The 71894-nt window shown below is 45.4% G+C and overlaps 5 pseudogenes; all 5 read right to left on the bottom strand.

The window, feature by feature from the left end:
• Nucleotides 1-42157: 42157 nt before the first annotated feature.
• On the bottom strand, nucleotides 42158-45318 carry LOC129346784 (protein phosphatase Slingshot homolog 2-like; annotated as a pseudogene).
• A 2457-nt stretch (nucleotides 45319-47775) lies between these two features.
• Nucleotides 47776-48508, bottom strand: LOC129346783 (S-adenosylmethionine sensor upstream of mTORC1-like; annotated as a pseudogene).
• Nucleotides 48509-50313: 1805 nt separating this feature from the next.
• On the bottom strand, nucleotides 50314-55292 carry LOC129346782 (inhibitor of nuclear factor kappa-B kinase subunit alpha-like; annotated as a pseudogene).
• A 7-nt stretch (nucleotides 55293-55299) lies between these two features.
• On the bottom strand, nucleotides 55300-57692 carry LOC129346780 (ETS domain-containing transcription factor ERF-like; annotated as a pseudogene).
• A 5137-nt stretch (nucleotides 57693-62829) lies between these two features.
• On the bottom strand, nucleotides 62830-67463 carry LOC129346781 (F-box only protein 34-like; annotated as a pseudogene).
• Between the last annotated feature and the right edge of the window lie 4431 nt (nucleotides 67464-71894).

The following is a 71894-nucleotide window of genomic DNA, read 5'->3' as shown; positions in this document are numbered from 1 at the left end:
ATGCAGGAAAAATTACATTTGAGCAATGCAATAATTATGGCTACAGAATGGTCTGAAGGTTTAGTTTGGCAAGAACCCTTGGAAGGGAGACCACATCTGACCCCTATGTAATCCTCCAAGGAAAGCATGGGCCATTAAATTTAACAAAAACAATACAAGTGAGAGTCTAAATCTTCAGAGGCAAGCATTCACATGCTCACTAAGCTACAAAGCTCTGAGAAATTAGCTTCAATTGTGCATCTTGATAGTGAAACCACCATCAATGCTGTAGAGCAAGAATTGTAAAGTACTTTGTACAGCTAGACATTTAAACAATAAAGAGGTTTGATGCTTTCAGAGAGACAATGAACATATCCTTCCCCAAACCAGCTATGCCATTTAGCCAAGGAAGAATTCTCTCGGGTTTGAAAAATAACTAGTTTTCTTGTAACTATGGGTGGAAACCACTGCATGGCAATGTCTGTGTATTTGCCTAATTCCAACCACGTCATATATGCCAGTACAACAGAGTCAAGAGCATTGATAAAATATGAAATTGAACTCACGTGCTGCAATGCATACAAGCTGATCTCGACAGCAGAAGGATAAAAACTATGCCAAGCCAAGTACAGAACAGTACATTTTACAAAAGATTTTTAATGTTGCACTTCTATTTCTGTTAGCTGCCGGGGGGATCTTTTGTGGTTCTAAAGAGAAAGCAGGCTGTGTGCCATATTGAGAAGAAAACAGAGCAGGTAAAACAACACATTTGATCATGCCAACCAGGCACAACCAGTTTGTGGTATTGGTTAAGCGTGTGGATTTGGTTCCACTTGAAGCCAGCTGGGTGACCTTGGGTCAGTCACAGCTCTTTCAGAGCTCTCTCAGCACCACCTACCTCACAGGGCGATTGTTGTGGGGACAATAGCAACATACTTTGTACACCGCTCTGAGTGGTGTAAAGTTGTCCTGAGGGGTGGTATATAAATCCTATGTTATTGTTATTGTTGTTGTTGTTATACAGGCTTACAAAGATTACAGAACTTGCAAAAATTACACTTTTTAAGGCACAATTTTTAAGTCTCCGCCACTCTTCTTTGATTGTTGTGTTGTATATTCCCCTAACTCATGAGGTTATCTTGCTTTACCTTCACAACAACGCTGTGAGGTAATAAAGACAAGGAGTGATTCTCCCCAAGGTCTATAGTGAGCCCAATATAGTGCCTTAATATAAATTTGAATTCAGGTCTTCACAGTCAAATATTCTATGCCTGTATTTTTAAATTCTTCTATGAGCTTCTGAAAGGATTTGAGTTAAGCTCTTAGTTACACAAAACTTCAGTCTATGACATCTGAACAGTACGAGGTGCTCACAACTCAAGAAGTTTAATGTCACTGGGTTGGCACATCAATGCTGGGCTGTTAGTCACCATTCTAGTATTAAGAACTGATATTTTATTCTGCAGTCCCAGATCCCATTTATGCATGTATTTTCAAAAGATGTAGGGCAGAAAATTTTGTGGTATTTAGTTTTCTACAGCAAATTTTCCATGACTAAAGATTCATTGTTTCATCAAACTAACAACAGTGAACGAATGCCACTGCCAACACAGTATTAAGCAAGTTCGGCAGTGTCCAAGTTGAGATTAATGTTTCTACATGACTATCCCTAGAAAGAATGTATGAGTGTGTACAGGTATGTTTTATTGACTTGAAAATGGGGCGCAGTGGCACAAACGCATACAATAATCCAAATTAAAAAATCAAGTTTTTAAACTGGCTGCTGCACAAGTCAAATCAAAACTGAAATTCAGATTTTTATCTATGTCTCATCTCACATGGCAAATGGGATACTTCGATCACCGACCTGATATGGAACTAACAAGCAATGCGAATGATGCTGAGGAGGGTGAGAGTCCAACAGAGGCCTCCCTACAAGACGGTTGCATTCTGTTGAAACAGATGAGTAGGAAACTTTTTATGCTCGTTTTGTGGTGTGCTAAAGTTAGTGTTAATCAATTTTAGCACGCCCCAAATCAATCAATTTTTTTCAAAGATTTAAACAATGTAACAGAAGTGCATGCAATATTGCCTTAAACTTTACAAGTATTACTCGAATAACAATAATTTCCAGATAAAGTTTGAATGTAAATGTAAAAAATAAAACACACTGTTTTTTTCCATAATCAAATATTTCAGTTCAAGAATTTGTTGCTAGGGGGCATAAAATGAACATGGGGTATATTTAAAGGTTTACTAAATGAAAGTCAAAACAAATGTGCTAAAACAGATCACATTCTGTTTAGAGCATCCAAATGTTTTGCAGAGAAATTCTGGAAATGTTTTATTTTCAGAAATCCCGCATCTTTTTCCCCCCTCTCACTCAGGACAATGTTTTTACACTTTACAATGCTTCCTTGCCAGGTCTGAGAACGAATGCTGCTGGGACACCTGGAAGGCTGTGCATACTGGTGGTGGTGGACAGCACTAGCAATTCGTAGCTGACTGATGGTGCTGGAGTCTGCATAGTGATTTAGGTCTTCTTTGGAAGTCTCTCACCCAATTAGTAACCGAGGCTAACCCTGCTAAATGTCCAAGATCTGAAGAGGTGGGGCTTGCCTGCGCTATCCATGTCAAGGTACCATACATATTACTCACATTTATTGGGGGGGGGAACAGTAACTCTCTGTAGTATTGTGGGTCAGGACAGTGTTTCAAACATGGTTGACAGTCTTTACCGAACAGCCACGTTTGCTGAACAAATCTATACATGTCCTGGATCTACAGCACATTGTAATGGGAGCTTTTGCTCACATTTTATCTGCAAGCCTGAATCAAGGCCATATATGACACGACTTGGTACTTTTTAATAGAAATTAGCTCTTTTCAAAATTTACTTACAAACTATGTCCTCCAAAGGGTCTTATTTTCTGACCACCTCCAATGCTTAGCAGCTCTAATATGGACTCTGAAATTAAAGAACTAGGAGGCACTTTCTTCACCAGCACCACCAACAGTGAGGTTATTAACTAGAACAGAGGATATTTGAGGAAAGAGAAATGCGCCTTGTGTGTCTTACTTAATGGTGTCCAGTTTTAAGAAAACATCAACAAGTAAAACAAATTAATTGCTCAAAGCTTCACACCAGTCCACCTTAGCCAAGAACTCAGAAGGCACACCCCAGAAGGTCACTGAGCACCCAATCTTCCCCCTTAGCTTGGCCTCTCTCTGCAGATCAAGACAGCCACGAGCTGATCAGTGTTGGCCACCTGATTTCCCCATCGTGGAACACATTCAGATGCTTTGGTTAGGGCTGCTGAGTCCCACAAACAGTCACTGCCTGGCACATGTGTCAACCTGTCCCACACTGAACACCACTGCCCTAACACAGAGACCAAAATAATCAATGGATGTCAAACAGGCACACACAACGCCCCCATTAACAAGCAGCCTAGGATTTATACAACACAAGGCAGAATTAAAAACACATAACACCAAACCACCCTTTGGTCAAGCTTCTCTGACAAGTCTGAAGAGTCTCACATGGAAGCCTTTTTAGGCTGAAGTTCACTGCCTTTCCAGCATACCGCACGTGCTTTGCTCCACTTCTCCCCCTCCCCCCACTCAACACCAGAGAATATAATGGCCTTTAAACCAATCAGGGATATTTGCAAGCTTCACAAAAAAGAATTTAGTAACATGCAGTGGCCTGGTCAGCTTTTGCCTCCAAAGCTAACTCCCATTACTCTAAATGAACCCTCAAAGCAGCACACACCCACGAACCTGAACACTACGGGGAGCCCTAAAAAGAAGGCTTGCCTAAGCAAGACACGTGGCAGCACCTTGGTGATAGTAGACAAAAAGGAGAACACTCTCACATTCCTGACAAGGCAACAAGAGCAAACCACACGCAGGTCCTGAATGTTAAATTCATTTAAATATTGCATAAAACCAATTCTCTAGAAGGATTTATCCCTAAAAGGGCAAGGGAAATATAAAACTAAAATTCTTCCATTACTCGTATTGCTTTGAATTAAAAAGAGGAGGTAGACACAGCTTGCTTGTGTACATGAGTAGACAAAGCATTTGCAGTTCAATGACCTGGAAAAATGCTCACATGTGGCTCACAGCCACAACTCTGTCTTTGGGTGCTACAACTCTGAAGATGCCAGCCACAGCTGCTGGCGAAACGTCAGGAACTACAATGCCAAGACCACAGCTATACAGCCCGAAAAATCCACAACAACCATCATTCTCCGGCCGTGAAAGCCTTCGACCACAATTCAGTGTTTGCACAAAATGAAGCACTGACGTCTGGACTAAATGAAGCTCCTCCCTCTAAATCAAGCCTTCCAAGCCACTTTTTTATCAATAGAAAATTGTCTCAAAATAGCCTCTTCATTCTTGAGAAAGAAATCCTGATTTAGCATGATGCTCTGAACAATTATACTGCATTGAAATTGGATGGTCTAGCTGTTTTGCTGCCACAAACTAACAAGGCAAACTCCTTTGAAGCCTCACACAAGCCAACTGATCCCAACACCAAAAGGAGATGTTTACCAGTGCAATCCTACACAGAGTTACACCGGTCTAAGCCCATTGAAGTCAATGGCCTTAGACTGGAGTAACTCTCCATAGGATTGCACTGTACATTTACTAGCAAAGGAATGTTTTGGTTGCACCCTCCCTCTCTCCCCCCCCCAATTGCATCTTCTCTCTCCTCCCCTCCTCTTCTATATTTGACCAGTTTCTGTACCATGCATCTGACGAAAAGAACTTGATTCTCGAAAGCTTATGCTACAATAAACTTGGTTACTCTTAAAGGTGCTACTGGACTCTTTTTGATTTTCCTTTAAATCAAGCCTTCCAAGCCACTTTTCACTCTTCATTCTTGAGAAAGAAATCCTGATTTAGCATGATGCTCTGAACAATTATTTTTTTTCCTTTTTTTCCTTTTACAATGAGATGCCCAAGCCTTGAGAAAACTTTGAAGCAAATATTCTTTAAGAAAAGCTGGAAGTGATTTGCTTAAGGCCACTTAGTCTTTAATATCCAATTTTCTGCCAATATTGGCTCCCAAAGCTATCTACAATAATTAAAATCCACCACAAAGATAAAATGTATTAGTAAATCGACACCTGTTTGGGGCATGTTCTGAATGCCCTCCTCCTTGAGGCTTGTCTGGCACCTGCTTCACTTTCTTTTAGGCGTCAGGCTAAAACACACAAGTTTGTCCATGCTTTTTAAGGGGTGGGTAGGTGGGTGGGTTTGCCAGATTTTTAATGGTCTGATTCTGCTTTATGGATAGGTCTTATGCTGCTTATGTCCAGTGGCTGGCTTTTAATGGCTTGTTGGAATATTAGGGTGATTTTACTGGTGAGCTGCCTCGAGCAGGACTCTGAAGAGGCGGCACAGAAACCTTGTAAATAAATGAAATTCTGCATACATTTAAAATACTACATTGACAGTAGCACTACATGCTATTGCAACATTTATGCCATTTAGGAGGATGGGAATGTCACAAATCCCAAAGAGCCAACAACACCCAACGAGTTGGGAATCTCTAGTCTGACCAAACAACTCTCCACCCATCACTTCCAAAGAGATGCAAGCAAAAACTCATCATTTTTCAACTGTGGAGTTAACCCCAAGAGGTTTCTAGCACACAAGAGGCATGCATGGCTCTGACAGAACCCCAAGCAAGGGAGATGCTTCAGGATGTGAAATTGAAAGAGTGAGTTACATACCGAGGTTGTACCAGACGCTCATCTCACCGGTGAGGGTTCTTGCTGTAATAATGGTTTGCCTCTCCTGCAAAGTCATCCAATTCCATTTTGCAATGCAGCTTCATGTGGAATTTTAGATCATGATCTTCATCCCAGGCTCTTACTTTGATTCTGTCAATGGAGATATGGCACTCATTGAAAACGACACACAAGGGAAAAGACTGTGGTTCCAAGACACTGCAGCCACAAGGGCAAGAGCACAACACCCCCTCAGACCAACAGTGTCAGAGTACCCCAAACGTGGGCTGAACTGTTCGGCCTGCATGTCAAAGGCCGTCTAGAAGAAAAAACCTCTCACATTTTAAACTCTGTCCTTCCTGCCAGGGGCCCAGGGCAGCACACACAATTTGCTAAACCAGATTTGGTATGGGCAACGTCTTCTTTGCCTTATAGGCAGGTTAAGCAGACAACAAAGAACTAGCCAGTGAGCCCCTGGGCCCATGGTGTATCTCACAGAGCTGTTGTGCAGAAGAAACAGAGGAGAACAACGTATGCTGCTTTGGGCCTCCAATGGGGAGAATGGTGAGATATAAATGAAACAAACAAACTCATGGAGCAGGGTAGCAGGGAGAATAAAATGTTTAGGCAAATGCCTTGGGCCCTGACCAGGATGGCCTAGGCTAGCCTAGTCCCAGAAGCTGAGCAACACTGCCCTGGTCTATTACATGGCTGGGAGACCACCGAGGAAGTCTTAGGTCGCTACACAGAGACAGGCAATGGCAAACCACCACTGTCCACCTCTTGACTTGAGAACTCCATGAGGGTTTGCTGTCTGTCAGCTCTGCACTTCCCACTCAGTGACTTGGAGACAGAACCGAAAGCTCATGAAGTGATCCTGTGCACCTCTGCAAAGAGAAAGTGAAAGGCTTCTTGGGGAGGACGTGGGATAGCCAGGGGCTTTCAAGTACCTGTTCAAAAGCAACTGCCATAAAGCCACAGCTACGCTATTCTATGACATTGCTTTGTTTTCTTACAGGAACTCAGCAGGTGGCCTGGAGTCAGCTGCTCCACTGGGGCCCACCTCCCCAGCTGTATTGTGGGGACAATAATATACCGACTTTGTTCACTGCTCTCTAAGCAGGCACCAATCTGTCCAGAAGGACACTACATGAGCACACTGCTGTTGTTGCTGTAGTTACCTCTACTTCGTGCATAATTTTTAAAACCTCCATCATGTCCCCCTTGACTTCTCTCTTTTAAAAAATCATTCCTTATCATGGGAAATAGTTGTCTGTGCTTCTTGTAGATGAACTGAAGTTCATCTGGGTGGGCCAGTAAACATCTGAGTAAAAATGTCACATTCCCTCATTAGAACACTGAAAAAGGCAGAAAAACCCTGAAAGCCAACGAGAGGACACAATTTTGCCCACAAGCAAGGGGTGCTGAGCAGTAACCAGCATTGACCGGATGGCCCTTTAGGAATTTGGAAGGGAACTTGATACAAGTGAAAGCTTGAGCAGCAATCCTTGGTGCCCAGCAGCTTGTTAGGGTCAGGTTTAATAATCATGAAAAAGGCTCATAAACAGACAGCAGTTTCAGCAGTAAAAACTGGTGTGACCTTGTGGTTAAGGGGACCTGGAAGTAGCAAGCTAGAGAAAGCATGAAAGAGCAAATGGAGCAGTGCAAAGACTAATCGCCTCCATTCATTCCCAGGAGCCTCAAGAGAATCTGCTCTCATCTCTTTAAAACATCTCCACTGATCCTTGTCACTGACTCAGTCCCTTGCCTTTCTCCCCCATCCTCCCCCCCCCTTTGCAGACTTACAGTGAAATCTTAAACAGAGTGAATCCAGTCTAAGCCCACTGAAATCAGAGGGCTGAGACTGGACTAACTCTGCTTAGGATTTCACAGTTAGAATATTGGGGATAACCCGATCTGCATCCTTGACCCAGGAATTCTGAGCAGAAGACACAACAACAAATACCGTCAGTAGAAAAGAACAGAAGAGGCCAGAAACATGAAGCCAGAGCAAGGTTCCCTTCTTAAATGTGGGTGTATGGTGCCCTCAAGTCACAGCTCACTCAAGGCGACCCCCGGGGGGGGTGGGCTTTCACGGCAAGAGAGTCACAGAGGTGGTGCGCCACTGCCTGCCAATGCAGCCCTGGGCTTTGCCGGACGTCTCCCATCCAATGACTAACCAAGGCCGACCCTGCTTGGCTTCTGAGACCAGATAAGATCAGGCTCACCTGGGCTAGCCAGGTCAGGGCACAACCCTTAAAAACAGAACTGGAAATGCAAACCTAATCAACAAGGGGCTGCAGAAGGAACCAGATCAACGATGCCAAATGTAGCGCAGATATTGGGAACCATTGCAAGCCCCTGCTCCCTGCAACATGAAGGGAAAAAGTCTAGGCCGTCCCCTCTAGAGGAGCTGCTTTTTCTGGCACTGACCAGCGGGTGGGCGACCAAGGGAAGTAGTCACAACCCGCCCCCCAGGCTAAGGCTGCCCCACGGCGGAGGGCCAGGCGGCTCCTTTGCTCCGAGGCCCGAGCGAGTCTTCCCCCCTTCCCCTCTTGGCCAGTGCTGGCGGCGGGCCTTGCCCCTCGGGACTCCCCTCGTCCCTCGCAGGGCCAGCCAAGGGGGCCGAAGGGGCTTGGGGGCTGCCCGCCCGCCCGCCTTTTCCGCCGCTCTTTCGGCAGCGGCGGCTTCCCCCAACACTCCCAGAAGGCGCCGGCCTGGGCAGGGGACGCCCCTCGGCTGACGGAGCTCGCTTACCTGAGCTCGCGTGCCGGCTGGACGGGGCGCTCGCCGACGCCGGCGAGCCCGGGGATGTCCTCCGCGGGGGCCCGAGCGAGAGAGGCACGCGCTGCGGCCCTCAGGCAAGGCCACGAGACCAAAGCTTCCCGCGCGGCCTTTTCGCAGCCGCCTCGGGTGCCACGTGGCGCGCGGGGCCAAGATTCCTCTGCTGAAGGCGGCGGAGGGCCGGGCCGGGCGGGAAAGCAGCCGCCGCAGCAGGTCCCCCGTCTCCCAGCCCGCGCTGCGCCCTCGGCAAGGCTGCCCCGTAGAGGCCCGTAAACGGGGAAGGGGCGGCAGGGCGCGCGGGCGACAAGCCCTGCCAAGCGCAGGCGTGAAGGCGGCGGCTGGGAACTCCTCCTCCCCCCCTCCCTCCCGCGGCGGCTCTCGCGGGAGCCTGGCTGGCTGGTTGCTTGGCTGCGGCCCTCTTTCCTCGTTGCCCAAACCGGGCGCTTCATTCCCAGCCAAAGGCCATCGAAGCGCAAGAAAGAGGGGCGCCCAAAACGCCTGTAAGAAGCGGGCTAGCACTGGAGCATCTCAGAGCACCAGCCCCTCTGGGGCATGGAAGTGCTTCATTTCAAAGATCCGGGCCCATAGCCCACCCGCGGAGGGTTGCCAGCTCCAGGGTGGGAAATTCCTGGAGATTTGGGAGGCGGAGCCTGGAGAGGGAAGGGACCTCAGCAGGATAGAATGCCATAGAGGCCTCCCTCTAAAGCAGCCAGTTTTTCCAGGGGACCTGCACTCTGTCACCTGCAGGCCCGTGGAAATTCCAGGAGATATCCAGCCACCACCTGGAGGCTGGCAACCCTATGCAGCAAATGAAAAAGCGCACAGTAGAATTGGCTGCCGATTTAGAAATAACCTCCTGGCACCTCCTGACCCTCTTTGCTGAGAAGCATAATTCCAGAGGGGCAGCAGTGCCGGCTGTTTTAGCACACCCTTGTAAAATAAAACAGAATTCTTTTTCTTCCAGGCAAGAGAGATGTCAGATTCGACTGCTCCTCTCTCTTCAAGTGTGCATGCTGCAGTGTCTACAATGTATTTTGTTTTCTCAGTGCAGAACTGGCACTTCCTGGATACAGAATTTCAAAACTTTTTGAAAATGTGAATGGGCAGTTAGAAGCTGGAGTTGGTTACTTATTCCCAGTTCCTTCTTCGCACTTCCTTATTCCTTATTCGTTATTCTCAAAGCCAAAGAAAAATATTGTGGGAAAACTGAAAAGCTCTACACTCCAAAATGAAGTTTGGAGGGGCACATATTATACACCTTCATATTCACAAGACTCAGCACTCTAAGCGGACCTATACTGGGTCATCCTACAAAACCCAGACCTTGAGTAAACAGCTTCAAAACAGGATGCCCCCAGAACAATTCAATAAGAAGAAACGGGCAGCAGCCGCAGGAGGAAAGAACTTTGGATCACCCCAAATCACACCGGTCTGAAGTCCAGAGCCTGTCCCCCACAAGTTGACATGTGCTGGTGCTGATCCAGTCTCTGGTTCTGGACCCAAGGCCTCGCATGTGGCCTGTCTCCAAGCACCCAGTATTAGACCTTTTTTTTCAATAAGGAAGGGGTGAAAATATAAGCCCCCTGCAACACCAAATAATCTTTGGATCACCCCAAATCACACACCCCTGAACTCCAGAGCCTGTCCCCCACAAGAGGACATGTGCTGGTGCTGATCCAGTCTCTGGTTCTGGACCTAAGGCCTCGCTACTGGCCTTCCTCCCAGCACCCAGTATTACACATGTTTTTAAATAGAGAAGTGGTACAAATATAAGCCCCCTGCAACCCCAATTAATCTTTGGATCACCCCAAATCACACACCCCTGAACTCCAGAGACTGTCCCCCACAACAGGACATGTGCTGGTGCTGATCCAGTCACTGGTTCCGGACCTATAAGCCCCCATTATTACACATGGCTTTGACTATGGAAGTGGTGAAAATATAAGCCCCCTGCAACCCCAAATAATCTTTGGATCACCCCAAATCACACAGATCTGAACTCCAGAGCCTGTCCCCCACATGTTGACATGTGCTGGTGCTGATCCAGTCTCTGGTTCTGGACCTAAGGCCTCGCATGTGGCCTGACACCAGACAGCCAGTATTAGAATTTTTTTAATAAGGAAATGGTGAAAATGTAAGCCCCCTGCAACCCCAAATAGTCTTTGGATCACCCCAAATCACACACCCCTGAACTCCAGAGACTGTCCCCCACAAGTTGACATGTGCTGGTGCTGATCCAGTCTCTGGTTCTGGACCTCAGGTCTCGTATGTGGCCTGCTTCCAAGCACCCATTATTACACATGGCTTTGACTATGGAACTGGTGAAATATAAGCCCCTTGTAACCCCAAATAATCTTTGGATCACCCCGAATCACACAGATCTGAACTCCAGAGCCTGTCCCCCACTAGAGGACATGTGCTGGTGCTGATCCAGTCTCTGGTTCTGGACCCAAGGCCTCGCATGTGGCCTGTGTCCAAGCACCCAGTATTAGACCTTTTTTTCAATAAGGAAGGGGTGAAAATATAAGCCCCCTGCAACACCAAATAATCTTTGGATCACCCCAAATCACACACCCCTGAACTCCAGAGACTGTCTCCCACAACAGGACATGTGCTGGTGCTGATCCAGTCACTGGTTCTGGACCTATAAGCCCCCATTATTACACATGGCTTTGACTATGGAACTGGTGAAAATATAAGCCCCCTGCAACACCAAATAATCTTTGGATCACCCCAAATCACACACCCCTGAACTCCAGAGACTGTCCCCCACAAGAAGACATGTGCTGGTGCTGATCCAGTCTCTGGTTCTGGACCTATAAGCACCCATTATTACACATGGCTTTGACTATGGAACTGGTGAAAATATAAGCCCCCTGCAACACCAAATAATCTTTGGATCTCCCCAAATCACACAGATCTGAACTCCAGAGCCTGTCCCCCACATGTTGACATGTGCTGGTGCTGATCCAGTCTCTGGTTCTGGACCTAAGCCCTCGCATGTGGCCTGCCACCAGACAGCCAGTATTAGAATTTTTTTTAATAAGAAATTGGTGAAAATGTAAGCCCCCTGCAACCCCAAATAGTCTTTGGATCACCCCAAATCACACACCCCTGAACTCCAGAGACTGTCCCCCACAACAGGACATGTGCTGGTGCTGATCCAGTCTCTGGTTCTGGACCTCAGGTCTCATATGTGGCCTGCTTCCAAGCACCCATTATTACACATGACTTTGACTATAGAACTGGTGAAAATATAAGCCCCCTGCAACCCCAAATAATCTTTGGATCACCCCAAATCACACACCCCTGAACTCCAGAGACTGTCCCCACAAGTTGACATGTGCTGGTGCTGATTCAGTCTCTGGTTCTGGACCTCAGGCCTCGCATATGGCCTGCCACCAAGCACCCAGTATTAGACCTTTTTTTGAAGAAGGAAATGGTGAAAATATAAGCCACCTGCAACCCCAAATAATCTTTGGATCACCCGAAATCACACACCCCTGAACTCCAGAGCCTGTCCCCCACAAGAGGACATGTGCTGGTGCTGATCCAGTCTCTGGTTCTGGACCTCAGGTCTCGTATGTGGCCTGCTTCCAAGCACCCATTATTACACATGGCTTTGACTATGGAACTGGTGAAATATAAGCCCCTTGTAACCCCAAATAATCTTTGGATCACCCCGAATCACACAGATCTGAACTCCAGAGCCTGTCCCCCACTAGAGGACATGTGCTGGTGCTGATCCAGTCTCTGGTTCTGGACCCAAGGCCTCGCATGTGGCCTGTGTCCAAGCACCCATTATTAGACCTTTTTTTTCAATAAGGAAGGGGTGAAAATATAAGCCCCCTGCAACACCAAATAATCTTTGGATCACCCCAAATCACACACCCCTGAACTCCAGAGCCTGTCCCCCACAAGAGGACATGTGCTGGTGCTGATCCAGTCTCTGGTTCTGGACCTAAGGCCTCGCTACTGGCCTTCCTCCCAGCACCCAGTATTACACATGTTTTTAAATAGAGAAGTGGTACAAATATAAGCCCCCTGCAACCCCAATTAATCTTTGGATCACCCCAAATCACACAGATATTTTATATTTTAAGATTACAGAGATAAAGTATGTGAAAGGGTAGATAGCTGCATGTCTTCTGTACTCTGAGCATGCTTCTAAAGCCCTGCATATCAGGAATGAATATTGAGCAATTCCTTGCTAAATCCCGTACACATGAAACTGTCTTATATTGAGTCAGATCATTAATCTAGGAACAGGACTGTCTACACCAACTGCAAATGGCTCTCCATGGTCTCTTCACATCATCTACTCCCTGATCTTTTAAACTAGAGATGCCAGAGTCCGAATCTGGGACTTTCCATATGCGAAACAAATGCTCTACCACTGAATTACAGCCCCTCACCAATATTGCACTTAGACCTAAGAAAACTTGGATACAGAGGCCATTTTGGCCATGAACTCAATGGCCATGGGATGATCAGTCTCAGTTTGCTTATCTGTACAATGGGAATAATAATAGCCTACTCCATGTGGCTGTTGTAAGGATGTAACGGGCTAAGGTTTATAAAGGAACTTTGAGACTGGCTAAATGAAAGATGGAACGCTACATAATTGGATCTTCCCAGCATTCTCTTTGCATTTTATTTTATGTTTTATATTTTCACAGGTTCAGGGGTGTGTGATTCGGGGTGATCCAAAGATTATTTGGGGTTACAAGGGGCTTATATTTCACCAGTTCCATAGTCAAAGCCATGTGTAATAATGGGTGCTTGGAAGCAGGCCACATACGAGACCTGAGGTCCAGAACCAGAGACTGGATCAGCACCAGCACATGTCAACTTGTGGGGGACAGTCTCTGGAGTTCAGGGGTGTGTGATTTGGGGTGATCCAAAGACTATTTGGGGTTGCAGGGGGCTTACATTTTCACCATTTCCTTATTAAAAAAATTCTAATACTGGCTGTCTGGTGTCAGGCCACATGCGAGGCCTTAGGTCCAGAACCAGAGACTGGATCAGCACCAGCACATGTCAACATGTGGGGGACAGGCTCTGGAGTTCAGATCTGTGTGATTTGGGGTGATCCAAAGATTATTTGGGGTTGCAGGGGGCTTATATTTTCACCACTTCCATAGTCAAAGCCATGTGTAATAATGGGGGCTTATAGGTCCGGAACCAGTGACTGGATCAGCACCAGCACATGTCCTGTTGTGGGGGACAGTCTCTGGAGTTCAGGGGTGTGTGATTTGGGGTGATCCAAAGATTAATTGGGGTTGCAGGGGGCTTATATTTGTACCACTTCTCTATTTAAAAACATGTGTAATACTGGGTGCTGGGAGGAAGGCCAGTAGCGAGGCCTTAGGTCCAGAACCAGAGACTGGATCAGCACCAGCACATGTCCTCTTGTGGGGGACAGGCTCTGGAGTTCAGGGGTGTGTGATTTGGGGTGATCCAAAGATTATTTGGTGTTGCAGGGGGCTTATATTTTCACCCCTTCCTTATTGAAAAAAAAGGTCTAATACTGGGTGCTTGGAGACAGGCCACATGCGAGGCCTTGGGTCCAGAACCAGAGACTGGATCAGCACCAGCACATGTCAACTTGTGGGGGACAGGCTCTGGACTTCAGACCGGTGTGATTTGGGGTGATCCAAAGTTCTTTCCTCCTGCGGCTGCTGCCCGTTTCTTCTTATTGAATTGTTCTGGGGGCATCCTGTTTTGAAGCTGTTTACTCAAGGTCTGGGTTTTGTAGGATGACCCAGTATAGGTCCGCTTAGAGTGCTGAGTCTTGTGAATATGAAGGTGTATAATATGTGCCCCTCCAAACTTCATTTTGGAGTGTAGAGCTTTTCAGTTTTCCCACAATATTTTTCTTTGGCTTTGAGAATAACGAATAAGGAATAAGGAAGTGCGAAGAAGGAACTGGGAATAAGTAACCAACTCCAGCTTCTAACTGCCCATTCACATTTTCAAAAAGTTTTGAAATTCTGTATCCAGGAAGTGCCAGTTCTGCACTGAGAAAACAAAATACATTGTAGACACTGCAGCATGCACACTTGAAGAGAGAGGAGCAGTCGAATCTGACATCTCTCTTGCCTGGAAGAAAAAGAATTCTGTTTTATTTTACAAGGGTGTGCTAAAACAGCCGGCACTGCTGCCCCTCTGGAATTATGCTTCTCAGCAAAGAGGGTCAGGAGGTGCCAGGAGGTTATTTCTAAATCGGCAGCCAATTCTACTGTGCGCTTTTTCATTTGCTGCATAGGGTTGCCAGCCTCCAGGTGGTGGCTGGATATCTCCTGGAATTTCCACGGGCCTGCAGGTGACAGAGTGCAGGTCCCCTGGAAAAACTGGCTGCTTTAGAGGGAGGCCTCTATGGCATTCTATCCTGCTGAGGTCCCTTCCCTCTCCAGGCTCCGCCTCCCAAATCTCCAGGAATTTCCCACCCTGGAGCTGGCAACCCTCCGCGGGTGGGCTATGGGCCCGGATCTTTGAAATGAAGCACTTCCATGCCCCAGAGGGGCTGGTGCTCTGAGATGCTCCAGTGCTAGCCCGCTTCTTACAGGCGTTTTGGGCGCCCCTCTTTCTTGCGCTTCGATGGCCTTTGGCTGGGAATGAAGCGCCCGGTTTGGGCAACGAGGAAAGAGGGCCGCAGCCAAGCAACCAGCCAGCCAGGCTCCCGCGAGAGCCGCCGCGGGAGGGAGGGGGGGAGGAGGAGTTCCCAGCCGCCGCCTTCACGCCTGCGCTTGGCAGGGCTTGTCGCCCGCGCGCCCTGCCGCCCCTTCCCCGTTTACGGGCCTCTACGGGGCAGCCTTGCCGAGGGCGCAGCGCGGGCTGGGAGACGGGGGACCTGCTGCGGCGGCTGCTTTCCCGCCCGGCCCGGCCCTCCGCCGCCTTCAGCAGAGGAATCTTGGCCCCGCGCGCCACGTGGCACCCGAGGCGGCTGCGAAAAGGCCGCGCGGGAAGCTTTGGTCTCGTGGCCTTGCCTGAGGGCCGCAGCGCGTGCCTCTCTCGCTCGGGCCCCCGCGGAGGACATCCCCGGGCTCGCCGGCGTCGGCGAGCGCCCCGTCCAGCCGGCACGCGAGCTCAGGTAAGCGAGCTCCGTCAGCCGAGGGGCGTCCCCTGCCCAGGCCGGCGCCTTCTGGGAGTGTTGGGGGAAGCCGCCGCTGCCGAAAGAGCGGCGGAAAAGGCGGGCGGGCGGGCAGCCCCCAAGCCCCTTCGGCCCCCTTGGCTGGCCCTGCGAGGGACGAGGGGAGTCCTGAGGGGCAAGGCCCGCCGCCAGCACTGGCCAAGAGGGGAAGGGGGGAAGACTCGCTCGGGCCTCGGAGCAAAGGAGCCGCCTGGCCCTCCGCCGTGGGGCAGCCTTAGCCTGGGGGGCGGGTTGTGACTACTTCCCTTGGTCGCCCACCCGCTGGTCAGTGCCAGAAAAAGCAGCTCCTCTAGAGGGGACGGCCTAGACTTTTTCCCTTCATGTTGCAGGGAGCAGGGGCTTGCAATGGTTCCCAATATCTGCGCTACATTTGGCATCGTTGATCTGGTTCCTTCTGCAGCCCCTTGTTGATTAGGTTTGCATTTCCAGTTCTGTTTTTAAGGGTTGTGCCCTGACCTGGCTAGCCCAGGTGAGCCTGATCTTATCTGGTCTCAGAAGCCAAGCAGGGTCGGCCTTGGTTAGTCATTGGATGGGAGACGTCCGGCAAAGCCCAGGGCTGCATTGGCAGGCAGTGGCGCACCACCTCTGTGACTCTCTTGCCGTGAAAGCCCACCCCCCCCGGGGGTCGCCTTGAGTGAGCTGTGACTTGAGGGCACCATACACCCACATTTAAGAAGGGAACCTTGCTCTGGCTTCATGTTTCTGGCCTCTTCTGTTCTTTTCTACTGACGGTATTTGTTGTTGTGTCTTCTGCTCAGAATTCCTGGGTCAAGGATGCAGATCGGGTTATCCCCAATATTCTAACTGTGAAATCCTAAGCAGAGTTAGTCCAGTCTCAGCCCTCTGATTTCAGTGGGCTTAGACTGGATTCACTCTGTTTAAGATTTCACTGTAAGTCTGCAAAGGGGGGGGGAGGATGGGGGAGAAAGGCAAGGGACTGAGTCAGTGACAAGGATCAGTGGAGATGTTTTAAAGAGATGAGAGCAGATTCTCTTGAGGCTCCTGGGAATGAATGGAGGCGATTAGTCTTTGCACTGCTCCATTTGCTCTTTCATGCTTTCTCTAGCTTGCTACTTCCAGGTCCCCTTAACCACAAGGTCACACCAGTTTTTACTGCTGAAACTGCTGTCTGTTTATGAGCCTTTTTCATGATTATTAAACCTGACCCTAACAAGCTGCTGGGCACCAAGGATTGCTGCTCAAGCTTTCACTTGTATCAAGTTCCCTTCCAAATTCCTAAAGGGCCATCCGGTCAATGCTGGTTACTGCTCAGCACCCCTTGCTTGTGGGCAAAATTGTGTCCTCTCGTTGGCTTTCAGGGTTTTTCTGCCTTTTTCAGTGTTCTAATGAGGGAATGTGACATTTTTACTCAGATGTTTACTGGCCCACCCAGATGAACTTCAGTTCATCTACAAGAAGCACAGACAACTATTTCCCATGATAAGGAATGATTTTTTAAAAGAGAGAAGTCAAGGGGGACATGATGGAGGTTTTAAAAATTATGCACGAAGTAGAGGTAACTACAGCAACAACAGCAGTGTGCTCATGTAGTGTCCTTCTGGACAGATTGGTGCCTGCTTAGAGAGCAGTGAACAAAGTCGGTATATTATTGTCCCCACAATACAGCTGGGGAGGTGGGCCCCAGTGGAGCAGCTGACTCCAGGCCACCTGCTGAGTTCCTGTAAGAAAACAAAGCAATGTCATAGAATAGCGTAGCTGTGGCTTTATGGCAGTTGCTTTTGAACAGGTACTTGAAAGCCCCTGGCTATCCCACGTCCTCCCCAAGAAGCCTTTCACTTTCTCTTTGCAGAGGTGCACAGGATCACTTCATGAGCTTTCGGTTCTGTCTCCAAGTCACTGAGTGGGAAGTGCAGAGCTGACAGACAGCAAACCCTCATGGAGTTCTCAAGTCAAGAGGTGGACAGTGGTGGTTTGCCATTGCCTGTCTCTGTGTAGCGACCTAAGACTTCCTCGGTGGTCTCCCAGCCATGTAATAGACCAGGGCAGTGTTGCTCAGCTTCTGGGACTAGGCTAGCCTAGGCCATCCTGGTCAGGGCCCAAGGCATTTGCCTAAACATTTTATTCTCCCTGCTACCCTGCTCCATGAGTTTGTTTGTTTCATTTATATCTCACCATTCTCCCCATTGGAGGCCCAAAGCAGCATACGTTGTTCTCCTCTGTTTCTTCTGCACAACAGCTCTGTGAGATACACCATGGGCCCAGGGGCTCACTGGCTAGTTCTTTGTTGTCTGCTTAACCTGCCTATAAGGCAAAGAAGACGTTGCCCATACCAAATCTGGTTTAGCAAATTGTGTGTGCTGCCCTGGGCCCCTGGCAGGAAGGACAGAGTTTAAAATGTGAGAGGTTTTTTCTTCTAGACGGCCTTTGACATGCAGGCCGAACAGTTCAGCCCACGTTTGGGGTACTCTGACACTGTTGGTCTGAGGGGGTGTTGTGCTCTTGCCCTTGTGGCTGCAGTGTCTTGGAACCACAGTCTTTTCCCTTGTGTGTCGTTTTCAATGAGTGCCATATCTCCATTGACAGAATCAAAGTAAGAGCCTGGGATGAAGATCATGATCTAAAATTCCACATGAAGCTGCATTGCAAAATGGAATTGGATGACTTTGCAGGAGAGGCAAACCATTATTACAGCAAGAACCCTCACCGGTGAGATGAGCGTCTGGTACAACCTCGGTATGTAACTCACTCTTTCAATTTCACATCCTGAAGCATCTCCCTTGCTTGGGGTTCTGTCAGAGCCATGCATGCCTCTTGTGTGCTAGAAACCTCTTGGGGTTAACTCCACAGTTGAAAAATGATGAGTTTTTGCTTGCATCTCTTTGGAAGTGATGGGTGGAGAGTTGTTTGGTCAGACTAGAGATTCCCAACTCGTTGGGTGTTGTTGGCTCTTTGGGATTTGTGACATTCCCATCCTCCTAAATGGCATAAATGTTGCAATAGCATGTAGTGCTACTGTCAATGTAGTATTTTAAATGTATGCAGAATTTCATTTATTTACAAGGTTTCTGTGCCGCCTCTTCAGAGTCCTGCTCGAGGCAGCTCACCAGTAAAATCACCCTAATATTCCAACAAGCCATTAAAAGCCAGCCACTGGACATAAGCAGCATAAGACCTATCCATAAAGCAGAATCAGACCATTAAAAATCTGGCAAACCCACCCACCTACCCACCCCTTAAAAAGCATGGACAAACTTGTGTGTTTTAGCCTGACGCCTAAAAGAAAGTGAAGCAGGTGCCAGACAAGCCTCAAGGAGGAGGGCATTCAGAACATGCCCCAAACAGGTGTCGATTTACTAATACATTTTATCTTTGTGGTGGATTTTAATTATTGTAGATAGCTTTGGGAGCCAATATTGGCAGAAAATTGGATATTAAAGACTAAGTGGCCTTAAGCAAATCACTTCCAGCTTTTCTTAAAGAATATTTGCTTCAAAGTTTTCTCAAGGCTTGGGCATCTCATTGTAAAAGGAAAAAAAGGAAAAAAAATAATTGTTCAGAGCATCATGCTAAATCAGGATTTCTTTCTCAAGAATGAAGAGTGAAAAGTGGCTTGGAAGGCTTGATTTAAAGGAAAATCAAAAAGAGTCCAGTAGCACCTTTAAGAGTAACCAAGTTTATTGTAGCATAAGCTTTCGAGAATCAAGTTCTTTTCGTCAGATGCATGGTACAGAAACTGGTCAAATATAGAAGAGGAGGGGAGGAGAGAGAAGATGCAATTGGGGGGGGGAGAGAGGGAGGGTGCAACCAAAACATTCCTTTGCTAGTAAATGTACAGTGCAATCCTATGGAGAGTTACTCCAGTCTAAGGCCATTGACTTCAATGGGCTTAGACCGGTGTAACTCTGTGTAGGATTGCACTGGTAAACATCTCCTTTTGGTGTTGGGATCAGTTGGCTTGTGTGAGGCTTCAAAGGAGTTTGCCTTGTTAGTTTGTGGCAGCAAAACAGCTAGACCATCCAATTTCAATGCAGTATAATTGTTCAGAGCATCATGCTAAATCAGGATTTCTTTCTCAAGAATGAAGAGGCTATTTTGAGACAATTTTCTATTGATAAAAAAGTGGCTTGGAAGGCTTGATTTAGAGGGAGGAGCTTCATTTAGTCCAGACGTCAGTGCTTCATTTTGTGCAAACACTGAATTGTGGTCGAAGGCTTTCACGGCCGGAGAATGATGGTTGTTGTGGATTTTTCGGGCTGTATAGCTGTGGTCTTGGCATTGTAGTTCCTGACGTTTCGCCAGCAGCTGTGGCTGGCATCTTCAGAGTTGTAGCACCCAAAGACAGAGTTGTGGCTGTGAGCCACATGTGAGCATTTTTCCAGGTCATTGAACTGCAAATGCTTTGTCTACTCATGTACACAAGCAAGCTGTGTCTACCTCCTCTTTTTAATTCAAAGCAATACGAGTAATGGAAGAATTTTAGTTTTATATTTCCCTTGCCCTTTTAGGGATAAATCCTTCTAGAGAATTGGTTTTATGCAATATTTAAATGAATTTAACATTCAGGACCTGCGTGTGGTTTGCTCTTGTTGCCTTGTCAGGAATGTGAGAGTGTTCTCCTTTTTGTCTACTATCACCAAGGTGCTGCCACGTGTCTTGCTTAGGCAAGCCTTCTTTTTAGGGCTCCCCGTAGTGTTCAGGTTCGTGGGTGTGTGCTGCTTTGAGGGTTCATTTAGAGTAATGGGAGTTAGCTTTGGAGGCAAAAGCTGACCAGGCCACTGCATGTTACTAAATTCTTTTTTGTGAAGCTTGCAAATATCCCTGATTGGTTTAAAGGCCATTATATTCTCTGGTGTTGAGTGGGGGGAGGGGGAGAAGTGGAGCAAAGCACGTGCGGTATGCTGGAAAGGCAGTGAACTTCAGCCTAAAAAGGCTTCCATGTGAGACTCTTCAGACTTGTCAGAGAAGCTTGACCAAAGGGTGGTTTGGTGTTATGTGTTTTTAATTCTGCCTTGTGTTGTATAAATCCTAGGCTGCTTGTTAATGGGGGCGTTGTGTGTGCCTGTTTGACATCCATTGATTATTTTGGTCTCTGTGTTAGGGCAGTGGTGTTCAGTGTGGGACAGGTTGACACATGTGCCAGGCAGTGACTGTTTGTGGGACTCAGCAGCCCTAACCAAAGCATCTGAATGTGTTCCACGATGGGGAAATCAGGTGGCCAACACTGATCAGCTCGTGGCTGTCTTGATCTGCAGAGAGAGGCCAAGCTAAGGGGGAAGATTGGGTGCTCAGTGACCTTCTGGGGTGTGCCTTCTGAGTTCTTGGCTAAGGTGGACTGGTGTGAAGCTTTGAGCAATTAATTTGTTTTACTTGTTGATGTTTTCTTAAAACTGGACACCATTAAGTAAGACACACAAGGCGCATTTCTCTTTCCTCAAATATCCTCTGTTCTAGTTAATAACCTCACTGTTGGTGGTGCTGGTGAAGAAAGTGCCTCCTAGTTCTTTAATTTCAGAGTCCATATTAGAGCTGCTAAGCATTGGAGGTGGTCAGAAAATAAGACCCTTTGGAGGACATAGTTTGTAAGTAAATTTTGAAAAGAGCTAATTTCTATTAAAAAGTACCAAGTCGTGTCATATATGGCCTTGATTCAGGCTTGCAGATAAAATGTGAGCAAAAGCTCCCATTACAATGTGCTGTAGATCCAGGACATGTATAGATTTGTTCAGCAAACGTGGCTGTTCGGTAAAGACTGTCAACCATGTTTGAAACACTGTCCTGACCCACAATACTACAGAGAGTTACTGTTCCCCCCCCCAATAAATGTGAGTAATATGTATGGTACCTTGACATGGATAGCGCAGGCAAGCCCCACCTCTTCAGATCTTGGACATTTAGCAGGGTTAGCCTCGGTTACTAATTGGGTGAGAGACTTCCAAAGAAGACCTAAATCACTATGCAGACTCCAGCACCATCAGTCAGCTACGAATTGCTAGTGCTGTCCACCACCACCAGTATGCACAGCCTTCCAGGTGTCCCAGCAGCATTCGTTCTCAGACCTGGCAAGGAAGCATTGTAAAGTGTAAAAACATTGTCCTGAGTGAGAGGGGGGAAAAAGATGCGGGATTTCTGAAAATAAAACATTTCCAGAATTTCTCTGCAAAACATTTGGATGCTCTAAACAGAATGTGATCTGTTTTAGCACATTTGTTTTGACTTTCATTTAGTAAACCTTTAAATATACCCCATGTTCATTTTATGCCCCCTAGCAACAAATTCTTGAACTGAAATATTTGATTATGGAAAAAAACAGTGTGTTTTATTTTTTACATTTACATTCAAACTTTATCTGGAAATTATTGTTATTCGAGTAATACTTGTAAAGTTTAAGGCAATATTGCATGCACTTCTGTTACATTGTTTAAATCTTTGAAAAAAATTGATTGATTTGGGGCGTGCTAAAATTGATTAACACTAACTTTAGCACACCACAAAACGAGCATAAAAAGTTTCCTACTCATCTGTTTCAACAGAATGCAACCGTCTTGTAGGGAGGCCTCTGTTGGACTCTCACCCTCCTCAGCATCATTCGCATTGCTTGTTAGTTCCATATCAGGTCGGTGATCGAAGTATCCCATTTGCCATGTGAGATGAGACATAGATAAAAATCTGAATTTCAGTTTTGATTTGACTTGTGCAGCAGCCAGTTTAAAAACTTGATTTTTTAATTTGGATTATTGTATGCGTTTGTGCCACTGCGCCCCATTTTCAAGTCAATAAAACATACCTGTACACACTCATACATTCTTTCTAGGGATAGTCATGTAGAAACATTAATCTCAACTTGGACACTGCCGAACTTGCTTAATACTGTGTTGGCAGTGGCATTCGTTCACTGTTGTTAGTTTGATGAAACAATGAATCTTTAGTCATGGAAAATTTGCTGTAGAAAACTAAATACCACAAAATTTTCTGCCCTACATCTTTTGAAAATACATGCATAAATGGGATCTGGGACTGCAGAATAAAATATCAGTTCTTAATACTAGAATGGTGACTAACAGCCCAGCATTGATGTGCCAACCCAGTGACATTAAACTTCTTGAGTTGTGAGCACCTCGTACTGTTCAGATGTCATAGACTGAAGTTTTGTGTAACTAAGAGCTTAACTCAAATCCTTTCAGAAGCTCATAGAAGAATTTAAAAATACAGGCATAGAATATTTGACTGTGAAGACCTGAATTCAAATTTATATTAAGGCACTATATTGGGCTCACTATAGACCTTGGGGAGAATCACTCCTTGTCTTTATTACCTCACAGCGTTGTTGTGAAGGTAAAGCAAGATAACCTCATGAGTTAGGGGAATATACAACACAACAATCAAAGAAGAGTGGCGGAGACTTAAAAATTGTGCCTTAAAAAGTGTAATTTTTGCAAGTTCTGTAATCTTTGTAAGCCTGTATAACAACAACAACAATAACAATAACATAGGATTTATATACCACCCCTCAGGACAACTTTACACCACTCAGAGCGGTGTACAAAGTATGTTGCTATTGTCCCCACAACAATCGCCCTGTGAGGTAGGTGGTGCTGAGAGAGCTCTGAAAGAGCTGTGACTGACCCAAGGTCACCCAGCTGGCTTCAAGTGGAACCAAATCCACACGCTTAACCAATACCACAAACTGGTTGTGCCTGGTTGGCATGATCAAATGTGTTGTTTTACCTGCTCTGTTTTCTTCTCAATATGGCACACAGCCTGCTTTCTCTTTAGAACCACAAAAGATCCCCCCGGCAGCTAACAGAAATAGAAGTGCAACATTAAAAATCTTTTGTAAAATGTACTGTTCTGTACTTGGCTTGGCATAGTTTTTATCCTTCTGCTGTCGAGATCAGCTTGTATGCATTGCAGCACGTGAGTTCAATTTCATATTTTATCAATGCTCTTGACTCTGTTGTACTGGCATATATGACGTGGTTGGAATTAGGCAAATACACAGACATTGCCATGCAGTGGTTTCCACCCATAGTTACAAGAAAACTAGTTATTTTTCAAACCCGAGAGAATTCTTCCTTGGCTAAATGGCATAGCTGGTTTGGGGAAGGATATGTTCATTGTCTCTCTGAAAGCATCAAACCTCTTTATTGTTTAAATGTCTAGCTGTACAAAGTACTTTACAATTCTTGCTCTACAGCATTGATGGTGGTTTCACTATCAAGATGCACAATTGAAGCTAATTTCTCAGAGCTTTGTAGCTTAGTGAGCATGTGAATGCTTGCCTCTGAAGATTTAGACTCTCACTTGTATTGTTTTTGTTAAATTTAATGGCCCATGCTTTCCTTGGAGGATTACATAGGGGTCAGATGTGGTCTCCCTTCCAAGGGTTCTTGCCAAACTAAACCTTCAGACCATTCTGTAGCCATAATTATTGCATTGCTCAAATGTAATTTTTCCTGCATTCTTTCTCTAGTAAAGATTGTACATGTAGCTTTCAAATGCACAAATCTTTTCCTTTTATAAGTTAGTGTTGGCTTTTTAAACTTAACATCTGGCTTCTCTGCTTCTAGAACAGTAAAAGCAGACAGCAGATATTCTTTTTGGTAGTGGTTAGGTTTTTTTTAAATCTATAAGGGTAATATTTTAAAAGGAGGGGGTATTTTATTTCTCCTCTTACTGTTTGTAGTGAATGGCTAGTATGGGATAGTTGTAAAGTAGGTACAATTAAGAAGAAAGACTCACTGGAAAATGCAGTAATGCTAGGGAATGTGCAAGACAGTGGGAGAAGAGGAAGAACTAAAAGGAAATGGCTTGGCTCAATAAAGGAAGCCTCTTCCACTAGTTTGCAAGATCTGACCAACTCAATTAACAATAGTACGTTTTGGAGGTCCTTCCTTCATAGGGTTGCCATCGGTCGGAAGTGACTTGATGGCACATAACGCACATTTGTAAGCACCAACTTGGGTTGATAGCATCGGTTACTGCTTGTGTTTTTAAACTTGGACAGTAAATAAATTCAAAGTTTATTTGCAGTGGTAATTTTTTTCTTTGTAGGAGAAATTGTATCCCTTTCTCTTGATTCTTGTGAGCATTGTGTCCAATTTTCTGGTCTTGTAAAACTTATTGCAGCCTACTGTGTTATTGCAATCAGCATCATTGCAAGGGTTTGTGCAAATTAAATGGCAATGTTTTTTGTTTTTAAATGCTCTCTGCCCCAAACAAGGAAGGCAAATGTCTTCATTTTAGCCTGGGTTTTTGACAGGATTTTGTCAACTATTATTTGCACTCTTCTCTGTTTTTGAATCTGAACCCTTTTCTGAGAAGAAATTGCATCTTGGAGGTAGGAGCACAACCGTGACAGTGAGATTGCGGTCATTTGTGAAGGGACCTGTGGTCAGGCCTCGAGCCAGGAAACCCTTTTCTATCACTAATATATATTTATGACACTTTAATTACACTCCCTCTTGGCAGTGTTTTTCTACCCGTCCTAATAATGGGCTGTCGAAATAGCAAAGCACCGCAAGAATAGAATTCAGAAGAGATTTTTATGGATTTATCAGGCAGAGTAATTTTAACATGCTCCCCCCCCCACCCCGAGGGTCGGCCTACAAGTCTTAATATTTATACCAGCTAACTTTTGCCTTTCAGGATACAGAACTTGGTTGGAGGAGGGGACGTCCTTTTGGATTTTATCCACGGCCTGCTAACTGCTACTTTCAGCCATGGAGTCGGTAAATACTTTGCTGTCTTTTTACTTAAGCACTTTCTCCTTGATCAGTGTAATAATTTATATAAAAGTGTATATGAAATGAAGATACAGATATGATAGTGATGCGCTCTCCATTCTTCAATACAAATATTTGAATAGAACTTGAGAGAATGGCTGAGTTGGAATTGAGAAAAAAGTACAATATTTGGGTATTGTTTTGAAAATATGAATTGTATGTTGTATCAAAATAATTATATTAAGAACTGGAATGAAATTATAAGCGATCTAGTGAGATGGGAGAAAATCAACTTGTCAATTTTGGGGGAAAAGGAGCCATGATTAAATTGAAAGTTTTAACCAGAATGTTATTTTTATTCTAGACAATTCTGGTTTTGACAATGAAAGCACCCTACCACATACGAATACAAATATTTCTTGCTGCTTGGAGGAAGTTGGAAGGGATCTCCAGGGTCATCTAGTCCAACCCCTTGCGTAATGCAGGAAGTTCACAACTAACCCTCCTACACCCCGAGTGAACCCTGCTCCATGCCCAGAAGATGGCAAAAAACATCCTGGATTCCTGGCCAAACTGGCTTGGAGAAAATTGCTTCTTGACTCCCAAATGGTGATTGACATCTCCCTGGGCATGTAAGAAAGGGCCACGAGAACTATGCACTGATGCAACCCTTCCTGCCCTCCCCCTCATGCTCTGCTTTGGTTCATAGAATCAGCATTGCTGTCAGAGGGCCATTTAGCCTCTGCTTAGATGATTTGAACCTGATTTCATGTAGCTATTGTGGAGGAAGGCATGTTTTGCTAATTTGCATTTTAATGGATTTTGTAGTCTGCTTTAAGAGTTATATGAAAACGCTATAAAAATCTTCCCAGTAACGATTTTGATCAAGAAGCTCAAGCATTGATTCCACTTCAGTAAGGGCCACTTTTCAGAGCACCCTGTTTCACTTCTATTCTTTGAAATAAGGTTCAAAGCAAGGTGTGCTGAGCGAGGTGTGTCTGCTGCTCAGACTGTCCAAAAGACCCTCTGCTTGGACAACAGTCTTAAGCAGAGACATTGTGATTTCATCTGATGGTTGTGAGGCTGTCCAAAGAAAAAATAGAGGGGGAAGATGGTCCAAACAACATTCCCAGTGGCATTAGGCCGTGTTCTGTATAGTGATTTTTTTGAGTCTCCAGCTTTTGGGATATTTTGATTGATTGCCTGCAGCTGTTTATTTTTAATGAGATTATTGCTATGTTTCAGTTTGGATTTTATCTAAGCTTTAGAGTTTGCTTCTTTTTCATGCTGAATGCGAGTAGAGCAGTGAGAGACAGTTTTAGTATGCAGGAACACACTGAAACTTATCTCACTGCTGCTATAGCAGTCTGCAAGAGAAGCAGCATTAATAAATGCTGCCTCCACTCAGGGCTCCATGAAGAGGCAGTGTGGTATAGTGGTTAGTGTCCAAGGAGACACTGAACATTTTCTCACTGCTCTATTAGCATTCTGCGTGATAAAGCGCATTGCAAAAAGGCTTCTCCCACTCATGGCATAACAGAGAGGCAGTGTAGTACAGTGGTTAGTGCCCTTCCCTCGGTTCTGCCAAGGTGCAGTTCCCTCCCCCCCCAATAGGGTTTTTGGAGATACTCACTGCAGCTCTAGCATTCTGCAAGCGAAGTAGTATTAATAACCGCTCACTCTACTGATGGCTTGGTGAAGAGGCAGGGTGGTATAATGGTTAGTGTCCAAGAACAGAGTGAAAATTTTCTCACTCCTCTACTAGCATTCTGCATGAAAAAGAACCTTGCAAAAAGGTTTCTCCTGCTCATAGTATAACAGGGGTGGTGTGGTTCATTGGTTAGTGTCCTTCCCTCAGTTCTGCAAGGGTGTGAATCTCCTCCCGCCCACACAGGGGCTTTGGACATACTGAAAACTTACTGCAGGCAGGCTTGTAGGAGGGACAGTGAGGGAAGGACACTAACCACTGTACCACACTGCCTCTGTCTTATGCCATGAGTGGGAGAAGCCTTTTTGCAATGTACTTTTTCAAGCAGAATGCTGATAGAACACTTCAGTAAGTGCCACTTTTCAGAGCACCCTGTATCACTTCTATTCTAAGCAATGTGTGCTGAGGGGTTTTGTCTGTTGCTGAGTGTCCAAAAGACCCTCTGCTTGGACAACAGTCTTAAGCAGAGACATTGTGATTTCATCTGCTGATGTGAGTCTGTCAAAAGAAAAAATAGAGGTGGAAGTTGGTCCAAACAACATTCCCAGTGGTATTAGGCCGTGTCCTGTATAGTGATGGATAGCCTGTAGGATTTTTTTTGTGTCTCCAGCTTTTGGGGTGTTTTGATTGATTACCTGCAGCTGTTTCTTTTTAATGAGATTGTTGCTGTGTTTCAGTTTGGATTTTATCTAAGCTTTAGTGGCAGCTGTGTAGCTCCTGTTGTGCCATGTTAGTTCCTGAACTGCGTGCAAGCATCTCTGTAGCACTCTGCTAAAACTAGGATCTTGCCTAATTTAATGCAAAATGCATTAAAAATACAACATGACCGAACTGTTGAATGGCATTGGGCACTTATTGTCACTAAGGCACATGCTTTAGGTTGATATTGTTTCTGGTTGATCTTGGTCTCACCAAAGCAGCACACTCTTGTTTTTCTGCTCTTTCTCACCATCACTCAGAGCTGACATTTCATGGACTCGTGGCTGGAATCTTTCTGTAACGTTAAACCTGAGTGTAATTCTCATTTCATACACTTTTCATTAGAGAAGCTTGAAGGGTCATTGCTCCTCTGTGCAGGAGTGAGGCTGAAGTGGCTTTTGATAGTGGTTTTTTCAGCTGTATTTCACAGAGCTGATAACGAACATGTAGGTGTAAGATCCTAGTGCTGCTAAGCAGAATTGTTTTTCCAAGTTTGAGTCTGTCTTCCTTCTGACCTCCCAGAAAGAATGCAAATGTAAATCTGAGGCCTGAAGAGGCAATTTCCATTCCTGCTTCCAGCATCAATTTGTGTTCTGAAAACAGACCTATTCCAGTGCAGAAAAGACTGTTTTGACCAAATGGGGCCAGATCTTGATGTTTGGGTAACACAAGCCTTTCCCAACAGCAAGAAGCACTTTGACTTGGGTACCCTGGCATTTTAATAGTAACTGATTCTTGAACGAATAGGGAGTTGCAAGTGTTAATTCAGAAGGCAAAGAATTTATAGAATCACAATTCCGTTGCAACTTTGAATTTCTTTATTTCATCTAACTTTCCAGTTTACAGTTTCAGACGTAGCACGATGTACCAAAGTTAATTCCGGTTGTTAATGTTAAATTTGCAATCAGATTAAGAGTGTGTTTTACTAATATCTTCCAAAGCCATAAAAACAATAATTAAAAAAACCTTGGATGATGCATTCAGCATACCAAACACAAAGAAAAAAACCCTCTTACCCTTTGTGTAAAGTATTAAGTATTTCCCTTTGACAATGCTGGCACAGCACAGTAGCAAAGAGATCAGGGACTAAGGTTATATAAATAAATGGAGAAAATATGGTGTACCGTCAGATTCACCTTGTATACTCCTTTAAGTTTCTCAGCGCAATAGGGATAAAATGTCCCAAATACCCCCAGGCTACAGTCAGTGATTTACAATAAATTACTTGGAGGGGGGGCAGTTTGAAACCCCACAGAGCATTTGATCACATTAAGCTCCAGTGGTGCCTGGTGTATGGTTTCCAAAAGACTAAAACCCAAGTTCCTACAGTCTGGGCCAGTGAATATCTGCAGCCAAAGTGGTTTTGCTTATACAGCCAACCTGCTGCAATCCCAGCTTGCCATACGTTCACATGTGTTTTTTTTACCCCATGAATAAGGGTTTTTTCCCTTCGAGAAGAAACATCTAACTGCATTATCAGTATCAGCTGAGAAAGCATAGGATATAGGTGAGGCTTCCTTGTATTCAGCTTCTCTAGTGGCAGGCTGTATCACTCCTAGTGCTGGCTTTCTGCTCTGTGTGAGAAATTGGAAGACATAGGGAGGAAAGGTTTGCGTTGGGACTGGAGGTATGTTGCCTAGAAGAAAAAAGCCACCGTGAAATGTCCCTTGAATGCCTCTCGTGGATCCTGAGAACTGGGTAACTGAATAACAACAACAATTGATTTACATACCGCCCTTCAGGATCAATTATCACCCACTCAGAGCGGTTTGCAAAGTATGTTGTTATCCCCACAACTTCCTATGAGGTGGGTGGGCCTGAGAGAGCTCCTAGAAGCTGTGACCGACCCAAGGTCATCCAGCTGGCTTCAAGCGGGGGAGTGAAGAATCAAACCCAGTTCTCCAGATTAGAGTCCCGTGCTCTTAACCACCACACCAAACTGGGCCCCTGCTCATCCCACTGTTTTTTGGAAGCTGGTCAGCAACATGGAGCCCTCTTGCTTTAATTCCTCAGAGTCTAGGCCTGCTTCCCACTGGAGAATGGAACTTAGAAAAAGGAGTCTTCTAACATTTGACATGGATATGAAGAAAATGTTTTCTCTCTGTCTAACATACACCTAACCATGCACCTGATGAAGTTGGTTCTGCTCCCCAAAAGCTTGTGCAAAAATAAATCTGTCAGTTTTGAAAGTGTCACAGGACTATACTTAATAAATTTCACTCCTTTTAATTTAGCTTCCACACAGGTAGGAGTCTGGAAAGTGGAATTTGCTTACCCCAAACCAAAAGTATCTTTGAAACTTTCTGACAGTTTTTTTTAATGACTCTGCACCTTCCAGGGGGTATATATGAATAGCTTGCCCAGTGGTGCCAATGCAGTCTTTTGGGCTTTGTGCTAAAGATTGCTGCTAGAATTTCCTGAAACCCTTTTACATTCTCCAGTAGTCTGTCTGTGGATCTGGGAGCCATGGGGGGAAATATTTGCATTCAGCAATGAACAGTAAAGAGGTGACATTGAACAGTCTCTTTACGTCCTTCTCAGAAGATTTCTTGCTTCAAATAGAGTGTATTGGCTAATTTGCACGAGTAAACGTTGGTAGCTGTTGTTATGAAACCCTTTCCCTGGGTGGAGTCTCCTTCACCCAGGTAAAAGGGATTGTTTAAAAAAAGAGAAGGGTCCACACTTGGTCTAGTCACTTCAAAAATGAACAGTACTTGTGTTTAGTGACAGAGGGGTGCGTATGTAGAACTACATAGTCCCATTGCACTTCATGTGAGGACAGCACGCTTGTCTGTGGCAAGGAATCAAATTAGTCAGAGGCTGCCTTGGGGCTCTTTAGCTTGGAGAAACAAAGACTGAGGGGTGACATGATAGAGGTTTACAAGATTATGCATGGGATACAGAAGGTAGAGAAACAAGTATTTTTCTCCCTTACTCACAATACAAGAACTCGAGGGCACTCAATGAAATTGCTGAGCAGTCAGGTTAGAATGGATAAAAGGAAGTACTTCTTTATCCAAAGGGTGATTAACACGTGGAATTCACTGCCTCAGGAGGTGGTGGCAGCTTCAAGCACAGACAGCTTCAGGAGGGGATTGGATAAACATAGGGAGCAGAGGTCCATCAGAGGCTATTAGCCCCAAGGTATAGATGGAACTCTCTGTCTAGGGCAGTGATGCTCTGTATGTTTGGTGTTTGGGGGGGGGCAATCAGTGGGAGGGCTTCTAGTGTCCCTTCCCCACTGCCAGACCTCCTGATGACACCTGGTTTTTGGCCACTGTGTGATACAGAGTGTTGGACTGGACGGGCCATTGGCCTGATCCAACACGACTTCTCTTATGTTCTTAGTATTGCTCTTCTGTTTCCACAGCAATTCTTTTTCTCCCTGTCTCCTTTAATTGGCAAAATGGATGGGGTTGCCCTCTTTTCCTAAGCTTAGTCTGGAGGAGGAATCCTGGTGAGTTGAAGATGCTTCTTGGCTGCCACAGTACAAGTAAGCAGAGTTGCCAGTCTTTGGGGAAGGTTTCAACGGGGGAAAAAGCGAGCCCAGTCATGCTCCGGTTAAGAATATTTTGAGACCTAAATTGTTTTGAATGATGACTGGGTGGCTTACGGGGTCAATAAAAGTGGGTGATTTAAAAAATATACTTCAGGTTCTCTTTCAAAGTAGCTTGTTTATAACAGAATCATGGTTTTGTATCAATCAAAGAGTGCTCTTCTTAATAAGCTAACAAACATGAGTAAACAACCTTGTTCAAACATCATGATGAGCAGAGTGTCCTGCATTATGGGTGACAAAGTAGAAATCCGTGAGGGATTGCAGGAGTGGGGACCCCCCCCCCTTCCCACTTCTGGGATTCTGCAGACTCGTGGCTTTATTCATGATGCCTTATTTTTTTTCTTTGAGCAAACTCAGTCCTCCTTAGACCTTTTTTTGGTTTTTTATAGTTAACTTTACAGTCCTGTTTTTCTGCATGCCTGAGCCTTCCCCCAGTTATCTGGAAGCCCTTTCCTGTGAGTGGATTCGGTTTGCTCCTTTCCTGATTGGCATATGAGCCACACTGGTTACTCTTAGGAATGGTGATTGGCTTGAGAGCCAGTTTGGTGTAGTGGTTAAGAGCATGGGACTGTAATCTGGAGAGCCGGGTTTGATTCCCCACTCCTCCATGAAACCAGCTGGGTGACCTTGGGCGAGTCACAGTTCTCTGGAGCTCTCTCGGCCCCACCTACCTCACAGGGTGATTGTTGTGGGGTAATAATAACACTTTGTAAACCACTCTGAGTGGGCATTAAGTTGTCCTGAAGGGCGGTATATAAATCGAATGTCATTATTATTATTGTTGATAGTGGGAGCCAGGGTCTGGCTGGTCTAGCCCTGACTCCTGGAGATGTCATCTTCTGTAACATTTAGAGGATTGTGCACTGGGCCCACCTTGTGAACTTGTGTAATTTCCTGCTCTTAAATATCTGAGCCCTTTGGTTTGCTTGCCTCTCGTATTATGAATTGTAGTAACGACACGAGACAAGATCTGGATGCAAAGTCTGTCCCTCCAACATGGAGGCGACTGTTTTATTGAGAAAGCTTTCAGGAACCCGGATAAGAGCAATGCCCATATATGTCTATAGCAACAGCTACACATTCTAAACCAGTCATGGCTAGCTAAGCAGATATGCTGTGATCAGGCTTCTGTCTTATCTATCAGGCATAGCGAAAGGAACACAGTGGACCTTAAGACATGTAAGAGTATTACTTGGAGTGTATGGGAGTATTGTGCTCTGAGAAGGATGAGTGACTTTTATTACGCTCAGATGAAACATATTGACGCTACTTTCCCGGTTCCTGGGTGGTGTGCCGATCGACCAGGAATCAGGAATGCAGGAAGTCGTCATGTAGACTGCGTGGCGTGCCAACTCCAGGCCTACAATGAATATAGATTCAGACATTTTAAGGACAGCTTAGGGGATGCGGAATGGTTGTCTATGTGAACATTTTGTGGGAAAATTAAGCTTCTGTTTTTAGATCTATCAAAGTATGCCATCCTGGAAAATTTAGATACTCTGTTTAGTTGTAATATAAACATGCTTTGGCAATTGATTAACTAGTTAACATGCACCATTCTTTCAGAAATACTTGGGCTGGAGCACCCAGAGAAAATTATTTTTAACCTGCTGGTTTAAGCCACAGTAACAAGCTGTCAGTTTTTTAAAAGGCCCGGAAAAAGAAGGTGAAGACACCGAGGAAGAGGTGGTGCCATCAGCCACTGATGTTGCAAATCTCAAAGAAGACCTTCTCAGGATACATTATGAAAAAGCACTCGTACTGACAGAAAGCAGGCCAATCCAATATGCCCTTCCTCAGAATGACAAAAGCTTTTTCTGGAAGAGAGCATGTTTGTGCAAGATTCTGCTGTTGGAGAGGAGTTCTTCTCAGAAGTGTTCAGCGCCAGCCAAGCGGATATTGCACAGAGCCAAAGAAAAGGAAGAAAGGCTTTTGAGGCACAAAGAATCACTGGGAAATTATGAAAAGGAAGCTGAGGAGAGGAGGAGTGAAATAAAGGCATTCAGCGAGCAGGTCCATGTCATAAAATCCAGGCTAGATGAAATTCAGAGAAGGGTAAAGGACAAAATACAGAATCAACAGCAAGCTGTCAAGCGTGTGTGCCAATGTGTAAGTTATCTTTACGCTCTTATTAAATATTGTTTTACTACATTAAGGCTATCCATGTTGGGTATTGTTAAGCACATTCTCTCTGTAATCTGTAATTAACCAGCTACAATCTGTTGTAATTCAATGCACTATGTATTGCTTCATTGTCATTTGTAATTATCATTTTACGACTTCTAATGTTTTTTGCATTTTTGTATTTTATGCAGTTTCAATAAAAACTGAAAAAAGGAGGCTAACGAAACAATTGAGCTCCCGCAAAAAACAATCGAGGAGGCAAAAGGATCCACAGAATTTTGGAAAAGGAAATGTTCTGAACAGCGAACATCTGTCAGTTCAGAAAAAGGCCACCCACACAAAGGTGAAAAAGGTGAGGGAGAGGCAATACCATCAGCAACGGAGGCTGCAGATGGCAAAGAAGACCTCCTCCAGAGGCCAAGCCTGGTATGCCCTCCCTCAGAAACAGCTTCACCTGGAGCTCCACCAGTCGAAAAGCCTTTTCTGGAAGAGAGTGTGTTTGTGCCGGATTCTGCCACTGAAGAGGGGCCCTTCTCAGAAGCCTTCAGGACAAAGTTGAGATCCACCCCCCTCATGACAATGGAAGAGCCCAGTTCCCAGTCTGAGCCCAGCACCAGCAGGGAAGGCACTGAACCATCTCCCAGCATACTCTCCGAGCGGAAGAGGAGGGTGAGGCAAGAGTATAAAATAAAGGTCCCCAATCTTTGAGAATCATCTCAGGAGTCAAATGCTATGAAAAAAATTATAAGCTATCTGAGCCAAAGGAACATCCCATAAAACACCTCACTGTCAAACAAGCTGCGTTTTCAAGGTTTTGGGTGTCAAGGGTGTTGAAGGGAAGATATCCCTCTGTGAAGTATGTCCTTGATCTTCTAGAAGATGGGTATAACCTGTGTATCTTTGACACAAAAACATTTCTCCCACTGGAGGTAACGGATGGAAACAAATTTTGTAGGATTATAAGTTTGTTCATGCTTGAGGGGAACTTTCCTGCCAGCAGTCGAGAGAGACTTCAAGACTTGAAATCTAGCAGACTTGCTCCCTGGCATCCCGTTTTTCTTCATGAAGGTAATTGTAGTTCTGTCCCCATAATGTTTATTTCCCAAGGTGAACCCCTTTGCATTGCCAAGAGGCCTGTTCACACTGACTCCTAGCTGTTGGTGACACAAAAGGAGGCGCAGAGCTGGTCCTCGCCATGGTTGGTATCGAGACTGCTGGGAATGTGTATCTGTTCCTCTACAGTCATTGTAGCTGCTGCCAGTTTGTATCATTAACAAGTAGGATAATTTCTTCATGCTTCTGTTCAGCCTTTAATAGAACCTGTGAGTAAAGCACCAGGGGGTCTTGCGCTATTCAAAAGGCAAGCAACAGTTGTGTGTTTGGTGCTTCTGCCCCTTGCCCTTTGACTGAAGTACGGATCTTCCTGGAGAGTACCCCACTTGGCCCCCCCAGAACTAATGGTCACTCTCTAGTCGTTTTCCTTCCAGATTGATAAGGTGAAATGTGCACGCTGCACACTTCCCCTTACAACTTTGCAATCAAGAGCGTTAGAGACTTAAAAAATGGTAGCTTGAAATTAACACTTTGTTGCTGTAACAGTATTGTGCTGCAGCAAAACGTTAATTGATTTTTAAAAGCTTGAAAAAGCAGTATGTATGTACGTACGTATGTTTGAAATGCCAGCCCTACGGGTATACTCTTATCTGCTCAGACATGGTTTATAGAAATGAGCGATTGATACCTAGTGGGTTTGGTCATCCCTGAGATTGCTGTGGGGCCCGGTTAATCTGTGGCAGAGGGATATGTTTTTATTGCAAGACTGGTAGTGGGTGGATTTCAGTGATGTTTCAGGATAGCCTGTCAAGCAGGTGAGGTGAAGGTAACAGTGTCCTCTTGTCATCAGGAAGGTTGGTGGCTTTCCTACAGCAAAGTACGGTTTTGTCCAAAAAGAAGGGGTAGGGCTAGAATTGCATGGCAGTGACTTCATCCACAAGTGACTTGTGCCTTGCTTTCTCCTCCCAGCCGTGGGGATTTCCAGCCCGTGAATCCCTTCGGAAAGGAAAGGAGGCTTGCTTCAGAGTGGAGCACAAGACTCGCCAAGGCCAGAAAGGAGTATGGAATGGTGTATCTGGGGAAAGGTGAGACTGGCCGAATAGGAGGCCAAGCAAAGCTCTGCTGGGCTGACCATGGTCTGCCCAGCCTCATGCTCCCTCTTGCACTTGAGGGCTGGCTGAGGGGTTGGGACAGACGCCTGTCTGCTCTTCTGGGAGTGCTTTGGTGTGGCTCACGGGCTTGCCTTCTGCAGCAGGCACCGCCAGCATCTCTGGGCCCGGGGGGGTGGGTGGGCAGCTGAGCCTGTTTTGCCTCTGGTGCTGCTCTGAGCCTGGGGTGGGGTGGGGAGACTGTGGGGCTGTGTAGGAGAAATCCTGACCTCCTCCTAAAACTTGCTGATAAAAAAGGGGTTCTCGGGAGCCTTTTGGCCCTGTAGTTGATTTCCTGTAGATGAGAGAACATTCCTGCCCACAGAGCTCAGGATGGCATTGGGATTCCCCATCGATTCCTGTTCCTCTGTCTGCTCAGGTGATGCAGGTGCTGAATGCAGATGCCGTTGTGGTGAAGCTTAACTCTGGTGACTAGAAAACTGTTCACCTCTCCTGCATCCGTCCACCTAGACGAGAAGGCGAAGGCTCTCCGGTGAGGCACCCGCTGCAGTGGGTGGTTTGTGTGGGTGGTGGGAATGGCTGGTTCAAGCGCCTGCGGCCGTGGGCTGGTTCAGAAATGCCCTCTCTTTGCTTTAGAACTGTGCCCTGCGGCAGGTCAGGTGTGAACCATCGAAGCCCTTCTCTGATATCCTTTTCCCCTTCTGTGTGAATACTGCTGGGCGGATGTTTGAGCTAAAGAATCGGAGAGTTCGGTTTTGAAAGAAATGCAGGACCTTATGCCACCTTATTTATTTATAACTCTTTGTCCCTGTGTTTCCGTCAAGGTCTTAGATCAGATGTTTCTGTAATAATCTGCAGAAGCCTTTAGGTCATAGCCTCATTGTTCCAAGGGAGCATGATTTTGTGCTCTGCAGGCACAAACTGGAGTGCTGGCTGCTGGCTCTTCTCTGTCAGCATGCGTGGTGGTGGCTCTTGGGGAGTACAGACCTGCCTTTCCAAAGGAGGAGAAGTAGGGAAATGTCTGCTCTGGTAGAACTCAGAAGGAACTGATACGTGGCTTGTTTGAAGTTCAGAGGGGTGAGATGCAGAGTTTGAAAACTTGTGTGTCCGTGCCTGCAAGATATTGAAGCATTTGATAAGTGCGCCTTTAACACAGTGCCTTAGCAACTGGTGTCGCCTAGTGTGGTCACCCATGGGGGTCCTTTAGATAGTAAGCTGCTATGCTTTATACACATCTGGTGTAACTTGCACTCTCTTCTGCCTGCTTTTGTTTCTGTTCAGAAATGGGCAGAGTTCTGCCGATGTGGCTGCGCCTTAGTGAAGGAGAGCGATTGCTGTTTGCCTTGGTACCAAATTCTGGCTTCTTGTTGCACTCTTTCTGGCACAGATTCCCTGCCTAAGAGACAGTTGTTCATCTTTGGTTTTTGTCCGAAGACAAATAGTTGAGAGAACAGTCAGTTCAGCACCAGGGACAGCATCAAATATATTGAGCGGCTGTGTTGCATATGCGTAATGGTTGCGTGCCTGCACAGACAGAGAATCACACAGAAGGGGAAACAGAAAACAAACTTGCAGGTGCCCCTCTGTTCCTAGTCCTTAGTTTTATAACTTGCTAAAAGGCTCTTCTGCCAGGAAAGTAGCCTGTTCAGCTTCAGTGCAACTGAGATCACACCCAAATCTTGGATAAGGCTAACGATCTTCTAAACCGTCTCAGTCTGGCTTTCTCCAGTTTGCGTAATAGGCAGCCTTAGCTGGGAATGAGACAGGAAAGTGTGGCCCATTTTTCTCGGCTCTCTTTGGCTTTTGAGACTGGAGCCTGCTTGTGCAGTGGGCGCTCTGAACCATGATGGGCTGAGGATCAGCAGCTGAAGCTCAGTCCAGGGAAGAGCTGCTGTGGGCCAGTCATGCAGCCAGCCAGAATGCAGAGCTAGCCTCTTCACGCTCTGCGCATGTCTGGGCTCGATTACTTAATGAAACAAAATAAAGCCGCTGGCCACTTGTTGGGTCCATGTAGGTTCATCTTTGATATTTACCTGTTGAACTTACCTGTTGAATTCTCTTTCAGGAATGCTTTTTCTCATCTCACCTAGTAAAGAAGAGAAAGAACTTCCTACTTTCTGAAGTTAGTGCATTTTCCCAATTTGGCCATTCATCCAATTTTGTAAAAACACACCTATTTCTGTGCCAGAATATTTATTGTGAGATATGGATATTCTCTGAAGTAAATAGTTCATATTTATTGAGAAGAGACTGTCTTTAATGTCTTTATAATGTATTGTAGCACCTAGTCACTTTGGACTTTATAATCTATTTATAAATATTTATTAAGATCTCTTTTTTGTATGTGGTCTTATACAGAGATTTCTCTTGAATTGTGGGTTTCCACTTTTTGCAATAGATCCAGAGGAGTTAGCCATGTTAGTCTGCAGTAGCAAAATAGAAAAGAGTCCAGTAGCACCTTTAATACTAACCAACTTTACTGTAGCATAGGCTCTCGAGAACGACACGAGGCAGGATCTGGATGCAAAGTCTGTCCCTCCAAAGATGGAGGTGAGAGTTTTATTAGCTTGTATTCAGGAAGTCCCGGATGCCCAAATATGGCTATAGCAACAGTTACAAGTTACACATTCCATTCTCAGCCAACTAAGCAAAATATGCTGTGATCAGACTTTTGCCTTATCTAGGAAGCATGACGGAAAGAAAGGTACATCATGAGCTTCTGAGCATAGGAGAATGTTACTTAGAGTGTATGGGAATGTTGTGCTCTGTGAATGATGAGAGAACAAGATGAAACATGTTACAACTACTTCCTGATTCCTGTTGTGTGCCAACTGACCAGGAGATCAGGAATGTAGAAATGTAAAGAGCAGTTAATGGAGGCTGTGTGGCATGCCTACTCCGGCCTACAGAGAACCACAGTCAGATTCATACCCTCCATGCATCTGACGAAGAGAACTGTGGTTCTCGAAAGCCTATGCTACAGTAAAGTTGGTTAGTCTTAAAGGTGCTACTGGACTCTTTTCACTTTTTGCAAAGTATATGTCTTTTAGGGGGGTTCCTTTGTTGTTGCTGGCTGAGCTTTGGCTGGGGGGGCAGAGACTGTGACGACGGGATCAAACACATCCCACCTTTCTGTCTCTGAACGCTGAAGTCTGGTTGACTTCTGCAGTCCCACACCTTTTATCTAGAAAAACTGAGTATGCAGCTGAGTTTGCAGGGCTTTACTTACTGATATATTAATAAAATTAAATATGTAAAATAAAAACAAATTCCATCCACTTCAGTCCTGTAGCGTAGAAAAGAGAATCCAGAAAGAGACAGAGAGAACACTGATCCAAGACAGGCTAGGAAATCTAATCAGAGCAGGTGGTAGCAGGCCAAATGGAACAGCAGTCTGATTCACTGCAACCTGGCAATAATCTAGAACAAACTGCCATCATGAAACCAAGTGAACTCTTGAGCCACTTTATTTGTATATCACAACCCCCACGATTGCGTTTTTCAAAATAGTCAGATCATTAAATGAGCGAAATAGTGGGAGTTGGGATGCTCTTATCAGCAGGTGGTGTGACAGAAAGGCTGACTGTAGGAGCTGGAGAAGGCTAGTTCTCAGCTCAGCCACAAACTCACAAGGGGGCCTGAGATAATCCACCCAATCAATGTCCTCGATCTGTAATGTGGGGCTGATTGTATTGCCCTCCTTACAGGGTTATATGAAAGGGTTTTCCTGTGTACTTTGAGTAGGGGGGCACTATCACAAAGCCAAAGCCTGTCCCCTCAAGCAGCCCCTCTCACTAACCTCCCTTGTTCTTTTCTAGGGCAAGAAAGTGTTTGTATTAAGCTGTGCCTGATCCCACAAACGCTGAGGCTGTCAGAATGACCACTGAATCAGAGACAGCTCAGGTGAGACTCTAGCTTAAAATCTGGGCCTAACACAACTTACTTGTATGCAATCTGGTACCCAAGATTCAGGATGATCTTGACAGGCTGGAAAACTGGGCTAAAACTAAGAAAATACATTTCAACAGAGATACACGTAAACTTCTGTATTGGGTAGGAAAAACCAAAGACATAATTATAGGATGAGGGGGACTTGTCTTGTCAGTAGTGCATATGAAGAGCATCTAGGGGGCTTAATAGATCACACACTGGACATAAGTCAGCAGTGTGATGCAGTAGATAAAAAGGCAAATGCGATTCTAGGCTGTATCCACAGAAATATGGTATCCGGATCTAACAAAGTGATGGTATCGCTTTGCTCTGGTTAGACCTCACTCTGAGTACTGTGCTCAGTTTTTGGCATGACAGTTTAAGAAGGATGTTGACAAGCTGTAACATGCTCAAAGGAGCAATTCAAAGATGGAGAGTGTCTAGAGGGTTGGACCAGAAACACTGGGACAAAATTAAAGCAAAAGATTTTTTGGCCAAACACTAGGAAGGACTCCCTGACAGAGTGGTTTCTTGGGGGAACAGGCTTCCTCAGAAGGTGCCGAGCTCTCCTTCCTTGGAAGCATTTAAGAAGAGGCTAGATAGTCACCTGCCACCAATGTGAATATATGCAGATTGGCAGAGGGAGGGCATGAAGGGATGAGCCTGTGCTGGGCTCTCTCACAGCACTCAGTACTGCAGTTCACTCCACCCTCTGTGGTGCAGCTACTGTCCAATCTGATTATACTCCACTCATCCATCCTGCCCCCTCCTTCTGTCCTCAGAGGCCTCCATTTAAACTAACATTAATAAATTAACCCACATTAGCAAGCAGAAAAGAAGCCTAAAGTATTTAAATACAAAACATTACAGATCCCCCACTTTTTCGTAGCAGAACACTGTCTCTCCCAGAAGGGCAGCATGTAGCATCCCTTTCGCAATGCAGTACCCCTTGGGAGTCTCTGCCATTGCCTCTGCTAAAGTCGGATCCTCTTCTTCCCTTTTGTCAGGCACACAATTGTTCTCCGGTCTGATGTCAACTCTCACGGACTTGGTCTTGACTTCCTGGTCTCTGATCACCCCTACTCAGTCTTGGCTGGACATCCACCTCAGATCACTCTCCATCACTGGCTGATCTCGTCTTGGTACTTGTTTCTGGGTGCCGGTCATCTGTTTTCTCGGGTCTGTGTACTTGAATCGGTTCACTTTTATCACCTGTTACTCTAGTCTGGTTATTTGTCACTGGCCATTAGTCAGCATGGGTTGCTCTGGTCTGGGAACTTTCCTCTGGTCACTGACCTACACCTCACACTGAGAAATCTGCAACAGTGTTCTCTTTGTTTTTTATGAGTGGCTACTAAAATTGCATTCATGGATACACCAGGACATTCTCTGTAATAATGCGTTGTTTTTTCTAATTGTTTGCAGCCATTTCAAAGAATGGTGGTCTCCTAATAATGTGTGTTTAGTGCCAAATATAATGCTTGGAGGGAGCCCATATGATGGCTAGGCACATTTTCTGAACAGGTGAATAGTTTTGCAATCTGTCATTTAGCTTACGGCTCAGATAAGACACATGATGTCTTAGACAATGTTGGTTTTGCATCAGAACTGCTCCCTGACTGGCATCAGTTGCTGTGATGAATTGCATAAAATACTCTGGGGCTCACAGCACAGGCTTCGATATGAAGGCCTCTTTTAAAGACTGAAAAGCCTCTTGACACTTCTCTGCCTACTTTACTGTGGGGTGGGTTGCCCTTCCTCATGAGGTTATGTAGGGGAACTGCAATCTCCCCAAAATTTGGGATGAATCATCTATAGATACCTTCCGTTCTGTGGAGTACACTCACTTGTTTTTTGGTCTGTGATATGGCTAGTTTCTTAATTGCTTCCTCTGTGTCCTATAACAGTGGTATGTTCCCACTTCCTATTCTGTGTCTCAGATATATGATTTCTGGTAACCCCAAGTGGCATTTGTTAGCATTTACTGTCAAGACTGCCTTTTTCAAAACAGAGATGTTTTTCTAAGTGTATGAGGTGCCCTGGGAAGTTTTTGGTGAATGTGGGTATATCATCAATGAAAGTCAGTGCAAAATTGTATAAACGCGAGTAGATCTTTGTTGCAACTGGCTGGCTGTGCCTTCTCCCTGTGAATGCACTGTTCTGATGCAGTGTTCTGGAATTCTACCCCAAGGTCCTAAATGTACGTTCCCATCGAAGTGTACATTCTGCTCAAGGCCAGCATGCCCACCCAGACTCACAATGACTGAAAATCCTGCCTAGGGCCCCCGCCCCTTACAGTTTGAGCTTCTGCCACTGACAACATTTTCTGTTCTTGTGGTTAAAATGTATTTCTTGTACTGGCCTGTGGTCCCTTGGAAGGGAAAGGCAGGAAGTAGAATATGAAAATAATAAAACTGCAACTTTGCAGTCACTCATGTGGGGGAGAACCAAGAAACCAGCCACCTTGAAACCTACATGCAACAGGAACAGTAAAAATGACAAACGTATATAAAATTAACCAATAATGTGCATGTTTCAATATATATCACATCTGCCCCATCTGAAGAACACAATAATGGTTTTGCAAAAAATGTCAAGGATTTCTTTTTTTTTTTTTAATGGAGGGGGCAAGGGGGGTGACCAAAGATCACGTGGTATTATACAGGGGATTGGTTGCACGTTTCCTGTCATTTGCTTTTTTCAGTCTCCTTGGCAGTCGAGTTCTACCGTGTTGATACCTGGGCACCACAGCCAGCCTTAGGGGCATCGGCAAACCCGGCAACCCAGCCATTTGGGGGTTAGTCAATTTCACTTCTGAGAGCGGTGGAGTCAGACTGAACTCTTTGGCATACTGTGCTGGCGGCCCCTCCAATGGTTTGCTGAGGGCGATGCATTCTGTCATCTCGAGCAGCTCCACAAAATGCACTGTTAGCTGGTGTGCCTGGAGGACAGGGGGCAAAAGTGTCACATCCAGGCCTTGTGCACTGTGCTCCAAAGCATTTGCATGCTCTCTCTGGCCACAGATGGCAGGAAGCGGGTCAACAGAGGCTGGGCTGGCGCAGGAAGAGAGAGTGTCCTTTAACATATCCAGGCAACCGAGCGTGGTTAAGGACGCTGATCGTTTCATGTGGGAAGGCGTGGTGAGGCCTGCTTGCTGGATCTGGGCCTCCATTTCCTTTGCGCATTGTTTCACTGAGCAAGGGCTGCCACTCATGTCTTGCATGCTGTCACTGCTGGCGCTGTGGGGGAGGCTGCAGCAAAGAGAGGAGGCAGCCATGGTTTCTGGAGCTGCCCCAGCAGATGGGTCTAGCTGACAGGGCATGTTTAAGTCCCCCAGGCTTCACTGTGCTAGGGCCCCCTTGCTCCTTCAGCGAAAGGTGTCCCCTCACTCCTCAAATGCAAACTGTCCGTTTCTAGCATAGCCCTGCAAAGGGGCAGGCTCTGGGTCTGAGCTTGTGCTGTCCTGCGTGACCCCCTTTAAGCAAACAAAGTGCTTGGGAGCAAGGCAATCTGAGTGCAGTGGGGGCGGACAGCTTACCTGGCTCACTAACAGTGAAGCTTCCGGGTCTGTCAATGCCCCAAAGTCCTCCTCCTCAAGACTCCCCAAGGAGAAGACAGCTTTCTTGAAGTCCCTGTGCTCCAGTCTTGAAGGCCTCAATAACAGTCAAGAGGATTTTCAGAGCATAATGGTGCATTGCAGTTCTCATCAACCATGGATGCTGCAACTATCACCTGGGCTTTCTCTGGCACCTCAGATTCATGGTTCTGCTCTGTTGCTGGGAAATCTGCTCCAGAGAGACTGGGCAACCTGGCCACATGGGTGTACTCGATAATCTCAATTCTCTTTGGGAGAAGGCAAGGAGCAGGGATCTTTTTGTGGCCTTCCATTGAAATCACTGTTCTTTGCTCTTTGGCCAACCCTGAGACCTCTGCATGAGAGCTCTCCAACAGGTCATCCTGAGGGGGAGAGACAGACAGCGCAGTGGGCTGTTCGGAACCCGTCTCATTCTTGGTGTACCCAACTCTTGCAGCCTCCTTATCCCTGGAGGTCTGGGCCAGCTCAGGAGATGGTTCTTCATCCTTGCCCTTCAAGGATGCATCAGCCGCTGCTGATTCGTTCTTGGAGTTCTTGTGGATGGGTAATGGCGCAACAGGGGAGGCGTGTTGGAGTTCCTGTTCCTGCCAGAGGCACTCCTCAAACCCCAGGGTGGCACGCTGCACAGAGCCTGGGCACCAGTTGGGCCCAGGATTCAGATGACTCTCCAGCGAGTCTTCTGTCAAGTTGTCACTCTCTTCCAGCTTAGCGCGAGGCATCTGTGGGACTGACATGCTTCCTTGATCCAGTTTCAAAGGCTCTCTGGCTGCCTCCTTTGGCAGCAAGCTGGCTCCTTCTCCATGCTCAGGTTTCCCAGGTTTATTGTCCCAGGCCCAGAAGTAGAATAGTTTTGTGGTCAGGAGGACTAGAGACTTGTCTTAAGGACAGATGCTTTGGCTGCCAAATTCTTTTCTCTATTCCGTTCACTCCAGCTGTGCCTGAAACAAACATTCAACTGGGTGGATGGACTCCTGGTCCAAAATTTGCTGACTGAAAGCCACTGAGGCAGACTCAAACTCTGGCCCGACCACTTTTAGGCCTAGCAAGCTTGATTAGGCAGACAGTTTCCCTGTTTATTGCAAAATTGCAAAAGCTTAATTTTAAAGAACTGTAATATTTGATAACCCTTTCTGCTACATCAGTGTAGCAGCAAAGAAAAGAAGAACTTGCAGCCTCAGAGCAACACAGGCCATCATGAGGGTGGGTGGAAAACAGGCAGAGACCCCATCCAAGAGATCTGGTGGGTGGCCTCAGGTTGAGGACCCCCTTCAAGGACCTGAAAGTGTCACTCACATCCTGATTGGTCATGTCCCAGTATGGCCTCTCTCAAAAGGACGTCACTTCCCACATCACAATGCCATAACTCCAGACATCGCTTGCTGAAGTGAATTTGTGGAAGGTGATGACTTTGGGAGCTGTCCATCGGATTGAGATATTCCCACCCCAAGGAAGAGATTCAGGGAATCTGTTGAGCAGCCAGTACAACCACGACACCGGACCCTGTTCCCACCCTCCTCAACAATGGAAAAGTCCTTGTTCTTGCTTCACTTGTGTTAATGCATCTGGGGCTATATCCTCCTTTCCCCACAAAGCTGGGAGTTCTCCCTCTCCTGCTCCCTGCTGCTTCCACTTCCTTTCCATTCCAGTACACTCCCCCCTCCAGATACCCCAGCTCCGGCTTCTTCCCCCACTATCCCTCATCCCCTCTATCCAGTCCTGAACCCTCTGACCTAATTGTAAGACACCATTCCCAGCCCAGAGAACTCTGTGGTCCTCTCTCTGCTCTTTGCCCAACTGCCCAGTATTTTTTATATATATACATTACATTTTTATATATATATATATCCATCCATGTGCATGTATATAAAGTCTCAGCACTTATTAGGGTTCCAGGATGAGTTTACATAGAATGAAGCAACACTTCCATCTTATTTGCCCCTAAAATGGGTCCCCACTGCGGTGAACTTTGACCCAGACTCATTCAGAAAAAATGACAAAAAAAAAAATATTTACACCGAAACTTTGTCCTGCACAAAAGGAAGTCACAGAAAGGGCAAAGTCCAAGAGAGTATACGGAAATCAAAAAAATCAAATGTCCCAGAATCCAGGCAACTAACGTGCTTGCCAGGACACTGACAGGGGCCAGAGAGATGGCTGAGGGCTTCAGGATGCTGCCAGGCCCCCATTTCCAGCTCCATGTGGGGGCAGCGTCATTGGAGGGAGTAACATGGATTTCAGCCTCCCAGGCATGCTGGCAATCTCCAGGTCCTGAGATTCACAAGATTTTATCAAGCAGGCAAACTCAAGGACTCCTTCCCCATTGTTACTGAAGCCGTAAGCTTTGATCACATCCTGCTGGATCTGAGTGGCCACAGGCAGCCAGGAACTGTAACATTTTGCCCATGTCATCCCCTGCTTGCTGGCTGAACACGCCCATTTTGTGATATCACTTCAGTTACCTCCCTTCCACAAAACTGTCCCTTCCTGTGAAGTCACTCTTGGCCCCATTTAAACTTAAAAAAACCCTCGCTTTCTGCCCCCCATTGTTTCACACATCACATCACTTGTAGACTAGTTGCTCAGTGAAATGCATGTTCCTGCAGGCTTGTGGTTCCTGCTGATGGCACCTAATGAGGGCCCAGAGGTTTACATTCCTGCCCCATCCATTTTCCTAATCTGCAAAGCAGTGGCATAGACCAATTAGTTAGCCTTAAAGGGGGGAAGCTACAAAAAGGAGAGCTTTACAATGGGTCTCAACTTCATATTTGTATAGTCTGGCATATAGCAATGTCAAGAAAACTTGTAAATACTAATTGAATGTAAACAAACATGGTAAACAAACCATTCTCTTAACATCCCTAACAAATGCAGGCAGAAACTGCTGTATTCTCTTCCCATATGAATGGGGAGTTTTCCCCAGCCAAAAGTGAAGAGCTTTGTCATCTCTTTATGCCATTATCTATAGTTTTCCTGTATTAGTCCAAAACATAGCCCTTTTAGAATGTAAAGAGTTAAGAACACAATCCATTTAAAAAGTCAGCTTTCACTCTGCTTGGTATGGTATACCAGCAAAACGGTGATAATGTTTAGCTGTATAGGTCAGATTATCTTTATGGCTTAAAAAATACTAGTTTGTGGGGGAGGGGAACCATGTGCTAAGTTTGGCTGCAATGAATGCAAAGTCCCAGCGATGCCAATGTTATAGGTACTTCATATTTAATATTTCTCTCTTAATATTTCTCCCAGGGAAACGTAAAGTGCTTAACTTGGCTGCATTGAGTTCTTCATTTCTTGTTGCTTATCAATCATATATCTGAATATGCTACTGTCAACTCTTATTCTGCTCAGCAAAAATCCGTTTTGTCATTCAATTGAGAATTTTTTTAGCATCCCATAATCGAAAGGATGGCTGCGTCTCTTGTTGAGATGTAAAAGAGAAATGTACCATTGGATTCATACTGATTTCATATTGGTCTTAATGGAACTTCTTAAAGGCTGGCACAGGAATTCCTTTTGACAAGGAATTTTTAAAACTCAGATTGAGGGCTGTTAACACAATGACCAGTGCACATTCAATTTGTATGAAACGTTGCCCTGTACATGTCATTTTCTTGCTTTGTGTATCCTCTGTGCACAGGATTACACACAGAGCCATTGCTGCACAGCACTGGACAAGAATGGGGAGGTCAGGATGTAGTGATGCCATCTCTGGCACTGGACAAGCATGATCTGGAGGTGGCAGTTTACACATGGTTCAAGGGCCTTTGTGCCCGAGCACACAGAAGGCCAGCAATGCAGGTGACATAAATGGCCCAGGAAGATGTGTAGGAGCAGGTCCCTAGAGGCAACAGTCTGCCATGGGTGATGCCAACATGGCAGAGGAGTTAGATGCTAGCTCTGTGTAATGCATGTTCCTGCAGGCTTGTGGTTCTTGCTGAGTACCTAATGAGGGCCCAGAGGTTTACATTCCTGCCCCATCCATTTTCCTAATCTTCAAAGTAGTGGCATAGGCCAATCAGTTAGCATTAAATGAGGGAAAGCTACCAAGAGGAGAGCTTTACAGTGGGTCTCTTCACTTCTTATTTGTATAGCCTTGCATATAGCAATGTCAAGAAACCTTGTAAATACTATTTGATTCTACTCTCTTGGTTCAAGAAAACAATTTTCTTTACATCCCTAAGAAATGCAGGCACAAGCTGCTGTATTCTCTACCCATATGATGGGTCAGTCCTTCCTTGCCAGCAGTGTAGAGATTTGTCATGTGTTTATGCAGTTATCTGCAGTTCTCCTGTATTAGTCCAAAACAGCCCTTTTTGAATGTAAAGTGTAGGTACACAATCCATTTCAAAAGTCACAGAAGAGCAGTCTGGGAAGCAGGATAAACGTGAGGCCATCTTTTGCATTTCTATCTCACTATTCTGAATATTCAGAATACAGGAGAATTATTTCAAGGCACTGAGTGCCAGGGATTTTAATTGGGTGCAAGAGAGGCCCAGGCAAAGAGCCAGAGATTGAAGAGATGGGAGATCTGGCAGCCACCTCTGCCAATGCTGCAGGCAGCCATGCTGAGATGAAGCACAGCGAGCAGCACCCGTGGATCCCCTGCCCAATTTAGAGGTGGACGCTTCATAACTTGACTGCGGGAGCAAAAAAGTCTACCATCTTAAAGTTTTTAAAAAAAAGTGGAGAGAATTTGTTGGAGAGGCAGCTGCCAATTCCCCCGTGACTATCCTGTTCCAAAGGGGGAGGGTGAAAGGAAGAAGGGAGAAGACAATAACATGGAATAATTCTCCAGGCAGAGAGTCAATAAGATTTTTCATTTGCTTCAGAAAAGCATCTATGGCATCTTGTGCCAGCTAAAGAGGCTGCTGAATCTGGAGGTTTAAGAAATCACATTTGTAGATGCTCTCAACTGCTGGCACAATGTCAATACCTACAGTCAAAAATTCTTCAAACTTCAGAAAGGGATTAAAACAGCTGACAACATCAAGTAATCTGACCTTCTCTGAAGGATGCAGCAATTCATCCATTAAAGAAGTGGGGTTGATGAAGTTTTCAGAAGAATTCTCTATTTTTGGAGTCAGGTGAACACTCATAGTTTGAGTACTTTGTGTAGCAAGAACTGCTCGTTTCTCATCTTTTTCGAGTGCCTTCCTTTTCCCACCAATTTGAAAATACTCCTGACACACACTGCAACACCATTCAATACGGCCCTCCTTCACAGGTTTTAGTCCAGTGATTGTCTGCCAGGGTTTTCATTGCCTCAGCATATTCACAGTTTCCTCATCCTCACAATGTTCACGCCAGATTTTGTCAAAGTCTCCCACTTCACAGTATTTCTTGTGCAGGTGCCGGTGCTTATTATTACTCCTGACTCTTCCCATCAAAATCGCCATGCTATGATGCTGAAAAGCTGGAAAATTGCAGTAGAATCCCTGGGCTTTAAATGTTTCAAATATTCCAAGTTTTCTCACATGCATCTCATTGCATTTAGAAAGATCTCACTTAAAAGTACTAGTTACTTTGTGAGCAGGAACTCGGTGTTCCTGCGGTGTTATATATCCCCCAGCATTTCAACAGTGTAGATGAAGAGGAGTTTTTGAACTCTGCTTGCTATATCTGGTCAGATGTTGCAGATGAACCACTAGCATACAGCTTCATGGAACTCCCAGATGCTCCTCATGATTCAGATTCTGGGGAGAGCCAGGCCAGCTCAATCCCTTTCTGTGAGCCAGAAGATCCTATTTTACTTCTAAGTTAATGTAACAATTAAAAATCTGGTTCAGAATCTCGTTACCATGAAACTAAATCTGCCATAATGACATCTGTTCCTGTACAAAAAAGGAAATACAAAAGGTTCTGAGAACTCACTTTTTTTTTCTTCTAAGAAATTTTAAAATTTATTGTATTGAGAATTGGAAGTGCGTGTGTTATGTAGAATGGCTTGTCTAATAGCATAAACAGGGTTTACTCAAATGTTTGTATAACTGATATGTATTCAAAAGTATTGCTGCATCTCTTGTTGAGATGTAAAAGAGAAATGTACCGTTGGATTCATACTGGTTTAATATTGGTCTTAAAGGAACTTCTGCATAGTTACTCAATTCAGCTTTAAGGTTAAACACTGAACAAACTCACAAAGGTGGGGAAGGAATCAAGAATGTCAGAGGCCAAGCCCACCCCACCAGCTTTGGAAAGTAGGACTGGTCGATTGATTTGAAGCAATTTTTGGCAGAAGAAAGTTTTACTGAGCAAATCGTAAGATCAGTGCTAAATGTTCTTTTCCTATAAGGAACTATAGGAGTTAGACTGGGACCTTGGTTTTCCTGAGAGCCATGCTCTGTGAATCAGGAAGCAAGGAGAGGCTATGCACACATGCACACAACATGGCCACGAACTAATCGGGATTCCCAGAAAAAGAAGCATCTTAATCAGCCCTGCTTCTGTTCGTGTCATTTAAAAAAAATATTTTTTAAAGGGAAGGAAGAGTAAACATTGTTTTTCAAAAAAACCCACCAAAATTTCTGTAAACAAGGCAGTGCCCCCAACACAGGAGCCCCTTCCCTCCCCGCACAAAAATTTAAAAAAACCCAGAAGCCTATTGAAAGTGCAGAACCTGCCAGGGGCACCAGGCTGGGTTCAAAATCTTGGCTGCATCCTGGCTTTGCCCATCCTCCTCGTCCTTGGTCAGGTGCTTGATTGTGGCTGGGTGGTCTTCCAGGCACTGTGGAGCAATCCCCTGGCCCTGACATCAGCCACTAGGAAATGCTGCATGCAAACAGCTGCTTCCTCATCACAGTATTGCCAGGCAGGAAGCAGACCGAGTCTGTGCAGAGCGAGAAAGGCTCAAACGCACGTATGATCAGCAAAAAGCACAAATGGAACCAATTCAAAGGAAAACCACATGACAGACACATGCACACTTAAAGCAAGCTGACTCTGGAGAGGCTTTTGAAACTGCCCAAAGCACTAGCTGGGAGTTTCCATACGTAACTTTTTTCACATTATAGAATTGGTCTGTATGATTCAAGTATTCCAACTGGCATGTTTGAAGGTAACACAAAATTGGGAAAATGTACACAAAAGTAAGTGTTTCCGCAGGTGACCCCTGGAAGATACAGGTGGTCTGGGATTGGGGGGGGGGGTGAGTCCAAATTCAGTGCTGTGTCCTTGCAGCTTCTGAGGTCACAATTTCATTCGCTGAAGGAGGAAAGAGGGTTACACGGAATCCCCCCTGCCCCCAGGTGGTCCACAGAGAGGAATGCATTGAGTGGAGAGGGGCTGCCCATGCCCTGGCTGTCGCTGCTGCCCAGGGAGCCCCCCCAGAGGCTGGCGGAATAGTTAGTGCTCCCCCAGAGGGATGTGGCAGGGAGCTCCCCACTACTGGCTCCTGACTGCCCTGCACCATTCCAGTGATTGCACAGGTCGCTGCGGCTGGGGAAAGCATGGGAGCCATCCATGGGCGCCAGCTGGCTCTGGCTGGTGCCCAGGGCTTGCCAGGTTGGAAAGGAGCTTCTTAAAGGCTGGCACAGAAATTCTTTTCCTTTTGACAAGAATGAGACTGTAATCAGTTTTAAGTGGATTTTGTTCTGATGCAGTGATCTGGAGTTCTTCCCCAAGTTCCTAAATGTACATTCCTATCCAAATGTATTCTGCTAAAGGTCAGCATGCCTACCCAGACCCACAATAACTGAAAATCCTGCCTAGGGCCCCTCCCCTTACAGTTCTAGCTTCTGCCACCGACAACATTTTCTGTTCTTGTGGTTAAAATCTATTTCTTGTACTAGCCTGTAGTCCCTTGTAAGGGAAAGGCAGGAAATAGAATAGTTCTGTGGTCAAGAGGACTAGCTACTTGTCTTAAGGACAGAGAGAGAACTACAACTCTGAAAAATAAAAAAAAACATTCAAAATGTTTGCAAAAACACTCTAATGGGTGAATCCAAAAACATTTGTAGCTGTAGCTATTGTAATTCATAGTATGTCTAATAGTACTTCCATGAAAGATAGGGAATTCAATACTTCTCTTTTGCTAGTCAGACTAGCTAAATGAGAAACCTCTACCACAGTTGTAGTATTACACCATTATGTTTCACACACATTGAACTTTTTATTACTGGAAAAAGTATACTTAAGATGTTACATGCTCCTATGTTTATAGTAGAATAGATAGTCTCCCTCAACAAGGTGTTTCCACTGCATTCTAAAACACACAGTAGGAAAAGGGAGATGCCCCACCATGATTCACAAAATAGCAAACCATGGTTTTTCACTACAGAAATATATCTATGGGACATTGTTGTGTTCATGTGCTCTACTCTCTCAGTATGAGGCTAATAAATAGAGTGGTTTTGTATCTATCATAGTTTATGATTCAGCCAAAATGACAAGCTAAGATTTAGTCTCTATCCTCTAAATCAAGATTTAAGTTGCTTTTAAGACAGAACCAACCATAGCTGTGATTTGCATGAAATGATATGCTGAGCATAGCAATATTTGTAATTTCCTGGACAAGAGCAAGGAGAAGCGAGAGTGCTTACATTCATTTACACAATGATAACTAGCATTGTCCCTTGGAGAGAAACTGGTTGACATGAAGTGAATATGACTGAGAACCATTGGTGGATGTACGTCATGGGTTATCAATAGGAGATGGCAAAGTTTTTTTTTTTTTAAAGCTGACCAATGCTAGTGCTTTCTTGGATTCATTTCAATATCTATACTAATGCAGTGTTCCAACTGCTGGACTGAATACATTAATATATTCTGAAGATTCATGTTATCTCCCCAAACATAAAATACATAATCTGACAGACAGAATGAGGTATTATGTTACATACAATGACAGACCTTTTCCCCATTTCTTTTTCAAGGATCTTATACAACTTAGTATCAAATTTCATTAAATGTTTACAAATAGGGTAAGGTTTGGTTTTATAAACATCCAGGAACATCATGGAAAAAAATCTCGAGAACAGTTATCTAAACAGCAAAAGACATTGCAGTAAAATACACTGCTATGCTGGCATCTCTTGTCTTGCACAAAACATTCTGTAATAGTATTACTTTTTAAAACCCACCTGTGACTTCAAGCCCTGCTAGGACAATGACACCACCGTAAGGGCAAGGCCTGCAGAGACAGTTGGCAGGCTATACTACAATGTGCCAATACCTGTTAAAAAGGACATGTCAGCAGAAACTGTTAAAACGCAGGTGGGGTGGCATGCTATCAGTGCAGCATTATTCATAAAGAAACTTTCTATTCTTACTTGGTAAATACTGGGAATCCCCCTGTAATGACTGGACTGAGGTAAATCAGTCTGTCACACTATCCAATGCTGACACACTGCCCAACTCTAGATTTTTGATTGTTCAGGAGCTTTAATAGCATGTGAGGTGGGACCACGCCGATACAGAAGGGGTTACACATGGTCAACATGTGGCTTTGGCCACCAGCATGCTCACGCTTTGGGGGGGGGGAGCCCCCACCTGCCAGCACAGCCCTCTAGCTGGGTCGTCTCCTGCACCCAAAGATCGTCTCTGCGCCCGGTTGGATCCAGGCTGTGCTGCAAGCCAATCAACCTCTCCCCCCCCCCAGTCCCACTCCACTCCCCATTTTGAACACCTGGGGAAAGTCTCCTAGTTCGCTTTCTTCTTCCTCTCCTAACCTGGCCTTTAGAATAGCCAAAGCAAGTTGCCTGTTCAGGAGGCATGGCCGTAAATGCACCCCCTCTGCAGCATGGGGGGGGGGGGAAGACACTTCCCTCCCCCTCCCCAGTTACTGACACAGAAGCAATGAGTATGCATGGAGGCTGGGTGGTCTGAAAATATTTAACATTAAAAGGAGGTGTGAGGACTAGAATGCCGCTTTACAGGTGTGTCCTGCCCACGGCGCCCCCAGTCCCACCCTGCCCCTGGAAGTTTCCCGGCATCTCCACCTACATCCTGGAATGGCTGCAATTTCAGCACCACTGCTCCCGTCTGTGGAAGGGAGCTGCAGGAGTCCACAACCCGCCCCCCTGCAGAGCAAACCAGCTGGGCAGGAGCAAGAAAAGGGAGGCCAGAAAGTGCTCAGGGCAAGGGTAACCAATTTCCCATTTCAGTCTCTTTTGGGGAAGGCAAAGTTAGCGGGGAAGAGGATGTGCGGGGAGGATAGATGAGGGGAAGCTCCAGGATCCCGCCCTCCTCCCACAAGACTGTTTTTTATCTTGCTCAGCTACTTGCAGGCTGTTCATCTCTGCTGCTGGTGCTGCTGCTGTTGCCACCACCCCCGGGGGGGGGGAGAGACTGCTGGTTACAGTCCCAGCCAGCAGCTGTGTTGGAAGGGGGGGCTGGGGTGGGAGCAGCTGCAGCTGTCGCCTCCATTTCTGGTGACGAGTCCTGTGCAAGAACCAGTTCCAAAGGCTGTCCTTCGGCAGAGCCACCTTGGCCGGTGGAGCTTCCAGGCTCTGGTGTGCTGGGTGCCTGCTCTGTGGGAGTGGCTGCCTCCATAATCTTCTGCCACACCTCTTGGATCTTGAGCTGCAGGCAAACCTTGGTGTTGAATATGTCGGGAGTACTGGGCCTGGAAGGCTGCAGTGGCTTGGGCTGTGGAAAAAGAACATGGCATCTGTGAGTGATGCCAGAAAAGAGTTCTGTTTGGGGCTCAGATCAGTCAACCAGCATGCCTTCTAAAAAGCAAAAATGGTTCACAACCTGTGAGAATGAGGGCTCCCTCTGCTTTCTGGCTGAGATATGGCAGCCATTTCCTGGAGACATTTGTGAGAGCCACGTAGACACCGGGGAAGCATCTACACTGGAACTAGGAGATTTAGCAGAACTCTGAGTGCAAGCTATTTTGAGCAAATGCCAGATTTCTCTCTGCATCTGCATCACAGAAATGTTGGCTTCCTTGATATTATTCAGAGCCACTTCAATCTTGGGCAGCAAATCAGTTATGTTCTGCTTGCAGCCTAATAGCTTGCAAAGATGTCTGTAGAGTTCCTTGAACACCCAGTCCTGACTCTGAGCCATCTGAGTGATGATCTTCACCATCTCTGTGCTGTCGCTGTAGGAATGATCTGGGGCCCAGGGCTTTAACTGCTTGTAGAGTTCTATCGGTCTTTGTATATCGCCTTGACGCCGTGCATGGGGGTTCCTTCACAATTCTACTATCTCTGTATGCAAAGGCATGATCTGGTCATCGAGGTAGCCAATATCTCCAGCCTGTTCACACTGCAAGGCTTTCTCTTCCATTTCTTTCCAGGCTTTCAGCATTTTTTCTGAGGATAATCCCGTAGGTTATTTGATCACTGTATCTTTCCAAGTCAAGGTGGATGCTCTGCTGGAAGAACTGCTGTGATGCTGACACCATGTTGTTTTTCATTTTGGTTAAATTGGCATTGTATCTAAGAAGACTCAGCATGGCAGCTCTCTGCCCTCGGAACATTCAGCTATAATCTTCTTTCAGTCCCATCACGTAGTACACAGCTTCAGCCCATATCTTACAAAGTTGCAAAATAGGCAACTGAATTTTGCTGTCCTGTACAATGCAGGTTCCTAGAAGAAAAGGGACCATCATATATAGTTTTGCTTTTAATGAACAAATAAACCATGTAGCTATCCCAGTCTCTTATGCCATCAATAATACACTCAGAGGCTGGCTCCTGGGGGTCCAGGCATAGCCGCATTTTGAGAAGTTCCTGGTTGACTGTGCTTATGCCAGTCTCAGACTCAATCCGACACTGAAGTGAATGGAAACTTTCCTCATAATGCAGCGGAAAAGACAAGATCTTGGTCAATTTAAAATACTCATTTTTTTCCTTTAAAAAAATGCCCTGGTGGCTCTATACCTTAAAGAATTTTAGGGGGGGCTCAACAGGAAAGATAACCACTAAAAGTAAAGTTGCCCCAGTGTATTAATATTTTAGAAATCCCCCCATCCCCACAAAGAGGTTTTTTAATGTTTTTTATATATATAACTTTGTATGTGTATAGACAAGTAAAAACTCTTCAACATTACCACTACCCCCAAATTTGTCAGGCTTTCGAGGGAGGCAAAATAAAATAAAATTTACAGAGTTTCAAGGAAGAAAAGGGAATCGACAACAGTAGCAAGATAATCTCTGAGTTAAGGCAGCAAAACCAGTCCCCCACCCGTAAGTCTGTCTGTCCTGGGAAGAGAGGGGGCCAGCATCACAGCTCTAGGAGTCCCAGTTCTCAAGGGTAAGTTCAGCAGTGGCCTGCTGCAGCTCCGTGCTGATCCGCCACCCGCTTACTCCATCTCCGTGACTGCTGGTGTCATCTTCCCCCTTCACCTTCTTGTTGTCTGTCTCCTTGCCCCCTGCACCAGCTTCCAGCCACTGATCCTCACTCCAACGACGCTTGAGTCATAGCTTGAGTGGGATACACTTCCCACTTTCCCCAGCCCGGGCAATAGGGGGAGCTGCTGGCTGCATCTCCTCTTCTCCCCCAACCTTTTCTGGGGGTGTAGGAGGGGCCTTGAAGACATCCTCATTGTTGTCTTCTTCCTTGCTGATATCTGTGATTTCCACTGTGAGATCCTCTTCCGACTCCCCCTCTGAGATGGGTTCCACTTTGATTTGAGGGAATGGAGGCAGATCGGCCACCGATGCATTTAAAGAAGAGGGGAGGCCGCTGCTGGATTCTCCAGGGGCCACTGTTGGGAGCTGCTGCTTCTCGCGGTTGTGGCACTCCAGCAGTGGCAGCTGCAGCTTAAACTTGAAAGAGCTTGATGGATCCTCAGCCTGTGGTGGCAGTGGTGGAAGAGGGGCCTTGTCAAGGTGCTGGGGCTGGGGGATAACAATGTTGGGGTTGTGTAGGAAAGCTCTGGGACTAAGGTGGTAGTTACATGTACTCTGGGTATGGGCCTGAAGATAGCGCTTCATGTCGTCAGGATTGAAGAAGTGGCTGCCACCTAGATACATGGGGCTGAGGGTGGGTGAAGGAGTGTAGTTCATGTGTGTTTGAGTGAGAGGGAGTGCTGGGGACAACTGAGGAGGTAGAAGGGCAGCGGGTCCAGCCATGGGGGACACTGGAAATGTACTGAGGGGCTCAGGAACCTGAAGGCGAGGATAAAACCTGAAGAGGCTGTCATGGGTCAAGCAGGGGTGGCTAGGCACGGGGCCCCCACGGAAACAACATCCCTCTCCACCATGCCTCTGCTCCTCATCCAAGGACTCCTCCACTTTGGCGTTAGCTGACGTCCCATCACTAGTCGCTGACTGAGCCACGGGCCAAGTGGTGAGCCACTGCTGAGAATATGCCAGGTGAGTGCAGCTCATCAGCAGAGGACAGCATGTCAGATGGCGTGGAGGGTGGGAACTGGAAGTGGGAGCCACCTAAGGGCACCGGCGGGGCATTCTGGGGCACTGCTCCACCTCCCATGCCCATGTTAATGAAGGGATAGCTGACCAGCACCAACTTGTTGAAGTTGAACTTGTAGGTGAAATGCTTGCCCTTGGTCTTGTGCCAGATCTGCTTGTTCTAGTAGTACCTGAGTGCCTGGCTGAGCTTGTCATTGTTCATTTGGGGCTTACATTTCTACCCAGAGCCAGGCCACTTTGTCTGGAGACTTTTTTTTTTTAGGGAATTTCAGTATTTACTCAAAGGCATTTCAGAGAACATGACAGATTTACAGTATTAGCAAACCCCCCTTTCTGGAGCCCAAGAATCCCTCTTGCAAAGATGAAGGACCTTTAAAAGTTCAAGTTCTAAGTAACAGAGTCAATTACATTTGTCCCCTCTCCTCCCCCAAAACACAACAACGAAGCGCTCTGTGTGCTAACAACACAGCTTTTTTAAAAAAGGAAAACAAAAATTCTGCATTGTTCTAAAACTAGATAAAAAATAGTATTTCAAACTGTACAGTCACCAGAAGTAGTTATCAAAAATTCACACAATTCACTTGGCATCTCCAGCACCTTCAGTTTTCTGTGCCTGATCTGTTTTGGCATCTCCATTTTCTGCAGGGTTATTCCCATCCTTGCCTGCATCAGCTTTCCCCTTTCCCTTAGGTACCTTCTCACTCTTCTTTGGAGCTGCCTTTTTAGATTTAGTTTCTGTCTTTGGAGGAGCAGGTTTAGCAGATAACCTTGCTGATCTCCGCTGTGGCTCATCCTTTACTTTGGCCTTATCACCCTTGGTATCTCCTTCAGCCTTTCTCTTTGGCTTGTCTGCAACGTGTGATTTAAAAAAAGGGGGAGGAAAAAGGCGATGCGCGGCTGAGGTGACGGAGGAATAAATGAAAAGGCACGGGTTGCAGGTGAGGAAGAAACTCGACCGGTCATGGGGGGAAGGGAGAAAACCTGCAAAAGGAAAGGATGAGGGAGGCAAGAAGAAAAACGACAGTAGGGGGAAGGTCCAGTGGTTGGGCTCACTCATGTTGCTCGCGACCCCACTCGTCTGGAGATTTGATGACAAATTCCCCATAGTCCCCCTGCCAGGTGATGGCATCATGGCACTCCTCTTTATGCAACAGCTCCAGAATAAAATGCCACAGCTGGATTTGCCATGAGCCAGGACTCAACTCGGGCTTGTAGGCCCAGTCTGGTAAGGCGAAACCTGCGTCCGCCAGGGTCTTCTTCGCTCCTGGTGTGTGCAGCCTCCAGCCGCCAGGTCGCTCTCGGGCTCTACCCCCACCCCCCGCTGGCCCCCACTCCACCATCAGAAATTCCTGTATAAGGTCAAAGGCCTTTATTGATGTTTCCATTTTTTCCAGACCTTTATGAGAAAATCCTGTCTGCAGGCTTGGTGGTATTGTCAGAATTGTGGCCACAGTATCTGTCACTGTGTTGCCTTCTTCCACCTCTCACATTTCTCTCCTGGTTAGTGAGTCCTTCAGGGGCTGTTGCAGCTGGAATGTTGGGTGAATTTTCCAGATGACATGGGGAAGTCAACTGCAGACATGTGTGCAATCTTCTATAGAGAACCGGGCCTGGTTCATGTTGGTCTGATTTTTAGTGCTGGAGTCTTCCACACATTTCCTCCTATTACTCCTGCTCATTTTCCTCCAACAACGTGTAATGTACATACTTTTGGATTATCAGAGTACCCATTGACAATCTCAGCTTCCTCATAAATATAGAAACATCTCCCCAAACACTCCTTCTCCTTTATATCATTACAGCTTTAATACCATGAATTCTTACATTGTTTTGGATGTAAGAGCTAATTCTACCACTAAAAATACCATTCAAATCCTTATTAAGGAGAAAGCAGACAGACCAAGAAAGCAATTAGAAAATCACATGCTGGAGTAAGATTTCTCTCCTGATGCACTCTCCTGTACAATTGCAATCCCTCTCAGCTCATTTTGGACACAGAAGGGCAACTTGTGGGATACACCTGCTTATCCTTGGTTCAAAGACAATGCCACTTTAAATCTCAAGACACTAGAAATGGACAAAAAGGACACATGTAGAAAAGTTCCATCAGAAATACATGCTGCAGTGCTAGGTCCACAAACATAATATATGGAATGGTACCTATGGGTAAAAAAACCTCCTGGCCAGTGTAGGAATTGACAGCATCTCCCAAATGGCCCTTTTTCAAAGCACTGAAGTGCTGCATATGTTTATGCACCCGGAAGTCATCCTAGGGCTTGAGTGCCATGGATCCTCCCTCGGGTGCTGCAGACTCCCAGATGTATTGCCGCCTCAGACTCCATCACACCTGCTGCAACCCTAGTACATTTTATATGTAAGCAAGGGCAAAGTTTAGCCAGAGCTTTCTAAAAGCAATTTTTGTGATAATTTCACACAGTTTCTTTTGACCTGTTGTCTTAATAAAGGAGCTGAACGTTTTTGGGATGCTACAAGGAGGGAAGGGTGTTTTGTCTTTTATTGTAACACAAAAGCCTCAGAACATTGCATGGTAACTGAAAAGCCAGTCAGTGACTTCTGTGAACAAAAAATACACTTATCGGCTTCATAAAAGCTACTTGGCTAACTTTCTTCCTCAGAACACTTTCAAAAATGTTGGTGGAACAGGTTAAAAGGCCACAAGACTTCTCAATTCAGCCAAGATGATTCACTGTGTTGAACAGCTACAGCACTGGGGCTGCTTCAAAGCAGCTGCTGAAATCCACCACAGTCTGCACTAAAGCAGGCTCAGGCTCAGAAGCTCAGCAGCACCCAATTCTCAAAGAAGAAGAACCCCGACACAGGTGAAAAGGTTCAGCCTTCTTCCCAGGGGTGGAAGGCAAAGCTGACTACAGGATCTAGAGCAGAAGCCTGACTCAGAACAAGAAGGTGGTGGGTAATAATTGAAAGCAGACAGACAGGGAAGAGAGATCAGATCAGAAGGAATCTACTGTAACCTCCTCCTCAGTCAAAAATCTGTATCTGGTATCAGGTGCTCTCCAAAGCCTGAGTCAAAACACACAATAGTGACAGGGCCCAAATCCAGTCCCAGGAACCACAATGGGGCAACACCACACTCATCCCAGAGATGCTGCTCGGCATACTGACATCCAATTTGCATTCACAGTACAAGACACATTCCCTGACCCTTTATGCACCGGCACTGGGATGCAGACACCTCTCATAAACAAACCTTTCTTTCAAGCTAGAAAATAGGAATGGGGGGACTCTGAAAGACTGTAGAGGACACAGCCCATTTTATTCCATTTGCTTTGAAATCTGATATGCTAGGTGACAATGTGGGCAGCTGATGAGATACCTAGGTCTGTTCCAATTTCCATCAGTCTTCCCCAGAGACTCTCACCCATCAGTATTGCTTAATGGAACAATCTCCTCAGAACTGGAACTGTTATTAAATCTTTTGGAAAACAGATTTTTACTAAATGTGAAGCCTGCTCAAATTAAAAAACACTAAAATATCTCCTATAAAGACTTACTCAAAAGTGAATTACTTGTATCAGCCATTCCAGTAGCTTAGAAGAACTAACAGCTGTCTCTGCACTTTCTATGGTTGGCTAAAGGAATCCCCAATTATTGGCTAGTCTGATTCTGTCGCTGCCTGCATTGCAAAATTTACAAGAAGTAAATGGCCAGCAATTGGAGACATAAGCTACTTTCATTCTTTGAAGAACTCATATGTAATATTCTATTCTAGAATTAGATGGTTTAATAATCTTTTCTGGGGATAAAGAGGTATTTGTTCCCCTCCCCCTTTAATTCCAGTCATTCTGTCTTATCTTTGAAAATGGATTCCATCTTCTGTTTTTAATATTTTAGGATACACAAAAAAATTGATCTAGCCACGCTACCAAAGTTGACTTCCGTTCTGCCAAGTTTGAATACTTTGTTTAAGCATTTCCCTTTCCAGTGATCTCTTAGCACAGAGTAGGAAGTGCATTTCACTTCTGTTTTGTAGGAACTTGCATTAGTAAATCCCGGCGCAACCAGTCATGCAGGGGTCAATCAGACTTTGCTACTGCAGCCTTTTCAGAGTTATTGTGTGTAAAGAGAGTAGTAACCTGTTCCTTTATATCTCTTCTCTCCCTACTCCCAGCTTTCATATAAAAACTTCAAAAGATTGACAGCCCAATACCTTGGTTGAAAAGTTTTTTTACACTTCTTTGTAAGTTTGAGTATGAATCACCTCTGCCTTTATGTTTTTTTAGACATATTCTTTGGTAGGCAATTAAAGTTCAAAAATACCTTTGCTTATGGACACTTGCCATTTCCTATGCGTTCAGGTTTGGTGATCAGCATAGTCTTATTACAAAAATTTCCACACTTTCTGTGTCTGAGCTGAGCCTTCCTTGGCGAGCAGCACTCCAGTAACCCCTAAGCTAATGTCAAGGTGCTGTTCTTGTGGGCTGCAAGGACTTGGCTTGGGGGGGTGTTCGCTTTTTAAAAGTCCAGAGAAAGACAAATAAAGGAAAAAGGAAGCTGAGCCTCCTCCCCATTGCCAGTGTGGCAATTCAAGGGCTGCTGAGGGAGCAGTTGTTCAACTGAAAATTTTAAGTTGATGTAGGTCCCGTTTGCACTGTGGTCTTCAATATAAGTCACATGGAAGTTTTTGGTCCATATTTCTTGGAGAAAGAACAATTAAACATCTCTGAAGATGCACAAGTGGTTCTTCCTGTACTGTTTGTATAGTTCAGAATGCGGCAAATTCCACCTCAGAAAATTATAATCACAGTTTGGATCTCTACCAAACCAGTATTCATTGTTCAGTTGGCAAAGCTGGGGTCAGGGCACAGAAGCACCCCCAGGGCTATTGATTCCAAGAAACAAAGGGATAGAAAACAAATGTACCAAGAACCTGAAAAAGACTTCTTCCCCAGTTCACAGATTACACAGGCATCTTTGCAAAATCAGAAACAAGACAGACCAGGGGGATTCTGGGTGTCCTGCAAGTTGTTCTGATGCTTCACTAAGATGAGAAGTCAGAAAGGAGAACCGCCTTCCTGACCCAACTCTTTCCTCCTGCATCTGCACATGACACAACCCAGGCCTGTGGGGCTGAACCAGAAACAGACTTCAGGCAGGTGCATTTCACTAGTGCAGCTTTTTCTAAGGCCTGCCTAAGCAACTTCACCAGGTAGTGCAAGAGAGAGAACATGCACTGGGGTGGAGAGTCTGCACTTCCTCTCTTCCCCAGCTTCTCTCAGCAGGCAAAGTCCTCTTGGCCTACTTCCCTTTTCAGCAAGAGGTCAACCCTACCAAGGGGTAAAGGGCACAGATAAACACAGAGAGGAAACCAAGAATGCCCAGGCAGCTTTTCAACTACAGGAGGCAGGGAGCTGTCCAAATCCACTGGAAAAGAAAGACCATTCCACCCCTACCACTGAAAAAGCCACCCTCTCTTTGTACTGCTTCCTTAAAAAACAAAAAAGGTAAGAGAACTCTGCAGCCAAATACTATAACATCCCTGCTAGTAAACCCAAAACAACGCTTTCCCAAATGAATGTGCTCACCAGCCTGCACCCAGAGTCCGCACTGCTTGTGCTGGGCTCCCAGAGAGGGTGTCTGTTGGCAGTTTCAGTTGGCAGGCAGCTCCAGTGGAATCACCACCCTCAGAGACATGTTGGAAGTTATGTATAAGACGTGTGACCCATTGGATATCTGCAAGGTGACACTTGTGCTCCTGCTCATGCCCTGCTCTGTCCGTCCCCCAGAAGCTGTCCACCTCAGAGCCTGGGGGCTGTTGTGGACCCCTAGTGAACTACCTCAGGGTACCCCTTGCATGGGCCCTGAGGGGTGACCCCATGGCTAGGGACCACCTTGCATTGGATGTCCCCATGCTTGTGGTGGACCACCCATGGGATGACCCCAATGAGGTCCCATGCCCCCAGAAGGATTGTGGGACCAGTTAAACCATCTCATTGAAGATTCACCTTTACCTATTTAGAGTTTCTTTTCAGAAACATTTTAATATATATTTATATATATAATATGTATATATTATACAGGGTATACAGATTTCCAAGAACAAGACACTTTAAAACATGGGACTGTAGCCGCAACACTTTCATCGTTGTGTTGTAGCAATTTGTGTTGGTCAGTCAGCTGTTGAGACATTCAAAGACTGAAGATTCTGGAGTGTTATTTACACAGGTGGGCCGAGAGCTCTTTCCTCTAAAAGGCTCTTGTGATTTAAAGTATGTGCAGTTTCAAAGCCCTGTGGAAAGGGGACAAAAGAAAAAAAACACCCACAAACTATGTACAGTGTAAACAGCATAAGGTGTGATATCTTCCGCCCGCGCACGACCAAGGCTCCCAAAGAAGCCACAGAATGGGCTAACAGTCCTCTTCTGTTTCCCTGGGTTTTTTGCGAATAGCAGTTAAAGCTGTGGCAGGCAGGGATCCAATGATGGTCATGAAGGCCTAGTTTGTACCTGGGGACATTCTTCTGGGAGTGGTGGCAATACATCCAATAGCCAGGTCCGTATGATAAAGCTTGGCAATAGGGCTTTGGGTGCCACTGACAGAGAGAGACATCTCCCTTGACATACTTTTTCTTGCACTGCTTACAAGGGTCCTCCTGGTAGCGAGGATCATGAACCCAGCGGGAATCTGCCGGCCTGATGTAGTAATGATAAATTTGAAATAGCCACAAGTGCATTTGAAGGCCAGTGGACTCTGGGTGGGCAGCAAACCGAAGATCTTCATGAGGCTGTGGTGGGGCAGGAAGACCAGATATTTCTGGGGTTCCAGCAGCTGCTGGGTCTTGAACCTGGTCTCCAGAAAGTCATGTGAGCTCTGTCTCTTTAAATGGCAAGAGTGAAGAGCCTGAAAAACACTTTCCATGGGAGATTCTGGAGGGTCTCCCAAAATGCTGTTTATCATACAAGGTGTGTCATTGGGTCTTCCTTCCCATGAGCATCCTCTTGATGCTCTTCTGTGGCAACATCTCCTGTACGGAGGTGCTTGTGGTGAATTTCATGCTCAGACAACAGTAGGAATAACCTCCCTGGAAGAGAATCTTCCCCGAAGCTTGAGTTGGAAGGGTGCACTTTTCTACATGCTTTATCTGTCTTTGTGACAGAGATGCTAATGCTTAAAGACTCTTTTGTCCTTAGATGTGAATTCAGATGAGGAACAGCTCTTGGTTCTTTAGGCATACAACCAACAGCTGCATTTTTCCCATGTAAAGAACACGGGTGTCCTGAGCGGTTTCTGGATATGTAGAGGGAAGTGTTGTTGGGATCTTTTTAGTCTCACACCAACTACCAGATGGCTCTGAAGACTCCAGATTGAGTTTAGGATTGGAGTTCTCCTAAAGAGCAGTCACAAATGAAGATGACTGGCCAACAGGTGGAACTTCCCATAAGTCATCTGCTACCGCAGAGCCATGCTTTGAGCTCTACCCATCATCACCTCTGCCCTGTTCTTCCTGGTTAAGAACTCCAGAAGGCACCTTGACAGCTTCATTCGCAGCTGGTGTTCTGCTTGCCAGTAGCACTCGCCCGACATTATGCCAGAAGCTGTTGTTCCTTGAGAGGCTTCCTGCCTTGCATTTGCTCTGCCATCTCAGGCACTCTGATTCAAGCTTTGTCACCATGTCCAACACATGCACCGGCTCAGCCTGCTGCTCTCCATCACTACTGCTCCCCCAATTGCCTTTTCAGACTGTGGCTTGCAGCCCCCTAAGGTGGAAAATGGGGCAGGTGCAGGAAGCGTGACTTTGGGCTGCTCTGGAACCCTGGTCACAGCTGGGGCACTGGGGCAGTTTTTGGTGCAGTCAGCCAGTAACGCACTTGCTCATTGTTCCAAGAAAGCAACAATCTTGATCATTGACAGAGGCCTCCCTGGGAACCCCCCCTCCCTGCCATCACTCATACTATGGATGGAGCAGTGTTCAATGCCTCAGGCAAATGGCTCAGACTGGTAGCACCTCCCACTGGCCTCTCTTGGCCTTTCCAGGTGAATCTGCCTTCCTGAGGTCCAGTGACTTTTCCTGCGCCTGGTCACCCTCCCATTGATGTCCCAGGTGATGTCTTTTTGGAGGATATCCTGTTGCTGCTACACTGCTGGGCTGCAAAAAGGTGATCTTGGTATTTCCTGGTTTTATGACTGCCCAGATGTCCAACAGCCCCTCCATCCTCCACCTGGTGGATGGTGGCAGGCAAGGCGCTCTTTTTCTACCTCACGTTTGGCCCTTTGACACAAGTGTGGCTGCCGTTCCTGCAGCAGAGAAAGTTGGCAGAGAGGTTTCCCAGTGGCTTCTGGAGACAGGGGCTGGCTAAGAGATTGGCCTTGGGGCTGCTACGGTTTTCTTCTTTTCCCAGTCTCTGTTGGCTCTTGGGTGGGCTTTGTGGGGGATCCTGGTTGATTTCAAGAGGCTACTCTTTTGCAGCTTGAGATATGGCTTTAAGATCCATCTGTGGTGTCTGGTACAGTTTCATAAACTCATCTGTATAGTTTTCTACTCAGTTCCAAAATGCCTTTTCAAGACTGTCAATGACAGCCAGTTGCGTTACTTGATTTAGGGCTTTGAATTTAAACAGTCTCTTGCAGGATCTGCTTCAGTTTAGCACAGTCCACCCTGATGTATTGCAAAAGTTCAATGTCATGAACATTGGCATTGTCTTCAAAACACACTGTCAGTTCCTGTAATTGGGTAGAAATGCGGCTGAACATTGCATTGAAGTGGTTGCAGCTGAGAGAGAACTCCCAAGGCAGAATTGCAAAGTTCCACTGCATGTTGATTCCCTTAACAGTAGGTGTGGATAAAGTGGCAGATCTCCATCAACAACTTTTTGACCAGCATCATCTCATCAATCTGCATAATGTCCTTTGGTTGTCCAGCAAGATATTTTTCCAGTGTATCCAAAATAATCGGCTGAGATACAGACTCCCACTGGAGGGTGAGACTAGCTGGCCTCTACCTGCCCCTTCTAACCCTCTGAGGCTTGGATGCTTCTTTCCCTCCCTCCTGTGTTGGTAGGTTCTGGCCCTGGTAGCCTGCTGGGGCAACTGGGCAGCTGTATCCTGGCTGTCTCCCATCTCCTCCTCCCAGCAAGTCCAAGGGCTGTGCCTCAGACCCCAGATACATCAGACTATTTTTCTAATCTTCAAAGCAGTGGCACAGAACAATTAGTTAGCATTAAAGGGTGAAAGCTACAAAGAGCAGAGCTTTATAATGGGTTTCTTCACATCATATTTATGTATTGGCATACTTCAATATAGTGAAAACTTGTAAATAATTTAGTCTATTATCTTGTTAAAAAATCTTTATCTGTACATCCCTACAAGTCTCTCCTTGAGGTCTGTCCAATAGGTTTGTTGCCTGAAAAAAAGTACCAACCCTGCTTGGATGCTGAATGATTCCAATATTTTTACCATTCACACAGATCTGTGGGTAGGTTCTTTCATGGTACACACAACTACTTGGCTTCACTTTAAGTTTCTTTACACTACAAAAGGCACTTGACTGGGTTTGATAAACATATGGTGGATAGACCAAGACTTGTGAGGTCATACCTGTAGTACCGAGACTGCAAGTATGTTGAACAGTCTTTGATACATGGCTAGCAGACCCAAAGTCAATTACCTTAACCCTGTATGGCTGCAGGGCAGGATCCACCAACATGTTTTCTGGCTTGAGGTCAGCGTGTATTAAACCAAGACTTTTTAGTTTTTTCAGTGCAGTGTCCACTTGTTGCAGAATAGGCCATATAACTTTCAACTGAAGAGGGCTAAACTTGTTTTGTTTCAGAAAATCATATAAATTCTGTTCCAACATTTCAAAAACTAAGCAGGTTGTGATGCTGAAAGCATTCATATGCTCTCACAAAGTTAAATTCATCAGCATTTTCATTACTTAGTCTTGCTAATATGCTCACTTCAATTTGCCCTTGACGTGCATAAGACAGATGGTTCTTCAGAATTTTGACTGCCACTATCTCATTTGTTCCTCTTTTCCAGAACTTTGCAACTTGTCCAAAGGTCCCTTAGCCAAGGAAATCAACAACTTCATAAGTATTTGTCACAGAGCATACCCCATGATGCACTAACTGATAATCACCATCACCATTTGGCTTTGAAGTTGCAGTAGTTGTCACAACTGTCACTGGGTTCCCCAAGTTTGTTTGCAACATTGCAGGCAATATAGGCAGTTCATCAACAATCTGCATTCTACCTCTCTGATTCTCCAATTCTTCACTTTTACACTTCAGTCCACATCACTGGGATCTGTCCAAGGCGTTTAACCCACTTTCCTGTATCCCAGTCCAAGGTGCTTCCACTTGAGGTTGCTGTGCCCCGCTCACTCACTCCAACAGTTCCGGGATCAATGGCAGGGGGTACCGATTCTTCACCATAGTCTTATTGAGGGCACGGTAATCATTGCAGAGACGAAGCTCACCACAAACAACACAGGTGCTGAGGTGGGTGAGGTAGAGGGTTGGATGAACCCACGTTTGTCCAGAAAATCCCGGAGGGCATGGCACTCCGGCTTGGAAAGCAAGTACAACTGACCAACAGGCAGGGGTGCTCCTGGTTGCAAGTCAATCCCACAATCAAAAGGACAGTGCGGGGGAAGTTGGTCTGCCCCCCTCTCTTCAAATACATCTTGAAAATCTGCATACGGTGCAGGGAGACTGGGTCTCCGTAGGCGCAGTCACTCCTAACAGGGTGCAGTGGTCTAGATGAGGGCAGGAATCCCAGAAACTAAGCTCTTGTGCTGTCCAATCTATCAGCAGATTGTGCAACATCAGCCAGTCCATTCCCAGTACAATCGGGAAACGGGGCATATGGGCAATGTCCAACCTCAGAGTCTCCTGATGCTGATGGATACACAAAGTCAAGGGTTGGGTCTCTTTCATGACTGGTCCAGAGCGCAAGGGCCAGCTGTCAATAGCTTCCACCTGGACTGCTGTAGCCTTGTCCTGTAGTGGCACCTGGTGTTGGGTGGCAAAGATGAGGTCCATATAGAAGCATGAGGCCCCAGAATCCACTAGGGCATGGGACAGGATCCATGCCCCCCCCTTGGTGCTTGTAGCCAGACAGGGACTAGGATGTGCTGTGGTCCTCTGCCACCAGGTCCATCGAGCCCTTTTGCTTGCCCCAGGAAGCCAGGGCCCAAGGCCCCTGGGGCTTGGCATTTCCCGGTGTCTGCTGCTTCTCAGGGCAGGTGCTGGCAAAGTGTCCTGGTGCCCCACAATAGAGGCACAGGTTAGCTTGGTGCCGCTGGCCTTTTTCCGCTGGGGTAAGGCGTGGTCTTGCAGCCCCAAGTTGCATAGGCTCCACCACGTCTTCTGGGGAATGAGTCAAAGGTTGCAGGCCCCCCTGGGGGAAGGGTAATTGGTAGTCATGTGGCCCCGGCTGCTACTCCTAGCCTGGCATCTGTCCTCCAGGCACCCATTTATTTGCAGGCTGAGTGCAATCAAGGCCTCAAGGGTGGTAGGCCGCTCCACCCAGGCTAACTCATCCAGCACTTCTGAGTGTGTGTGTGTGTGTGAGAGAGAGAGATCACCATCTTTTCTCATGGTTCTGCTTGTGCAAGAGAGCTGTAGAGGAAGTATTAATTTTTTTATTGTGAGGATAAAATACAGAAATGGAGAGTAATGTTGTAAGCTCATTTTGATCTGCTCAGGGAGAACAAGCTGAGTATAAATTATGTAAACAACTTCTAAACTAGTATATCTGCTCCAAGGGGGAAACAGTAGCTTCTTAGAGTTGTAGTAAATAAGGAGGGAAGGATAAACCTCCTTTCCACTCATGCATCCCCAGAGGAAAAAGAAGAGACTGTCTTTGTAATTTATGTTTATTTAAAAAAAAAAGAAATGCTCCCTGAACACAGTGTCAATGGCAGTTCTCCTTTGGCAGACATACAGACTAGCCTTCATAATAATATCCTACAAGGAACATACCTTACTGTCAGTTTTAACATTTCAAAGAGAACACTCCTTGCATTTTTTTCTCATGTATTTCTGTTATGGAAAAAAAGAAATGCAGAAATACTATGGTAGAGCTGTTGCTATGGCACTGTACTACCAGATTGTTTTATTCATTGTGGGGAAGAGGAAAGCTGTTGCCCCTTACTTTTCTTGGTTTATGTGGTCTGGGAGTAAGTTTTGTGTGATGCATTATCTTGACAATAGGGTCAATAGGCAGGTTGTGAGAAATAAATGAAGATTATGCTTGACTACCACAATTGCTCTTTGTTTTTGTATATTAATTGCCACTGGTTTCTGTGTACTTCGATTAAGCAGGAAAACAAACTTAAGCACATTTAGTACTCTGAAAAAACAATAAACTATCAAAATATGTTATGGAAAAATAACGGGTTTGAAAACAAAGGTTTTATATGTGGATACCTCCAGCAATTTCTGTATAAGCCCCAAGTAAGCAAACGGAGCAGCTGCAACACAAATTTTGCATCCCCAAACTCCTGTGACTCTTCCCAAAGGGGAACCGATGCCAATCCTTCCTTCAATGGGGAGGGCAGCTGCCACTCAAAATTATTTTGGGGGCACAGCAGTTTATGCAGTCCCACACCATTGGGAATTGTAAACCAAAATTCTACCAGCATTTTGAAAATCTACACATTTTATTTTTTATTTTTTATTTACAGAACATCCTCTGTTGCAAAGAAATTTTTCTTTCAGCGGAGATTATGTGGAACCAGAGGAGTAGAAGATAAATACAAATACTTTATCTGTAAAGTATACAAATGTTGAATTCTGTAATCATTGAAATGTGAATTATGTATAAAAGGGGAAATGTTATGTAATTTTTTGTAATTAGATACAATGTGTTTGGTAATTTCTCTGCCAAAAATTTAAGATAAAACACACAATGATGCATAGTGACAGAGGCCAATGATGTAAGCAATAAAAATAGTTTAAACTTTGAGTAAAAAATAACGACTTTCAGTAATATTTGTATTAATTTTCTTCTAGAGTCAAAATGTTTCTGTTTGCCCAGGCTTTTAATTAAATGGTTGATGTTTTAACACCTTTTTATACTGTGCTTACAACCCTGAATGTGTCAAAATAATTTGAAGTTTTTTATTCCACGACTGGAGTTTTCTTTCTATTGAGTTTTGCGAAACTACTATTTTGTGTTGTGAGATGCCTCAGGAGGGATCCTCTGTAGAAAAGGCATTAAGATGTTATTATTAAATAAAAGAATAAATAAATCAAAAACATTTTTAAATTGCAAACACACATTGTCTCTGAAATATTTGGATAGATGGACAATTTTTCCCAGGCTAGTTAATGGGGGACATTTCTCACACAAAGAAGTTTACAAATGTTTATGAGCATCTGCAGTGAAATATGAAAAGCAATGAAAAACCTCTTCAACTCAGAGAAAGTGGAAGAAACAGCCTTCCCACACCCTGCCATCCTCTCTAAACCTTTTTTCACTGGTTCAGGGGCTTCCCTGGCAGAAAAAGACATTTACCACACGCTGTCTACCTTCTAAGTTTAAGTCAGAGAGCCCTGACCCAAAACTTCCCAGGGTTCCCTCTCCTATCCTGGAGCCTCCACCAGATAAGCACTCCACTCCCTGTGTTTACTTCCTCTCACTCACGTACTGTCCAGAGCTCTCGAAAAGGGAACTGAAAAATAGTTTCTCTTGTATACACTCATAGATCCAGAGGAGTTAGCCGTGTTAGTCTGTAGTAGCAAAATCAAAAAGAGTCCAGTAGCACCTTTAAGACTAACCAATTTTATTGTAGCATAAGCTTTCGAGAATCAAGTTCTCTTCGTCAGATGCCTGATCCAAACTGGTCAAATACAGAGGAGGAGGAGAGAGAGGGGAAAGAAGGGGACATATATCACAAGGGGACAGGATGCAATTAGCGGGGAGGCAACCCAAACATTCCTTTGCTAGTAAATGTAAACATCTCCTTTTGGTGTGGAGTCAGTTTGCCGTGTTAGTTTTCAGCAGTGAAAGTATCCAATTCCTATGTAGTATAAGCCTTCGATAACCACAGCTCTCCCTGCCAGATGCATCTGACAAAGAGAACTGTGGTCCCCGAAAGCCCACACCAGGCGTCACTGGGCTCCCCCAGACCATGCCTCTGTAAAGGAAATCAGTTACCTGTGATAATGTGATAACCATTCATAGTCTCTATTCAGTCCCAGCTTGACAGAGTCAAATTTGCATATGAATTCCAATTCAGCAGCCTCCCGTTGGATTTTGTTTTTGAAAGGTTTCTGTTGAACCACAGCGACCTTTAAGTCTTTGGTGGAATGTCCTGGTAGATTGAAGTGTTCTCCCACTGGTTTTTGGACGTTTCCATTTCTAATGTCAGATTTGTGTCCATTTGTTCTTTTGCGTAGAGGTTGGCTGGTTTGTCCAATGTACAGGCATCTGATGAAGAGAACTTGATTCTCGAAAGCTTATGCTACAATAAAATTGGTTAGTCTTAAAGGTGCTACTGGACTCTTTTTGATCTTGTATACACTGCCACCATTTAGATTAATGACCCTTGTCTTGATTAAAGGGTCTGAGGTTTGTGTGCACTCTTTAATTCAACTCAGCCAACAACTACAAGCCAGCCAGGGTTAAACAAAACAAAATAAACTTTATTTACAAGATGACACATAAAAGTGAATGGTTTTTATATTCATTAACAAACGGTGGTTAGACATGGACTGTTTCAATGTAACAGAACATATTAACTGCCAGCTATCTCTCTGCTGCTTTCTCACAGGAACGTCAAAGGCCTCTCTTTCTCACTCTGCAACAGACTGCAACAGTCATTGGCCCAGCATTCTGCCTGCTCTGGTTGTTTCTCAAGAGAGGAGGAACTGGAGCCAGTTCTGTGTATTAGACTGGGTCTTCAAAGAACCTGAAAGATGTCTACTTTTCTATGCTTGTGCATGAGGACAGTCTTGACTCACAGGACTTTTAAGAGCTGTACAAAATCTTATGTGGTACCAAACCTTTGTAATTTAAATATTATGTTTAGATGTGACATTCCTATAGGGCAGCCTTTAGAAATAGTGGTTCTGTGCTCTGAAAAGGTGCTAGTTCATTATACATAGAAATGGCCAGCATTTGGGTTCATCCAAATGTAAGAAATCCAAAGGTGAAGGTAGTAGAATGCCATTACTGAATTGAAGAGTGAACACGAATATATTGGACTTTAAATTGTAGGGGCTCAGATGTTACTAGGTTCTAAGAACACAAAACAACATTCTCGAGGATCCATAATGTATTCATATCACTTTTGAGAAAACAAGGAGACAATATTTGATCTCTCTTTTCCAGGTCATGCTCATTTTTGAGTGTTTCATGGTAATTGACAGGATATCCCTAACAGATGTCTTCATACAGAGATGTCTTAATGTATTGTCGAAGGCTTTCACGGCTGGAGAACGATGGTTGTTGTGGGTTTTCCGGGC

The sequence above is a fragment of the Eublepharis macularius genome, unplaced genomic scaffold, assembly GCF_028583425.1.
Source record: "Eublepharis macularius isolate TG4126 unplaced genomic scaffold, MPM_Emac_v1.0 Eublepharis_22, whole genome shotgun sequence".
NCBI classification, from domain to species: Eukaryota; Metazoa; Chordata; class Lepidosauria; order Squamata; family Eublepharidae; genus Eublepharis; species Eublepharis macularius.
This window is presented reverse-complemented; position numbering and strand designations above follow the sequence as displayed.